The sequence below is a fragment of the Lytechinus variegatus genome, chromosome 14 (genome assembly GCF_018143015.1).
Source record: "Lytechinus variegatus isolate NC3 chromosome 14, Lvar_3.0, whole genome shotgun sequence".
NCBI classification, from domain to species: Eukaryota; Metazoa; Echinodermata; class Echinoidea; order Temnopleuroida; family Toxopneustidae; genus Lytechinus; species Lytechinus variegatus.
The window spans coordinates 23,406,237-23,478,325 of record NC_054753.1 but is presented as its reverse complement, the minus strand read 5'-3'; the positions used below and the strand labels follow the sequence as shown (position 1 = coordinate 23,478,325).

General features: G+C 35.5%; 2 protein-coding genes across 3 annotated transcripts; one reads left to right on the top strand and one right to left on the bottom strand.

Moving 5' to 3' along the window:
* Positions 1-2,527: 2,527 nt before the first annotated feature.
* Positions 2,528-18,491, top strand: LOC121427390 (leucine-rich repeat-containing protein 23-like). 2 transcript variants are annotated; one of them, XM_041623758.1, is made up of 9 exons: positions 2,528-2,759; positions 6,128-6,240; positions 6,631-6,805; positions 7,937-8,015; positions 8,389-8,519; positions 12,358-12,571; positions 13,657-13,814; positions 15,092-15,149; positions 16,609-18,491. In XM_041623758.1, exons 1-8 carry the CDS (start codon positions 2,637-2,639, stop codon positions 15,107-15,109), a joined length of 1,011 nt encoding a protein of 336 aa, XP_041479692.1. In that variant the 5' UTR covers positions 2,528-2,636; the 3' UTR covers positions 15,110-15,149; positions 16,609-18,491. The 2 variants fall into 2 exon arrangements, with proteins under 2 accessions (XP_041479692.1, XP_041479691.1); XM_041623757.1 differs by lacking the exon at positions 15,092-15,149.
* A 12,147-nt stretch (positions 18,492-30,638) lies between these two features.
* Positions 30,639-67,394, bottom strand: LOC121427543 (type-1 angiotensin II receptor-associated protein-like). The gene is made up of 6 exons (XM_041623988.1): positions 67,172-67,394; positions 56,295-56,329; positions 51,344-51,455; positions 37,801-37,873; positions 36,335-36,374; positions 30,639-32,557 (listed from the first exon to the last, which is right to left on the bottom strand). The coding sequence occupies exons 1-6, from the start codon at positions 67,262-67,264 to the stop codon at positions 32,341-32,343; spliced, it is 570 nt and encodes a 189-aa protein (XP_041479922.1). The 5' UTR covers positions 67,265-67,394; the 3' UTR covers positions 30,639-32,340.
* Positions 67,395-72,089: the final 4,695 nt, after the last annotated feature.

The following is a 72,089-nucleotide window of genomic DNA, read 5'->3' as shown; positions in this document are numbered from 1 at the left end:
TTGTAAGTTATAGACATCTTATAACATGAGATGGGGAAAGTCCAGATTCCCCTGTATAAACCGTAATTGCATTCGTATTACAAAAAAAGCATTGTTTCGCACCATCGCACATGTATGCATGCTCTATTAAAATCAACCATCTCTGTCAATACATGGACAGACTGACTCATTAATTGGATGCCAATTTTGTCTCTTTTCAATTTTAATATGGAAAAGAGGAATCTTGGTATGCATTACAAAGTGATAGAGTAGACTTAAAGGAAACCAAAACCCAAGAAGAGAAGCAATTTCATCAGAAAGAATAAAATGAGAGGAGCAATCTAAAACTTGTTTTATCAAAATCGGTTAGAGAATAAGTGAGCTATTGAAGTTTGAAAAGTCTTGTTGTACTTTCTATGGGGATCATCAAATTGGCAAACATGCTTCAAGATGGCTGATTTTGTGGACAACTCTCCATTTGTTTTGTGCACAAATTTTCAGAATTTCCCTATTATCTTTCAAATTACATCTTGATTCCTTCTGAGCACATGTCATGGGAGAATATAATTCACACCACATATGTCAATGTCTAGAGGAGATAATGTGAAATATGTAAAAAAAAGGGGGAAATCTGAAAATTTGTGTACAAAACAATGGAGTGTCCACAAAATCAGCCATTTTGAAGCACATTTGCCAATTTGAGGATCCCAATAGAAAGTGCAAGAATTTTTAAATGTCCATATTCCATAACTTGCTTATTTCATAACCGATTTTGATGGAAACTTGTTTTAAATTGTTCCTCTAATTTTACTCTTTCCAATCAGATTGCTTCTCTTCTTGGGTTTTGGTTTCCTTTAAGGTCCACTGTATTAGTGCCAGTGGGAACTTTTGTTATATAATACATGTAGGTCTAATAGCGACTTCGTCATTTTAAACTGGCAGATACCCCCACGATCATGACAATTCTTGACTGCATCCAGGAGGACATCCACATGAGTCATGACCGAGCTAAGCTGCCTGAGCTGAGCTTTGCCTCTTCGGTGCTAATGCAGTTTCGCACCAGGCACCAGCCGACTTCGAGCAAATTTCCCCACCACTAATTGTTCACGAATCTCACAGAAAAGTCTCTCAGTCACATTCTGAGGACAATAAGCAATATGCCCACCACTTTTCCAAATATCTCGACTGGGAACAGCTGTATTTTGGCTCCAATCCTGACGTTGTTGTTCGAATTCTCAGTCAGACATACACAATGTAGCTTCGCTTGGCTCCGCCATAATTTTGATATGGACTGAAGTACGTTGTTATCGACCAAAAGATTTGGTTGCAGAAGCTCACCCGTTTGTTTGCTGCATGTTCACATGATTTTGGTTGCTAACTTCAGTCCATATAAAAATTATGGTGAAGCCAAGTGACGTCGGCCGTGGCAAACTAACGTTATATTAATATTACTCAGCACGCTCTTTTCTGCAGTGCAACTTTTTATTCATGATGATGTTATTGGCTATCATAATAATAATAATAACTAGCATTTAGTATGCTCTCCATAGTTAACTATATCACAGCATTTACAAATGAGTTTAAAACAAGAGTACATGTACATAATAATTACAAAAAAAATACATTCAAAAGAAATTAATCGGAAGAGATACATATGTTTTTAGAAGTTTCTAAGTTGAAAATGAAGAGTTTGATGATTTAAATAATGAAAGAGGGTAATATAAATTATATGGCCAAATCGTGGTTTTGGGAACCACTCGTAGATTTGTGTACGCGCACTTGTGTACAAAGTGAATGGAGGTGGAAATAGGGAACCGTGCGTGTGACTGAATAAAGCGCTGCAGTAATTATGAGCGAACGGTGGTATCCAATGAATATGAATAATGCCAATTATATATTATACATTGACATTGTCATGCCATGTACTAGGATGCACGTTTCAAGTCATATTCATCACTAACCCATCATCACAAGCAGCTAGAGAATAGCAGTCCATGCACATTCAAAAGACCACCACCACATCCAGGGCAGCGCTGGGCGACATCTGCCCCGATAGAGATGGCGCTCACTGCACGGTTCACTGGCTCTGCATTGCACCCACACGAAATCCACACAAAACACGACTCACGAGAAATATGGTCGAAATAAATTGTTCACCACGGGTTATACAAGATACCCTCTAAAATGACAATCAACAAAATTCTCAATGCATCATTCAGTTATTACTAACACATGTTTATCACACCATTAATATGTAGAATTACAGATTTCAATGAATATACGTACCGAATGTAACTGTGTCAGTGTGTGGCTTGTCTGCTTTTCGACGTTCTCTCCTTTTCTTCAATCCACTCGTTCACGATTATTTTTTAACTCGGATCGATATCGAACGAGCCTAATCCGATCACGTTTAGAGATTCAGAAATAAAAAATTAAATCTTCTCTTTTTATACTAGGATTTTTATTCTACACTTTTTCAAAATAAAATTATAGTAAAAAGATATTTCAATGATGTAATTTATAAATAGAACAATCATAAGGAAACATTACTTCAGCCTCGTACACTCAAGCTGTGCAGAGTTTCCTAAGCAACGCTTTTCCTCTGTGAGACTAATACACAAAATCACAAATTTAGGACGAATTCGAGAGACTTTAAAATGTCAGATTACGACGATCAAGAGTACGACGAGGATCAAGAAGGGGTTGATGAACCTGAGATTGGCCAAGAAGAAGGAGGGGATGAAGAAGAAGGAAATGAACAAGAACAGGAAGAAGAAGAGGTACGGTGCGACGAGTGCGATTGCTAGCCAAATTTATACGGGAAAGTCTGGGTGGGATCTCCAATCAATGCCGCTAGTCTGTGCAGTGGTCTAGGGCCCGTTGCACAAAGAGTTGCAATCATACGCATCTCTTAAAATCGTGTGCAACTTCATTTTCAACCAATCAACAGCGCGCATTTTGGACTTGCGATTGATTTTTTGACTGGCGTTTGATTTTTTGACTTGCGTTTTAACGCAACTCTTTCTGCAACGCCACGGGCCCGTTGCTCTTTCGGGCTCTTTCTCTTTCGGGCTCAACGGGCCTGTTGCTCTTTCTGCAACGGGCCCATTGCAGAGAGAGTTGCGTTAAAACGCAAGTCAAAAAATCAATCGCAAGTCCAAAATGCGCGCTGTTGATTGGTTGAAAATGAAGACAAGTTGCACACGATTTTAAGAGATGCGTATGATTGCAACTCTTTGTGCAACGGGCCCTAGACCACTGCACAGCCATGCGAGTAATCACACTCACAATTTACCATGCTCTTCAGCGAATAATAGTGTAACGGTAATATATTGGGAAATATTTAACTTGAGGGTTTACAATTTGGTATATCAGATTAGACCTTCCAATTTCATGCTTCATTCAATTTCAAAAGACGGTACGGTACTGGGTAGGCCTACCGTATTTCACCCTTCCTTTTTCTCAGCCAAAAATACTGACTGTCTATTCAATTTTTAACCACGTCTAACTTTAAGTCTAAAGATAAATTCCAGTTCTGGTATTAATGATCTCAAAATGTCTTTTTACAGAATCGTATATAATGACCACCCAATTGTCTGTATGAATGAAAAATATGTGCCAAAGGATTCTGGAAGAAATTGCTGAGAAATGAGCAAAATAAGCGTGGATCCGGTCACTTCCATCGGGTCTTTATTCCAGCAATAATAATACACTGTCCCACATATGCCTGTCTGTGTTGGCGGTCTTCAGTGTGATCGTATTTCAGCTTAGATGTTATGATTTCACAAATTTCATTTTATGTAACTGTACAGTACCAGATCTAGATCCACGATGATGTAATCGTATTTAACCTTGGTTTTACAGACTTTCTCACGAAATTAGTGTTTTACTGCAACTACTATCATTTAGCTCTTTAATATGTCAAACCTAGACCGATAAAAGGCCTATTTATAATTTGATAATATGCTCCGCTGAGACTTCGTCTGGCTCCGCGGCATCCCCTCCGTCAAGACTGGTGACCGCCATTGGATGATTGGGCTCATCGTGGTGGACCGTGCAGCAAACAACCGCCGTTTAATTGGAAAAAGGGTGAGGTTTTGCACCCTCCTCAAGTACTCCTAAATTTTGCTTATAGATGGGGGAAAGGGAAGAAATAGTAAACTTACCACCTTCCCCAAAAAAATATCCCGGAAAATAGCAAATTTTGATGACAAACAGATCAAGATGAGCCACGTTCTTCGATCGCCATCAACGCGGCAGCTACAGCTAACTGCTGAGGAGCCTTAGCATATGAACACATTGCCAGCCAATCCGCGCTTGCACGTCTGCATGCTGAGCTGTAGCCGACGGCGATTGAAGAAAAACCTGGCTGATTCTGATCTGTTTGTCATAAAAATTCTCTATTTTCCAGCATATTTTTCAGAAAGGTGTTAAGCTAATTTATTTGATATTGATTTATCTTTCTTCCTTTTTTCCCTGTCAAAAAAGCCAAATTTTAGGAGAAATCGTGAAGGATGCAAAATAAACCCTTTCTCCTTGACACTGTAGTTAAGCAGCGGTTGTTTGCTCCACCATTGCAAGCTCAAAGGCCTTCATCTGTCTGTGTAGGAGGAGGACAAAAAAAGTGGATTTGGCAAGACATCCATATGTCCCCTTCACTAAAATTGAAAAAAAAATATGGAGAAAGTTTATCAAGAATTATCTAACATATATCTAAGAGATTTAAGAAGGAAAAGTCGGATACATACCAAAATATGGCTTTATTCCGTCAAAAATTTGAGTGTGTGTAATTCCCAATGGCATCGGTTTATTTAGTCAGAAAAATAAATACCCAATACTCTTGGAGAGTAGACTAGTCGTAATATCGGTTGATAATTGTTATGAAACCCATGGCTTTCAACAATTCTTGCTAGCTCAGTGAGTAAGGCGACAGACTGGAGATGCTTCGTTCTGCAGCGAGAGGTTCGAATCCAAGTTCCCACCGGAAGTAAGAAGAAAAAAGAGAAAGACAGAAGGGGGTTTTGGGGAAGTATTTTTTTTAATTAGTGGAGGGGACATATGGAAGTCTTTCCGTGGATTTATCAGTCTAAACCCTATCGTTTGAATCTCAGGCCACAAATCTTCTGACTTTGGAAGTGTAAGATTCATTAACCCTAAAAGGATTTTTTTTTTGGGGGGGGGCAATGATGGCCCACCCCCCTCGATGCTTCATGCAATATTTTTGAAACGCAAAATGAAAGCGCCGCAAAATTTATTATTTTTTTCTTTGAAGTCTTGTACAACTTTTGATACCAAATTTGCGACATACCGGTATAGCACCGCTACGTCACTTGCAAGTAGCATGACAGGCGAGGGTGGGCAAGCTGCCCCCCCCCCTGTGGATTTCACCAAGAAAATTAAAAAAAACAGAAAAAAATATTTTTCAATATCTGCTCTCAAATCCGATACCTCAATCGCAGAAAATTGTCAAGAAATAACAAACAATGCTTGCATTTCCACAATTTCGTTTGAAAAAACATGTGTTTCACCGGTTTCCCACCAAAGCTATTGCACTGTTAACAAAAGAATTTATGCATGGCTGATCGTCGACAATACAGAATGTTGAGTCAGTCTGACAGCTAGCCTGTTAAACCTCTTCATTTTTATGAAATTACTGGAATTCAAGCATTATTTCAAATAAACAGAACTTTGTTATTTCTTGATCATTTTCTGTTATTTTTTTCTCTTATAATTAAAGTGCAGATATTGAGCTTTTTAAGTGATTTTTTTTTTTGAGACTCAGATACCCCCCAGTGAGTCACTTTTTGGTATCCTTTATTAAACTTGATTTTGCTCACTCATGCATGAATGAAGAATCATCTGCATTATTCCAGATGAAAGATGAGACTCTCGGCTTTACAATGAAAGGTAAATCGTCTATTATGTGATTAAGTTATGATAAATCATCTAGAAACTTGTTTTATTTCTTTTGGGACATACTGTATACATGTAACTAAATGAATAAATAGATGGACAAATGAATGAATAAACCAAACACAACTGCACTCAGCCGATCATTTTATTAGGATGTTGAAGGGAATTATTTAATGAAAGATGTAAGAATTGGTTGAAAATATAATCTGTTGTTATATTCTCATTGACTTTTCAGAAAATTCCAGAGGTTCTGTTAACAGAAGAAGTGATAGCAGAGAATCTTTCTTTACTCTGCAAAACTGGAAATGGCTTAGCACATGCTTATGTCAGACTAGACGTGAAAGAGAGGTACGTTATCTGGCAATTTTTTTTGTGCCAGTGTGAACTGACCCATAGACAAAGCTGTCCTCTTTCCAAATATTTCATCATAATTGATGTGAATGAACATGAAAGGTAATAACATATCGGCCTACATGTAACATCATGTTTGTACTTTCAATTCAAAAAATTATCAGCACGAATGCACAATTTATTAAAAAAACTTGAGAAATAATTACAGTAGGCCATTATATACTGTATTTCATTTTTAACAAAAACAAATGAAAGCATTTCTTGTGAATTGTACCCTCCATGAAGATGCTGTAATGATAGGCCTACAGAGATTGTTCAAATGGTCATATTCTTCTTCAGATTACTAACATATTGTACATTTCTAAATCCATTTGTAACCCAAAACAGAGAAGTCACAGATATTAGCATCCTGAGTCGCTACATCCATCTGAGGTACATTGACCTTACACAGAACAGCCTCCGTGACATTTCACCTCTTAGCTCTCTGACGCATCTCTTGACCTTAAACTGTGACCGGAATCTCCTGACATCAGCCAAGCTTGATGAGTTACCATACTTACAGGTAAACTGAGAGATAATTATTATAAGGGGTTCAGTGACCTTCCGACCATTGACAACTCTAGAATATCTGTTAAAACATGGAAGAGTAGAAAATGTATTTATATTTGTATATACTCAAAACTATTCATCAGTTAAAATACTACTTTTAGCATGGTCCTTGTAAAAAAAATGAATAGAAAATGTTGGGTTCATGATGTTGTTGGTTCATTTAAATTTCTGAATTTATCAAGAAGCACAGTATAACATAATCAACAGCTAGGTTGGATAGCACATTTCAGAGCTGTTTGCATAATAGCTCTATAATTCTGCTCTTCCATAGAGTACAATATTGAATTTAATACATGCACCCCCATCCTGATAAACAACCTTTCTATGTGTTTTAATATTTCTTCTGATGTAGAATTCATTTAAATTGAGCTTTTTTATTTGATGTTGACTCTATTTTTATGTAAATGATTGTAAAGGGTTATGCAATTCGGCCTTTTCAGCCGCTATAGACACCCTTGTTGAAATAAACCGTTTAAAATAAATAAATACGTAAAATAATATTCAAGATTTATACCTTCAGGCTTCTGCTCAGAGTTATTTTGATAATCAACCCTTGGTCATGTATTAAACTATTATCCAGATGCTTTGGTATCTGAATCATGTTTTATGATACATGTTGTAATAAGAAAATAATGATTATTACAAAAAGTTACTGAAATTGTGATGTTTGATTTGCTTATATGATCTATCATAGAAATTGTTATATTTGTTTATTTATTTTGTTTTGTTTACCCAGGGTAACCCCATCAGAGGACTAAGCACTGTATTCTTGGGGGCCCTGCATACAAGTAACAAATACATACATACAATAAATAAAAACAATGAAAAAGTATTAAACAAGGAAGAAAATATGTTCAAAGAGACAAGCAACCTGCAGGACATACACACAGACATACTAAAATACATGTGTGTATGTAGAACAAAAGTCAACATATATAATCCATTATAAGTATATGTTCCCTCAGATGATCATATATTCATAAATTATAATTTACATTCGTATTACCCCTGCTTAATCTATATACCATTCTCGTGCCTTTGCCCTGACTTTTTGCTCCTTTCCTCTCTCTTTTCCTTGTTTCAGGTGGCAAGTTTTGCCAACAACAGAATACAAACGACAGACGGCATCAACCACCCGTTATTAGAATCACTGAATCTATCTTGTAAGTAAGGAATGAAGCTTTATAGTTTGATTTTTGTAAAGAGTTTCGTTATGTGTAACCAAATAAAAACAATCATGACCTAATATTTACCAAAACAATAGGAAATAATTTTCCATTCAACAGAATACTGAATCGAGCATATAAGATAAGTATTGTGTCTTTAGTTTTTATTACAATGGATGCAGTTTTTTAGTTTGAAATTGTAATGGATGCAGTTTCACTGTAATTCCATTTAATTTGATTTAATTGAAAATTAGGAAATCGACATACATAAAAAAATATATAGTTGATATTATGAAACGTCCACAAAGTGCTTTCATGCTTTCATGTCTTGATCTGACACAAACTTTTTGTCTATTTTATTCCTTTGTAGTCAATGATATCAGTTTGGTAAGCGGTCTTCAGCCATCAAAGCTAAGCAAGCTACACACGTTGGAATTACGGGGAAACAAATTAACAAGCACAGAAGGAATTTACCTGCCTAACCTCAAGAATCTCTTTCTGGTAAGCAGAGAATAATTTTCCTGATATTACAGAACATAGTTGATAGCTTTATGACAAAAAATTCTTAACAAATTTAGTAAGCAAAGTTATTCCCTGGGTAAGCATGGTTTGGAGATGACATTGTCGACTGAACTGTGTTTGCTATTTGATATTCAAGAAACCAGCTGAAACCTTCATCAATACTGTATATGTGTGTGGTCTCTATAGATATTTTTAACTGAAGTTGATGTATTAGGGCTGAGTAAAAAACGTGTAACTACTGTTTACGTGCCTTCCAGAAGCATGAACCTTTAGCCATTTTGTAAACTGTTGAACTGTATGGGGGGATGGACCAGGAGGGGAGGGGGTTAAAAAAAACTGCTGAAAATTCACATTTCACATCTAGACATGTATTGCCCATTTACTGTCCACATTGCCTTGCAGGTATTTGAATTTGGTTATAAAATACCAGGAAATTTAGCCCTTTTTTCTTCCTTTCGTGACTCAAAAAGATCAACTTAGACAAATTTAAATCAATGTTCCTGAACATGTATTTGCAGTAGTATAGGATCACAATCAGAGGAAAGCAGCACAAAATTGAATCATTCTAAATATTGTCTTTATGATAAATTGGGTTTCGATGCACTTTTATTTCATCTATAAGTAGACCATGTTTGATTTGATTCTTATCTCATCAATTCAAAGGTTATCAAGAGCTATCTTCTATGTGTCACTCCTTAAAAGTAGACTAATCTATCGGAATAGATGAGATAGACAGCGATTATAGAGATGTTTCTATTGCAAACGATCCAAAAATATATCCATGGTGAATGAAATATAACAATTTATCAAACTCATTGTCAATGACATACATTTATCCGCATGAACATTATATGATTGGTTTTGTAAATATAAAGTTATCATTCGCTGATTCATCTGCTATTGATAGAGAGCTCATTATCGTTAACATGGAAACGTGAATGCATCAGTTGTTTCCATCTTTATCAACAATAACAGTGACATGTTTCTTTTTGTCATGTGCATGCTAATTTCCAAGTGAAATGTCAAAATCAGTCTCTTTCCTGTGACTCTCAAACCACCAGTGTATTGAGTAAGCCGCCCACTTGATTTGTAATCATGGAAATCATCTATTTCTGTCATCTCTCCTCTCTCCATTATATGTTTCCATGGTGATTATCCCAAATGAAACTAATCACAAAGGTTGTTGCACCTATCAGTGAACAATTATTTATTGATTTTTTTTGCTGGGATTTCCGTTTAGGAAATTGGCCCTGTCGGTATTTTGTACCAATGAAACATGATGTAATAATTCAGAGGTGTATTGACATATATACCTGGGAGAAACTCGGTGGAATATCATGAGAGATAATCAGTCAATTTGGAAGATTAGGATAATTTTCACATAAAAGTTGACTCCAACAGACAATGTTGGGTAACTTCAGACCTTCTATTGAGTATCAACTCATTTCTGTACTTTTATTTCTTTGAATATTGTGCAGTGCAAGGAATGTTGTCAAGATAACAATATGCATCGAGATATCGATGTATTGAGCAAGATCATATATCATCCTTTTGACTTTTTTATTTTTTATTTTTCTTGAAACCATTGTTTTAATGTGCAGAATTCTATGATCATTTATATTTCTTAGCTATCAACTTTTGATTAAAGTGATTGGTTAACATTGGTTTGACTTTTAAAAAATCTGACCTAGAAGGTCACACTTGTCACCTGTGTCTGTGATATGTTACAAAAATGAAGCCCTGAAAAAATTGCGTTAAAAAATCTTTATTTAGTGCTTAAAAAATTATAATACATATCCCAATATTTTTGTGTGTTTTTACCGATCATTCTATTTTCTCCTTACATAGCATTATCCCCTTAATTATATTTCTGAACCTCGAGTGCAATATTTAATCTTACTATTATGTTCTTATTATATTTTGTTAATTCGTAGGTATATAATTCAATGTATTTTTCCTTTTTTCTGTTAACTTTGTATGTGTCAGTCTTCGGACTGTTTTACAATGTCTTTCATAATAAACCGAATTGAATTGAAAAATTGAATTGAATTGAAATTGAAATATAAAGTGACCGGAAACTCCATCTTAATTTCATCCCATACAGTTATGTGTACTATTTGGGCGTCTATAAGACACCTATTTACAAAATCGAGGTTTGCCTTGTAGTTTTAGCTTTTCATTCTCAATAATGGTTGTTCTCAGGGTTTATTAGTTCTAATACATGCACTTGTACACATGTTTCATCTTGGTTTGAGAATTTTTTAAATCGGCTGCTCACAAAGTTAGACAATACCTTTAAACTGGATAAGACCTATAAAACAGACACCTTGGCCTCAAATCCAGTCTAACTCAGACCACAGTCTCACTCTAACTGTGCTAAAATGGTGGGAGGCCTGAAATTCCAAAATTCTTTAATCAGTTATTATGTTTACTTTGTTTCCTTGTGCTTTCGTGATGAAGAAAAATATTGTAGTTTTTCGTTCATTTTTCATTCATGTTTGATTTGAGTGCCATGTTCAATTCAATTCAATTTATATTTATTTTGTTATGTGAGTTGATAAAATGAGCATATGATAATAGAGTCATTCAGCACCAAACAGGCTAGCATCAACTCCCATATTCTTACATTTTTGTCTCACCTGCATAGCAGAGGGAGACTATAGGCGCCACTTTTCCAACGCGGCGGCATCAACACCAAATCTTAACCGAAGGTTAAGTTTTTGAAATGACAGCATAACTTAGAAAGTATATGGACCTAGTTCATGAAACTTGGCCATAAGGTTAATCAAGTATTACTGAATATCCTGCCTGAGTTTCATGTCACATGACCAAGGTCAAAGGTCATTTAGGGTCAATGAACTTAGACCATCTTGGGGGAATCAAAATCTTAACGTAAGGTTAAGTTTTTGAAATGTCATGATAACTTAGAAAATATATGGACCTAGTTCTTGAAACATGGACATAAGGTTAATTAAGTGTCACTGAACATCCTGCATGAGTTTCACGTCATTGACCCTAAATGACCTTTGGCTGAATTGGTGGTATCTGTTGAATTACCATCATAACTTTGAAAGTTTATGGATCTGATTCATGAAACTTGGACATAATAATTAAGTATCACTGAACATCCTGTGCAACTTTCAGGTCACATGATCAAGGTCAAAGGTTATTTAGGGTCAATGAACTTTCTCCAAATTGGGGGTATTTGTTGAATTATCATCATAACTTTGAAAGTATGTTGGTCTAGTTCATAAAACTTGGACATAAGAGTAATCAAGTATCACTGAACATCCTGTGTGCATTTTGAGTCACATGACCAAGGTCAAAGGTCAATGAACTTTGGCCGAATGGAGGTATCTGTTGAATTACCATCATAACTTTGAAAGTTTATGGAGCTGTTTCATGAAGCTTGGACATAATAGTAATGAAGTATCACTGAACATCCTGTGCGAGTTTCGGGTCACATGATCAAGGTCAAAGGTCATTGTGAGGTCAATTAACTTTGGCCACGTTGGGGGGTATTTGTTGAATTACCATTATATCTCTGTAAGTGTATTGGTCTAGTTCAGAGAACGTGGAAATTAGAGTAACCAAGTACCACTGAACATCTTGTGCGAGTTATAGTAGTTTTCAAAGTCAACACTGCTGCTATATTGAATCGCGTGATGCAGGTGAGACCGCCAGAGGCATTTCACTTGTTGGTCTGTCGCGGCCGGGGCTTGAACTCCCGACCTCCTGATTGTGAGCCCGATGCCCTAACAACTGAGCCAATGCACCGTTTTATATGGTGCCATGTTTTTTTTTTCTTTATCTCTAGGGGGCAAACATGATCACCAAACTGGAGGGGCTGGAGCGGTTAGAGCACCTCACCACCCTTCATCTCCGTGATAACCAGATCGAGACGCTGGACGGCTTCTCCGAGTCAATGAGGAACCTACAGTACATCAATATGAGAGGAAACAATGTCAGCATCGTCAAGGAGACAGCCAAGATGAAATGCCTGCCTAAGCTTCGAGCCTTGATTCTCTCGGGTAGGCAGTTTTTGTCTGTGTTGTATGAAAAAGCTCCAATCAAAGTTTTAATGGAAGCTACCTTCTCATAATGACAGAATTTATTATTATTTTTGTTTGAAACAATAGATCAAATTTGGTAATAGATAAATAAAGTGATTAATGATAAATGTTTCCGTGTGATGTATGATAATTCTACACATATGAAAAGATGATTTGAGAAAAAAACACTGTAAACAAATATCCAATATATATATATATATATATATGTATATATATATATATATACAGTAATACTTAAAAAGATTGTTGTGCTGCTGTTTATCTTTTTCAACTTTTTATGAAGTTTCAGTGAAGAAAATGTAATTAACAGTCCCAACACTTCTGGAAGAATGGGATGTTAGACTTATTGTTACATACAATTCTCATGATTGAAGCTTACCAAAGCTGTAGACAGGCTCTATAGGGCTAAATAACAGTGCTATGTGTGAATGGGCACTCAAAGCTATAGGTTGACTACACTCCCCTTACACATCACTTTCACACTGCAGAGAACTCTTGTAGATTAATATTAAACCCTTTCCCAACTCTTTCACACTACAGAAAACCTTGTGTGAATGAACTTTAAAAGAAGCAGATTAACAATGACTTCTTTTCCCACCTTTTTCACACTACAGAGAATCCATATACATTCATTTAAAGATTGAAGTTTGAAGATGGAGATGAACAGTAAACTTCTTCCCAACTCTTTCACATCACATTAAACCCTGTGTGAATGATCGTTCAAAGAAACAGATTAACAACATATTAACAATGACCCCCCCCCCTTTCCCACCCCATTCACCCTGCAGAGAACCAATGTGCATGAATGTTTGAAGGGACAATAAAGCCTTTCCCAACTCTCTCACACCCTTCAAATCTGTGTGAATGAGCTTTCAAAGAAGCAGATTAACAATGACTCCCTTTCCAAACCCATTCACACTGCAGAAAATGCATTAACAGTGACCCTCTTCCAACTCTTTTACTATCCAGAATACCCTGTGTGAATGAGCTTTCAATGAATCATGTTAACAAAGTCTCCCTTTCCAACCCTCTTCACACTGTAGAGAATCCATGCGCAGATGACGATGAATACAGAATGGAGGTTTTGATCAATATTCGGAGAGTAGAACGTCTTGACAAGGATGAGTATAACGAGGAAGAGAGGCAGGAGGCAGAAGAAATCTATGAGCAGAGGAGAGCAGAAGAGCTTGCTGCTGGAGAGGTATGTTATCTCTGAATCCTGCCCCCTTTAGTGTCTTAGACCAGGGGGTGGGGGGGGGGTGTTGCAACAAATTATTTGAAATCAGTTCAAATTTTGATGCAATTTTATAATGGATAAAACTATTGTATCTTAAGCAGATCAGCAATCATTTTAGCAAATTTGCAATTAATTTCAAGGCATTGTGATTGATTTTGATGATTGTGATTAGCTTTGATTGATATGGAGACCCCAAGTAGATCTGCAATTGATCACAAATATCTTATGAGTGGCATTGTTGCAAGATCTTGTGATCATAAAGTTTTAAAGGTCACGTACTTTGCAGGCTGCATGACGATCTGAATTTTCATAGGGGTCTCATTTTTGCTAGGTTTTGCAATTTTACCCTTGCAAAATTTTCATTTGTGTTAATGACCTGTGCCTCACACTAACGCTGATACCTATAGTATCAACACAATCATGAACATTTCTCCTCATGGAAATATTGCCTTATTCAATAATAGACTTTGAAATGGAGAATACATGAAAATATCTGCATGTATATTGTTTTGGGTAGGAAAAACTATTTGGGGAAGTAAAAACTTTAATGAATGATATCGATAAGTTAAAAAGAAACTCACATATTTTCATTCGATAATTTGTTAATAAATCTGGAACGATATTCCACAAAGTTATTATTTTAATCATGCGGTTTTGGTACTGTTATGTTGAATTTAAACATTCTTCAATATGCTTAGTACAAATAGTGCCCTCTACAGAATAAAGATATATATATAATGTATATGTTTATGTTCTCTCTTCTCTGCTTGCGTCAATAGTTTTTTTAAATGGGTACTCCAGGCTGAAGATAATAATTCATGTATTTATACAGATTAATTAAAACCCAATAGAAATGCTGACAATTTAATGAAAATATGATGAATTGAAACATAACATAATTATTTCATTTTGAAATTTTGAAATATTTTTATAAAATAGTATACATGTCTCTTTGTTCTTTTTTTTTATTTTATTCCATGAAATTATAACATTTGATATTTTCACACATGTACAATTGTATATGTGTGGCAAACATATCTCCATAGTAACATATTAAGTAAATCAGTAGTCCATCTTATTTTTAGGTTTGACTGATACTGTATGTACAGTATGTTTAAATCACAGTTTCAGCTTGAAGTACCCCTTCAATTACTAGTACCCTGATGTTAATCACAATTTCATAGAATCAAGTCATTCATTAAATTCATTGTTGCTTTTTTGTTCATATTTAATGTGCAAAGGATTCTGCAGATGAGTGAATTGCTGTATAATGCAGCTAAAGCAGGCTTGAGAGTTTATGTAATGCAAAGCATTCTTTTGAAGGAGAATGGTTTATTAATACATTTTATGCAAGGGGGTTGATTTTATTTAAGAAATACTAACCATGTTGAAGTTATTCCTTGGGTGAAATTAACATAAATAAATTATCAACAAAAATGTATCAGGAGTGAAAGGGCTTATTAACCCCTTTTTTCTATTTTAAAAAAAATGTCTGACATAATTTCACTGGTTTATTTTGGATGTTTGGCTAGCCGATGAACTTACAAAATTTTGAGTGATGTGGATAGTTTTGAAGAACTTTGAAAACAATTGAAGTATATATGTACAGGTCTGGTCCCAAATTGCTTGCAATTACCTTGAGTGCGAAGTGTGCACTGCTAAGAAAAACACACACATATGCACTAGAAATTATATTTGGAACATGAACAAACCCAAACCAGTGTGTGATGATAATTTTCATGGCTTTATGTGGCGATATTTATCTTGTCAACCCATTTTATAAAACAAATAATGTACAGGTGTAAGTTGAAAGTTCATGATAATCGTACCAATGCTGGCATGGAATTTACAATGTTGTGCAAAAGTCTTTGGCAAGCAACATATTTCTTGCACCATTCAAAAAACCTCAAATGTACTCACATACTCTTGTACATTATTTGTAAATTTTGTATATTATTACTTAAATGTTCCATTCATTGTTATACTGGTATGGTACATCAGAAAGAAAGCATTTTCACTCCACTTTGTCTATGCCTTGATTATCTCTCAGCACTGCACATATATTATCTGGTACATAGTGATGTCCACTGGTTTAGGCCATCTAGGCAGGATCTTGCTTTAAGACCAGAATCGACCACAATTGTTTGTCATGATTGCAATGAGTTTTCTCTAGTCCCATTGCTATATTACCAGTTTGAAATATATTATCCATATGATAATATGATTGAGCAGGAGAATATTCATTGAAGTTTTAAATTATTCCTCAAAATTTCTTTAGCTAAAGTAGAAAGAAACCATTATTTATACTTTGTTGGAAAGGCTGAATATTCAAACCTTATTTCCCTTATTTACCTTGCTGCCATCAAACAAATTCTTTCTTTTATTATCTGAGGTTGTTGCCAATTTGAAGATTCTGATGTCTAAAATTCTTGGCATCACAAAAAAATGATAGAGGAAGGTTAATGCATTGTCATTTTGTCAGTATGAATTATTTGCCCCTTCCAATTTTGTAGGTGCCTTTTTCAGGAACTCATTGGAGGCCCATAATCTCAAAAGAGGTTTCAATGGTATCTTGGGACAAAACTAAGGATCATGCAGATTTCTTGTATTATCGCACTTCCCTTTTCATTTTATGGCAAAAGAAACAACACATGCAGGAAGTCTTTTGTCGATCTCTGAATTGATTGTGATCTTCTAAATTACTATCATCTTTTAAATCAATATCTTTTTTATCCATTTCTTTTTGCTTGTATTGCAGGGAGCAGAAGAAGTCATACACTCGGATGGGGAAGATGCCTGATACATCTCCTCTTCAAAAACATAACATTAAAGACCACCACAGTCCTTACGATTAGCCTACGACCCAAATTTGAAATAAAATGTTATGACGATTGGTGGAAAGATTGAATCATGGAACAAACTAGAGTTCAAAGATCTGAATCGTTGTTTAGATACTTTGCTGAAATTTTATAGCTGCTCCATTCATCTTTAATAGATATAAAAGTAAATTTGTTTCAGAATTTCAATGACCATGTAGCAATTGGATGATAAGCTATAAATTTTAGCCATCTTGCCCAATATGGACATTGCTCCTATAGGTTTGCAAACAAGTTAACATTTTGAAATTTGTATTCTATAAATAGTAATTCTGATCCTCATACAAGATAATCCTTAGAAGATTATTAGAATAATCCTTCTCCCAAAATTGGGTCGTAGACCAGTTGTAAGGTGTGCGGTGGCCTTATAACTGCTCCATGTGGGAGCATACTCAACCTTTATCCGTCCTTACAAAATATTATGCAACAAATTCATACAGCCCTTTTTATGTCACAATCTGTTCCTGTTACCACATCATTTTTGGTTATTTATATGATATTGATGGTGTTGAAGATATAAAATAGGTTTGAGGGCCATTGAAATACCGCTAGTATAAAGCACGTTATATTTGTTTGTTCCGGTTTGTGTTTATGCTCTTCTGAGACGATCCCTTGAAGATTCAGTTCAAATGGAAAGTTCTCCCTGGTGATAAGTTGATTTAAATAAAAGCAGATAAAGTAGAGAAAATTTAAACCTTCATAAATTAGCTTTATTTAAACATCAAGAAAATTAATGGCTCACATTCTGGCACTTCATGCTCTTGCTGTTCATGAATTCGATCATAAATTTGTTAGTAATTTTACAAACAGCGTTATGACTTACCTCTTTGGGCCTGTTGCAGATAGAATCAGATTTAAATCATAATGCAAAAAAAAAAATTAATTGCTAGTCAAAACAATTATTTCATTTTGAGTTGCGTTTGATTACAACTATTTGTGTGACAGGGCCCACAGGAGATTCACTGACAGTGATGAAATAGCTTCTACTGAGAAAATTAGAGTGTCTTGTGAAAGTCTTCATCTTTAGGGGGTCTTTTGATGAACACGAGAAACCAACTGCTAACTTGCAATTACATGTCAAATTTAAAATAAGAAATCCATATCTATATTTTTTGTTGGAAGGAACAGATCATTTCAGTTGAAAATCTTTACGTAATTGTTAAACTTATGATTAATTCTTAAACGTAAAACTGACTCGAAATTGATTTTAAGTTCTTTTGCAATACCCTCTTAAAAATACTTAACCCATTTGACTGCACTTCACATTCATTTGGTTTTACAAGCATTCAGATTATCATAAATACATTTTTTTAATTAAATATTCGTAAAATCTGACTTGGTTATTTAGTAAGTTAGTTGTATATCATGGTGTGGGTAGAAACCAGATAAATTGGTCCAAATTGTTTATATCCATCTTTTGAATTTTTCACAGTAAAACATAATGAGTGTAAGGATGAATATTATCATATTTAACTTTATACCACACTAACGTTGCTATTCTAGAATGAGGAGACATAAGGAAATTTCAGAACCCTTTTACGGCAAATATACGAATGATAACCATAATTAATCTTTGGCTTAAAATATTGAAGGCATAAAACATTCCTAAATGATTAAATCAATTTATTGCTATCAACTTTTTACAATATTTGTATATATTGTATGTACAATGAGAAGCTTATGTGCTATATGTTTTGAATTACATTGTATATATTTCTGTGTCTACTTTGTTTATATGTACATTTCATTAAAATATTAAGAAATATATGACATGCTTTACTCGTTTCATTTAACAATGTTTTAGTTTTTTCGAACCAATATGGGACAGCTTATAAAGTAAAAAAAAATATGTAAAATGTTTTGAATTGACGATTCTGAATGTTTCTATTTTCCAATGGACCAAATTACTACGGTTGATTTTGCAAAATATGAAGATTAGATTGAAATATGTGGACTCAGAAATCCACGGATTTGAAATTCTGAGGGTATTGCATAATCCACCTTTCAACTCAATGTGGAGTGGAGCGTTGTGGCCCAGTGGATTAGTCTCCGGACTTTGAAACGGGGTTGTGGGTTCGAATCCCAGCCATGGCGTAATTTCCTTCAGCAAGAAATTTATCCACATTGTGCTGCACTCAACCCAGGTGAGGTGAATGGGTACCTGGCAGGAATTTATTCCTTGAAATGCGTGTGCGCTGTAATCATAGTAATTACGGCAGCCAAGCTACAGCTGGGGTAATAATATCCAAGTCCTTTGGAAGCGCATAGAGACATTATTCATAATTGTGATATGCGCTATACAAGAACTGTTTATTATTATTGTTTCTCAGTGCCAATGGTTTGAGTCATTACATTTATTTGGGGGAAAAAACATGTTGAAACGTAATAAATACATGGGCAGTAACGTTTAACTTTGGCGCAAAAGAAGAAGAGATGTTTTAGAAAATATATCACTGAACACCCCCCCCCCCCAACTTGAAATTGCCAAAATGTTCCCTATATTATGTCATACCGTTTTGGAATGAATTTATTTATGATAAAGGTTTTCTCTTTGAAATATTTTTTTGCATCAAACTCAGATAGCCCTGACTAAAAAATTATTCATTTAATACATAAAAGTTTATAACCTTTGTTCGTATCTCTTGCAAAGTTAATTACGGAATCAAAAGACATCAACTATAAGCAATTGAATATTAAGTGAGTTGACTTTCCATGAAAAGTAGCTCTCGTGTTCCAGGTTAAATATCAATGTCAAACGTTTCTTTTGCTAAAGTGTAAGACAAGTAGATCAAAGTCGAATTTGATGACAACGTTTGATCGAGCGTGTCCAACACGAGACCACGATTTTGCCATATAAATCAAACATGATATACATAATTAATGTTGAATGTAAGTAAGCCGGATATTTGCATGTTGATCATTCTCCATGTAGATTTAAGAAACTGTAAAGGCCCCTCCGAGAGGTGAATCGGGTACGGTCTAATTGCTATTCAGTCCAGAAAAGCAGTGGAGATGGGGGAGAAAATTAGTGAAAGTAAGAAAATTAGCAGAAAGGAGAGAGAGGGTTGAATAGGATACACTGCAAACAATCCGGGGTTGATTTAACACCAGCCCGGAATCTATATATTTTATGTCCACACCATATAAGTATTGAAACAACACCAGTTTGGAATCAAACCGAGGCTGTGTTAATACTTATTGGTGCTGTGTAAACAGCTATCTGGTGTTACATTGTGTATAACTTATACCAAAAACCGATGTTGTTTAACACTTCTCTGGTGTGGACATATATAGATTCCGGGCTGGTATTGAATCAACACCGGAGTTTTGGCAGTGTAAGTGAGAGGGGCAGACAGAAAGGGAGAGGGAGAGGTGGTAATAGACGTACAGAGAAAAGGGGGTGGGGAAGAAGAGGGAGGCGAAAGAATAAGGAATAATGATGTAAGCAGGAAAGAGATTAGCTTTTGTATCACTTTAGATTTTTAAAAGCAATTTTATCTTGTTTTGGAGTCTTTATAAAATACAGGTTTCTTATATTTTTTCCATTTCTTCATTAGGAATGCAAAGGGGATGCAATATCAGAAAATAATTAGGAAAAATGAAATACTGTCATTGTTAGCCTTTTTATCCGGTAATTTCCATGTTTGTATCATTTTGCATGAAATGTGAGAACTTATGAACGGAAATGACAATATAACTTCTGTAAGTGAAATATTCGATTTTGAATTTACTTCCACATTGACGATGCATGTGAATTTGTTTCATTTTATCAAGGTACCGCGTTCACTCAAAAGGTTTTCAGTTGGCAGTGGGAACATTATTTTCATCAACATTAATTTGTTGTCCGACAAGTTGTCAGATCTGACAACTTTTCTTGATTCCGATTGGCTGAGAAGCACTCTTAATATGGTAACTGTCGGGTGAAACAGGACGTGTCAAAGAAAACTTCTGACAAAGTGACATATCACTTTGTGAAACCCTCCCCGTACTAATATCTAAATTCTTATCATGGTTATTATTTGATTTTGCTAGAGGTGACATATGAGAATGCAAGAATGTAAGTTCATGTCTTGCTCATTTTTAAGATATTGGCCTGCTTTCGGTTTAAAAAATATTTTTATTATTGTTTTTTGGTTTTACATTTCGTCCCATTTTTACATCCTCGTCAAAAATCCCATGTATTTCTCCGTTTGAAGATTTCATTTTAACAAATCGAAATAATGGCAGTATGAATTGGCGGAAGAGCTCAAACCACTAAACATTATATGATTTTGTTGAGCGCAAATCTGTTCATAAATCATAAAGAACTTATTTTCTATATTTGTACATGTATCAGAAGATAATGATGAATAAATTAAGCAGTCAAATCAAACAATTATGTTTTTTCATTGTAAATGCATCCCGGATGTGCAATCATCCCTTTTCCAGGCAGTCGGGCTGTGATTTCTTATTTCTAATGATATGCAGTTTGTGTTATCAGAAACATTAATTTTGTATTGAACGAACTACTGTGAGAGCTGTACAGTCGAAATGAGGGATTCAGTGCAGGTATAACGGACCCACCTAAATTAGTTGTACCGATTTAGAAGATAAAACAAAGTGCATATTTGCAATAATAAATGTTATTAATACACGTGGAAACGATTTCTGGTTTAAGAGACGAAAAAAGGGTGATGTGAAATGAAGTAAAACGCAGACACAAAAGTAGAAGAAAAAGCAAGAAAATCAACGGAAATGTTAACGGTCGTAATATACCATATTTATTTGTCTCAATTTACGATTATTGGGGGATGATTATGGAAGATTATTGTATAAATGTGGAAAAGCAAGAGAAAATGGGTATCTGTCCTCCATTTATGAAAACAAACTTGCAATAATCGCGCTCGATAACCCCCGAAGCATTGGTCATGAAAAGTGCATCACGGAATAATGTCAGTCTAGAAGCAATTATTACGTTTTAAAGTAGTGGATTTTATACTCTGTAGTGTACATTTTTCCGGTTGAAATGATGCTAATTCTGCCCATCCACCCTCTCGTTTTCTTTACTCACTTCCTTCACATTTTGAACCATTTAATTTTTTCTTTATTGTCTGATTTTCAAGAAGCAATCTCCGGCTGAATTTTCTCCCCTTCCCCATTTCATTTCATTCTCTTTATAAAATTAACCATTTCAACTATAGTTCCGATAAAAAAAGATAGTCCTCTTCTGCTCCACCTCCTCTCCCCCTCTCTATTCCTTCTTTATTTCCTTTTTTCATCCATTATCCCCATCTTCCATCTCTTTCTCAATTTCTGTTTGAATCCCCGCACATCTCTCCGCTTTTTCTTTTTACACCCTTTGATAATAAATTTCCCCCAAAAGACTATTATAACATATAGGATTCTTTATCCCATAAAAATAGCAAATTCATTTACGTTTCACATTAGTAATAGATAGCAAATAATCTTATTACGGATTTTTCCACTGATTTTTTTTTTCTTCATCTATGTTGCGGACCTATATCCCGAAAATCTATAGCCCCTCCAACTTCATGAGCCATGTTTTCTTGTTCTATTCGGTAAATTAAATGTTTATTCTTCTTCTCCGTTTATCCCCACTTGCCCCCAAAGCGTGAAATAGTTGAGCCCCTATTGGTTATCGTCCCGGTGGATTCTCCTATTAAACTCGTCAAGGCTTACATTAACGGGAAAGAGCATGGGGGCTTTTTAGCTCAGTTCCTCTCCGTATATGGTCAGATAGGGCATGGATAGGGGGATAGGGTACCTGAAAGGGGGAAAAGATAGGAAAGATGAGAGGGAAACTCTATGCACAGAGCGAGGATGACAGGAATGCCGCAGAATATGTAAATTTTGTTTTTGTCATTCATAGGCATATCCGCCCGAGCTGAATTTAGGCCAGGTTTATTTTTATGGGTTATCATCTTTTTGAACCTTCATTTTCTTTCCCCTCCCTTTTTTCTCGTCTCGCCAGATTCCGAGGCGTCTTCATTTCCCGTTGGAGAGGCCACTTAGGCCCGCAACATGCATTTTTCATGTTATTTTCTCCGTTTACTGTGTATTTAGAAAAGGAGAAATGTAGATTGCCTGTTTCGAGAACATTGTTGAGGTGTTAAGTTGCATTTCGATTCAAGTGTGAATCTATCTTTTCCCCCGTGGGCTAGCACGGATCTTGAAATAAAAATCCCCGCGTTCTTCCCCTAGATTTCTCTCGAGTTTCGACAACGCAGGGAATGAATTTCAATCACAGTTGCTTCAGGGTAGGTTTACACCCCGGCTAAGTCCGGCGAGGGAGCGCAGGGGAGAGTGGGGCGATATACGCCGAGCATGCACGTCTCCGCTGGAGCGAAGATTCTCCAGGTTTTAGGCGGGAAAAAAAGGACGATGAAATTTGAGCAGACAACACTTTCCCCTTTTAATGTCTTTCATTGACTTTCTGCTCGCTTTGCATTAGAATTAAACCAATATATTTTAGCAGCCGGAGGGTGGCGAGGAATCTAAATGAGACTTTTATCCAAGTCCCCCGATGAGGTCTTTCCGACTCTGTCGTGTTTTGCGCGCGACGTTTCCTTGATCTTTGTAACGGATTAAGAAATAGAGCACGTCGCTTCCTCACTATACCTCTCTCTAATTCATATTTACTTTAACCTTACGGGGTGGCAATAAAACAAAAGATGGGAAAATAAGGAATTATAACGACTCCCAAAAGGAGAAGAAATATAGCAGGGTTCTGCGTGTATTAAGGTTAATCGAATTGGCCTTAATCATTCATCTTCCACGAGATATATATGATATTCTTATTTTCTTGAAGGAATTTTTCAGGCATGAAAATCTGCCAAGTATGGGAGTATTGGGTTGTCTCAACCGTCTTTATCTGTGTTGAATAAACAAAAAGGAAAATAGAAGAATTAGAACAACAAATCTGCAAAATATAAACGATATAAAGGGCTTTAGTTTATTACAAAAGAATTGAGACAACACATGTATAAATTATTCATCCTTGAAGAAAATATTCATGCATTAAAAAGATACAAAATACACCTCAAGAGAATTCACTTTTGATGAGTTTCATGAAAGGACTTATCGGACGTTATATCCGACAAAGTCTGTTAGGCAACAGGTTACCATAACAACAGTGCTTCTAAGCCAATCAAAATCAAAGAAAGTGGTCAGATGATGACAACTCGTCAGATGACGATGTTAACTAAACCATGTAGTAGGTCCATGACTAAACGCATACTCGCCAGACTACAGTTGGTTTAAATCAGCATGATCAGTGCAAGAGTTCAGTTGGGAAAAAGGCGGGCAGAAGTGGGCGTGGCAGCAGGGGGCGTGGATAAAGTAAATTTGGTATTCATTATCGTAATAGGCCTATTGCACCACATTTTCCTTGACCCCTCCCCCCTTTTCTATACATCCTCTCTCCATATATATTCTACCCCTCTCCCTTCTCTTTCTCTCTTTTCAAATCCTATATATTACTGTGTCGTTATACACCGAAAACACATTTTGTCCAGGGAACCTTACTAACAATTATTATGACTATTTTTATTCTTATCTCCAATTTCTTATTCTCTTAGACGCTGCCAGTTTCGATGTTCATTGACTCCCAATATTTTAACAAAAATTAATAAGATAAGACAAAACAGGACAAATATACATATAAGAGGGAAACTCTTTTTAACGATTAGTACCCCCCCCCCACCGAAAAAAATGGGGTAGATTCTAACCAATAAATTGGTTCATTTTGACATTTCTGGTGGGTGTTTCTAAAAGCTGTTTGTAAAGTTACGCACTTTACGCACGACTGGAACATGATCTCAGGTAATACATAAGGGATATCATGAACAGCTTTATGAAATACCCATCTGGTCAGACAGAATCTTCAACTACACATGGGCTATTTTGAACAATCCTTTCAGAGAGAATATTTCAAAGATTACAAAAATACATTTAACAACTGAAACGAACACAATGCTGGTTACAAGTTTGGCTAATTTAATTCTTCAATATACATAGATACATACATGAATTTTCTACACATTCAGAGCTCATGATACTCTTAAAAATTCCAAACAAACACCGACAAACCAACCAATCAATTGCCACCAATTTTAGTACTTCATTTTTGTTTCATCAATCAAATATAGAATCTAATATATTAGCTTAGGATACATTCGTTCTCAAATAGTAAACACTTTGTATCATTTCATACAAGAGTGGCATATTATACTCCATAATTTCTTGTTGAATTACTTATGCAGGATATTTAATATCAATTAATAATTGATATTTGACAGATTTTCTGGCCATCATAGCAACTTCCATTTTAAGGTAAGCAATGCAAAGCATTAAGAGCGACCGCAAGCCATGAACAACAGTAATGATATTAATATTTTCAGAAGAGATTATAATCAAGCTTTCATCATTAAATTAAAAAAATCAACATGGGGTTGATTCTATTACAGTTCTTCTGTAAAAATCTGTTCTTGGTCTAAATTTAACACCAATGATTGGAGAATTGCTTTTTCACACTAAGCAACTTTTAGACAACAATGACACTTCAGATATAAGAAACACATTCACAATATGCATACATAATGGGAAAGGAGCTGCAACTAATTCTGAAATCAATTATGGATAATGTAAATAGGATTAAACAAGGACTAGAAAAATCAAATTCATAATTCATAAATTGAAAGAAAATCAAACTTAGGTATTAAACATGCTTTAATATTGAATATAAAACTATAAACAAATAAACTACCCCTATAAACCTACATAATTAATGATAATGGTAGTGTTTTCAAATTTAATATTCACTAATTAAAAAAAAATCTATTGACCTGTATGCTTACAAGTTATCAGTACAATAAAAATGAATAACTTAAGTCCTCTTATTCTAAAGACCACACTCTTCAACTGAGTAAAACCTGTTAATTTTCATGTACAACTCTCTTTAATATATGAACTTTACAGTAATTTTTGACAGTTAAACACTCATACTAAATATATTGAATATTACCGGTTGTTGTTTAAGACAAAATAGTGTAAGTTCATCTAGTAAAGAGCATTGTTTAAAAATAAAATAAACAGCATTTTTACTGTGAATTTCTAAAAATATTTTAAAGTTTAATTTTACTAAAGAGAAAGAAAGCACACTCCCAAGACCTCAATTTATATCATTCATATTGCTGTTGGTGAATACTAATCTATTCATGGATGAATGAAAGACAAAATACTCTATTTTTTTGTCCAAATTTGATCCTTAACCAAAAAAAAATCAGCTTAATTCACCGGATACGTAAATTCAACGTCCAAAGCAGACACATTTTCCATATACTGTTCTGTGGATAGAAAGGGGCTGCATGTCAAGATGGAAGATGCAATCAAACTAAAAATTGCAATTAATGGAAAATCAAACTACAGTTGTATGCAAATATATTGCTTAACACTCGACCATCATTACCAGAAAAATGCAATTGGCTACGATTTGCAATAATTGATTGAAAATCTTTGTTACCGGGGTGTAGATGGCAACAACAAAGACACTGTATACTTTGAGACAATAACAGAGATGGTGCTATACCAGGCAATTACACTACCCAGTGACTCATTGGCCAAGCATAATTATACTCTTAATTGCACGGATTCAAAGTAAATCAAGATGGACTGTACTTTTGAAATAATCAAACTCTTTAAGCAATTTTTTTTTAAGTTCTGCATTTAGTTTTAATTCAAAAGATCAATTGTTAAATCTCAGAGAATTTGAATTCAAATCCCTTGAGATTTAAAAATAATTTCTTTTTCAATTCAAACTAAATTCAGAATTCAGAATTGGAAAATGACGGTAAATTTTTAAAAACAATATAATTCATTTTCACAGAACTCATACATGACATAAGGCTAACAGGAATGCAAAAACAATGAATCAAAAACAAAATCGAAGCTAGAAACTCATGGAATTAAAAAGAATACAATGAATATTAAAAAATAATTTGAAAACCTTCAAAATCAGTTCTGCAATTCACATGAACAGCCTTTTCTCTTGATTATACTTGAATTAACAGGATCATTGGAAAGCATGTCGGGCATATGTTCCCATTTAAACCTGTTTTGTTAATGTATATGTAACAACCTATGTTAACAGTTTACTGTATTCAATATTGATATATTTTTGTTGCATATAGCACCCTCATCAGTAATCTGTAAGAATGCTTCATAAGAATGCTTATTAAAGCATTTCAACCCTTTCAAATGTCATATACAATAAGTTATAAATGCTAAAACATGGATTGCAGAGCTGTTTATGATGGGATCACTGGCACGCCACATTACAGTTACAAAAAGATTGCACATAACCATTTCAACCTTATCACTTCATAGTAGGAGGTGATGAAAACCTCGAGATTTTTCCAGCATTTGTACCAAAGTCCCCTCAACAGAAAACTTATTCATTTGGTAAAGAGAAAGATTAAACTTGATGCCTGTTCCAGATATACAGAAAATATTGGCATATTATTTTTTTTATACTACAAGCTCACTTGCATATTCTGGTCACCTCCTGCAAATGTGCAGGTACAGAGCCAGAAGGACATTATTGCAGCTGAAAGACGTTCAGTTGAGAACCAGAAGGGGCTATTGATGTACTGAGTCATTGGCAATAGCGCCCTTCGTGTTCTCGATTGAACATCTTTGATCTGCAATAGCCCTTTGTGATTCTAAGCAGACAATATGTGCAAAATACATATGTTGGATTATTTAAAGAATTATATTCACAACCACATGCACAAGTTTTAATTATGGTCTATTGTTTGTTATTTTGTGTTTTAGCATTGTCTGAAGAAACAATCCTGAAATTCCTAATCTTATTAAATTGGTATTTAATCAACCCATGTGGCAACTGACTTTACTACCTATCTGAGGAATACACCATTTGTTTGAAAATGTTTATTATTTTACTATATTTGGCTAAAAATGAAATTCAGAGCTTTAAGAGTGTTATCAAAATTAACAAATTTCAAATTCTGCTCACATAATGATGTCTATTAATTCATCAAAACATAAAAAAATTAATTTAAAGGTAATGTTCAAATATCCACTTTGGAACATAATCAATGTTTTATGATCATCTTATTGAATATTGCACTTTCATAAAAAAATTAATGAATTGTGAATGCTGGCTAGTGAACTACTACAAAAATCACTTTGATTGATGAAATACAAACACAAAAACATGACAAAATGATAGATGCGTTCAAGTGAAATAGCTAAATCTAACCTCTTAATACATGGTACGCTACTACAAAATAAGAACCAAAGCAAAAGTAAGATTGGAAATTAATTTCAATTTAAAAGCTAAATGATTATACATTAAATTGTACAATTCATTCTGCACGGATCACTTTTTAACCTCCAAGAGATTGACATGCAAGCAGGCTATACTTGAACTTACAGCATAAATTTTTAAAGGTGCATTCACATGCAATGACTATTCGGGGCTGTTTCACAAAGATATAATTATGACTTAAGTCCCACTTAAATGCTGACGCATACACTATATGCAACGCGCGATCTTATTGATCAATACCCTGTAGTGCGTGTCCATTTGCCATGATCTGACCAATGCGGTGATGTCCTTTATAGCGCACACAACTAGGCATTCAACTGCATTCTAGGTCATACTTGTATCTTTGTGAAACACCCCAGTTCATATTTCTTTCATATACACAATTCAAAGTGCGAGTGCAACCTCATCAATTCCGTAATTTGCATACAGCCTCTGTTGCACAAATAATGTGTAATTGTTTTATGAAGCAAATTATTGAAATACTGTCACTTTTCTTATTAAATATCTGATTTTTATGAAATTTTCAGCATTTTGCTTAAGTTGCATCTTGCACTATTCACTCAAATAAGCAATAATTAATACTTCCCTTTTCAAATCCCTCCTCCTTGGATTTAACGCTGACCATCATTGAGATCTCAGGTGATTAAAAAATTAACACTACAACAAAAAAATAGCTCCTCTTTGGCCTCTATCACAACACTTTCTTGGATGATGAACAGTTATATAACTTGGTTCTAAATGTCTTAAAATAAGTAGGCGTGTTCTTGGTGTGTTTAGTAATCTAGAAGATTAAAAGCACATCTGACTCAAAACCTACCTTAAATCATGCAGTATGAAAACAAATAAAAACCTAAATATATAACTTATACACTGGCTAGAATAATAAACAAATAGAAAGTAAAGATATCTTTTTTTAATGATACAAGTGCAATCATATTTGAAATTCAGCAAAGGTTAAAAGAAATAAAAATGAGCAAAAAATAGATTAAATGGAATGGTGAAAAGAATTGCCTCAATCCAAATATAAATCTTGACAGAATAAATTCAGAAGCCATAAATAGTAACATAAAATGCTATTTTACACAGGGCTATTATGATAAATACAATGCAAACGAAGTGTAGAAATTCTGTAAAGACTTCCTTTTCCGCATATTCCCTGTTTAACAAATAGTGTTCACATACCAGTACATGTGTCATCACTACATGCTAAAATAATTGTTTTAGATTTCAGAAGCTCATGTTATTTCACAATATTGTAGAAGACACGCATTTGTTTAAAGGGTATTGTAGCGCTTTGTAACAACTTGGGTTCTGAGACAACAATTATCATTCTTCAGACAATTCAAACTGAAGATAGAAGTCAATGGGTTACACTTCTGCTAGCAATGAAATTTGCTTTCAGCAGGCCAGCAGGATATACAGTGCGTCCCAGAAAAAGGGAAACCTGGAATCCAACATCTATTTTCTTCAAATGCAAACTTATTATGATATTTGTATTTACATCATCATAATATTGAATTACTCTTCTACATTTTGATACCTAATATGTGCTGACAACACTTCACGCATTAATGAGCAAGAGGAGTTTGAAATTATAATGCCAAAATCTGATTGCGCAGAAAATAGGACAAGATCGGTTTGCGATACGACAACTGTGCCTATTCATTGGCTCATTTGTTTTGTATGCTTAAGGTTCTCTCACTGATCCCTGAAATGAATGTGAACTCAGATTAACATGTGTATTTCTGTGCAAATCATTTCTGATGTGTCTCAGTATTTATTGTTAGTAATATGCCGTGCATGAATGATTGGCTAAGCTGTTGGTCTCAATTCAATCTGCCATGCGTGAATTGTTGATAACCTTTTCTTTTTTTTGCTTGTCAAAAAAAAATTGTTGGACCGCCCCTCAAAAAAATTTCTGGCTTCCGCCGCCAATGTGCGTGAATGAATGGCTAAGCTGTTGGTCTCAATTCATCGTAAAAACATGTTGAACAATTTTGAAATCTATCTATGAAAACAGGTATCCTTTTTTGTGGGACGCACTGTATATGCGGCAACACTTTCTAAATTCATCAAACGCTTCTTTCATACGCCTCACTATCTCGAATGATAGAGGGGGCTGCTCATAATCAGACCATGGACCTTGTTTCAAAAAAAAGGGCAAATCACACTAACTCGATCTTGATGATAGAGGGCAGTATGTCACATTCTTCCCAAGCACGTGTTGGGTGTCAGTGAAGTCATCCCCAGTTTGAGTGAATTCATTTAATTGTTGATAGACTTTTCTTGACTGTACGAATGCAAATAATAATAATGATAATATATAATTTTGTATAGCGCCATCTATCTAGAAACAATCTATTATGAGGCACAATGTTCTTATTATGGTAAGTTTAATCGCCTATAACTAGAGGACTGACAGATTGCATAACTTTCAAACAGCTACATGAAACAACAGTGGCCCATAACATAAAGCTTAGCAATGATCATAGAACATTTTTCTATGATTGATTGCATTGACTGCTATGTACAATCAATCATAGAAATCAAGCATACGATTAATCGCTAACCTTTGTGTTACGGGGCCCTGGAATATCAATTAATTTTCTTGACAATGTAAATTCCTAAATATTATTTTTGGCCAATACTTTCAAACCCACCTATTGCCTTCAGACCCTGTGTAACATTTAGATGATGTTCATGGCATAAGTGTATTCATGAAGATTGTGGTAACACATGTATTAATGCCTTACCAGGGAACAATTTTCCTGGTATCGCAGCGCAATTTGCTCCACAATTTTTGAAAGACTGCTATGCATAAAGTATTTTGTATAGCATATTTTTACATAGGACTGTACATATAAGTTGAGAGCTTTTCTCTTATGACCAAAAATGCTATTCAAATGTGTAAAGCAAAGTTATTCCCTGCTTACATATAGAACTCAACAAGGTATATATTTATAAAATGGCATTCTAGGCTCCTCTGAAAAATTACCTCTATGTACACAATACCAATGAAGCATTAGACTCTTCATGAAATAAATAGCCAACATGAAATATTTTTCTCTGGCATTACTCTCTTGATATACCACTCTGGAACAGAGAAATAACATTTTATTTCTCTGGAGCTGCATGGTGAAATACTGCCCTCTATAGTCTACAACAAGATAATGTTTGGTAAAGCATTAGCATGCCACAATGCATATTGCAAAATACCATCCAACCAGGTGTCCATCTCATTAAGAGTGGAAATTGAATAAAATCAAGTTACATAAAATGACTTATATCTATCTAAAACAAAAAACAATTATTTCTGCAAAGTGGCATTTTTGGCCAAGATTCAGAACTGGGAAATGTTTCTGATTCTAATAAGGAATCTCTACGCACATTACAAAAAATGGTATCCATGAACGAGTTTGGCAGCAGCTTTGTAACCATTTATAAAAAGGGATAAGTAGTAAGTAGAAAAAAAGGGGGATGAGTAGTAGGTAGCGAAGAAAAAAAGTTGTTGACCTTCTTAGCATTTACTCTAATTTCAGAACATACTCAGTATAAATATACATAAGAAAATAATCCTCAACTCCCAAACCCTGAATTGGTACAGGCAGGTTTTACAAACTTCTAACCAATACTGGTTCAAGTTTACAGTTTGCTTTATTTCATAGTTAAAACACTAAATTTTCTTTGTCCAGACCAACACTTTCCTTAAAAATCTATACAGTCCCAAGCAAAGTGGTTTATTCCTAGAATAAACTGTGATGTGGAACATTCATTTTTCAACATTACAAAAGGAAAGTAAGCATGGTTTTAACCAGTCATAATCTAAGAAGTGCCGTTGCAACATCAGGTAGTCCCCTACCAGAAGGACTCATACTTTTAAAGAAAAAAATGGGCAGGTCACAGAAAGGAAACAAGGATGCACCAGAACCAAGACATACCCAACATGAAAATATCCTTTGCCCCACCTAGCGACACATCGGCTACTATAAGATCAATGAAGCTCACACCACTGCTGACCCCAATCACCTAGTAGTCTGCAAGCCCAGACTCAAATTTGACACTTTAATAAATTATACATTACATTGTCAAGAGTGAAGACTATAGACTCCAAACTTTCTGTCTGTTGGTCAAAGTCCAGGAGTGAATCTAGTCTTCCTACCTCAGACCCTGCAGTGTGCACTATGCAAATTGCGAAAGAAAAACAAAGGTCTGTGCCTGCAGACTAATCACCCAGCATCTATCCCCAAATACCTATGGCTGGACCGGTCTATTGCGGAAGAGGGGTGTAAGGTTTATCGATGGACGCAGGGGGATGGGCCTCCTCTACTTGGTTGTTCGTCGGGAGGGACTGGTCGATGTTCTCGTACCCCCTCACGGTCGGGTTGGGGAAGTTGAGGTCGCCGTAGTCCCCGCCCCGTCTGTTGTACTCTCGGAAGAGCAGGTATATAGCAACAGGTTTCAGCAGGAGATTCAATATGCACATACTGACGTTGATTGGAAAGGAATAAGGTTGTCAAGGAATAATTTCACGTGTATACACAATAATCCTAAGAGAGTTAAAATGAAATATAATTCGGAAAAGAAAACATGATATCAACTTTAGGTCACTTTGCAGTACTTTGAGGATATTCATTTCAATTGCAATGGTATAAACTTTGCTAATGTAGTCCCAATGGGTATTAATGAATACATACAATTATAATCATCCAATCTGTTTTTATTTCCTATGCATAGACTTTAACATGGAAAATGAGCAATGACAAAAAAGATCTGTGTTGCCAATTTGCAGCACATTGACAAGAGCTGATAAACTCAGACTTAAAATAATGGATTCAATAGAAAGAAATATAGAAGACCAGTGTATGATCTGTTATAATAATAACAGTAATAATTTGAAGTTCAAGATATACTAAATATTGAAATTGAAAATGTTTGATGTCGCACATCAAAAAGGTTGTAAAATATATAAATACTCGTACACAAATTATATGAGACATGTTTTCAAGTTTTTGTGTAAGTAGTGGTAACCTTTGGAAAAAGGCTTTGTGTGATAAATAGCATGGTTTGATAAATCTGATTTTAAGTAGTAATTGATATGCAATAGCACTTTTGAAATGAAATTTTCTACATTTTTATTAGTTTGTTGTCCATGCAGGTTGGAGAATGTTGATTACACTGACTACAAATGACACTATGTTACGATTGAGGGTGCAGGGGTATCACTGCAAGTGGTCCTGTGGGGGGGAAGCAGTGATTCAGGATTTAAAGTGCGGAATGGCCATCAATACCGCTCTAATAAAAGATGGCAAATGATTGGTTTCTACGGAATCCACTAAACTTTAAGGTTTGAGAACTGATAAGTCATGTGGGTCGTCATATAGTTCAGTGAACCTTGAGCCAGATGCAATGTAGATGTTTTAGATGATATGCAGCTTGTATGAGCAAACAGTTTGACCTGATATTTTTCTAAAGGATTAAGTGTTAAATCTGTGACAATCTTGTAGATTATATCTTTAAATACACTGTTACATCATCGTAGGAATGAACTGTTTGGCATCATTCCTTGGGAGCATTTCATGAAAGGACTTGTTGGGACGTTTTATCCAACAGGTCCCATTTTATCTGACAGTTGCCATAGTAATAGTGCTTCTCAGCCAATCAAAATCAAGGACAGTTGTCAGATCTGAAAACTTGTCAGAAGAAAATATTGATGACACGCTCTCCTGGTTTTCCGTCTTGTCTAATTCAAAGATGAAAGCTTGTTCAGAAATCAACAGCATGACTCGTATTAAACAAGATCAAAGAAAGATGAACCAATCTCACCAGTCTTATCAAACTTAAATTGGCTATCTATCCAATCCCGGATACATTACAAAATTCTTTTGTTAGCCTACCAATGTTATCATCAGTTTGCTCCATTGTATCTCAACAAATTGTTAATACCATATAAATCAGAAAGAAGGCTTCATTCAAGTAAAAAAAGTCACTAGTCCCATATACAGTGACAAAGTTGTATGGGGAAAAGATTGTTTTCATATGCACCCACTGTTTTATGTCACAAACTGCTGGAATATGTTAGGAATACCGGTATACCAACAGATGAAAAGTTTATAGATAGAACTTGAAAACAAATTTATTTACACCTAAGTCACACTTCCCTTACGGCAGTCGATTGGCGAGTCGAAAACAGCCGTGTTATTCATTTTTATTCAAACCACCTATATGAAGCTGGTACATAAAAATATTAAAACGTCCGTTTCAACTCGCCGTAAGGCCACAATAGGGGAATTGTGACTGAGGTATTAGCATTCTGTAAACAATCAGGAACCCAGTGCTATCCACTCCATCTCCACTTGGAAAAAGTGCTTAGAAACATGGAATTTTGCCTATGTACCAGTATTTGAGCTATACAAAAAATGTTTTATTATTTATATTTCTATTGACATGAGCTGTGTCATGTCGACCATTATAATAAAGTAATGATTTTATGATTGATTATTCTTTTCTATCTAGTTTTTATGATTAATTATTAAATTTCGTTCCATATCATATTCCACTATTAAACCTGGCCATACATGTTGGCCTAAAATTCAGCCAATTTCAGGAACATTACGCAATGAGTTCTGAGTAACTTCTCCATGATCCTTCCACTAATCTTTTTTATATGAATGTTCTGAGTGGTATGTCAAATGTGACAGAGGTCATATAAATCATGATAACAGCTTGTTCCCATGAAACCCTCTTAGAGTGGATATCTCGTAGAACATTGTGTTATTGCTTGGCACACCCTTTCCGCGACATGACATCTTGATGAATGAGAGCTGGTTGCGTACAATCGTGAGGACTGGATGTACGCTGCTTTAATTATTACAAGTCACAGTGAGTATGATTATTGTTTTGTTCTAGTATTTTGCAAGATATGTTCGTAATATGTTTCTGATCTAGCATTGCAGGAGACATAAATGTGAGAACTGTATGAAAGGTTTTAACAAAACTTGGCTTAAAGGGGAATCCAACCCAAATAAAAACTTGTTTTTATAAGAAAAAGAAAAATCAGACTAGTTGATAGGTGAAAGTTTGAACAATATTGGACAAACAACAAGAAAGTTATGAATTTTTAAAAGTTGTAAATATTGGTAATCACTATATTCATGGAGACTTCAAATTGGCCGCATATGGGATGGCATAGTGATGTAAGGCAAGGACTACTCTTCCATGTACTCCAATACATATTATGGCTAAAATGTCATTTTTCCCAAAATTTTTATTTCAAATTATATTTTTCTTTCATGAGGACATAAAACAATATACTACCTGGATTATATTTAGATTACTGCCCCAGGGAAATTGGTACTTAGGAGAAAACCACAAATCCCTGATAATAAAGTACATGGCCTATGGGAAAGTTGTCCTTGCCCCTTGTCATAATTTACTTACCCTGTTGCCAATTTGAAATCTACATACTATTAGTGATCTCAATTTTAAAGCAGCTATAACTTTCTTATTGCTTGTCCGATTTCTTTCAAACTTTCACCATTCTGTTTAATTTATTTTTCTCCTTCCCAACACAACATTTTATGGCCAAGGCTGGATTCCCCTTTAAGTGTGCATGTTATGATGAACTAATTAGATTTTGGATTAAGGGGTCAATGGTGAAAGGTCACATGGCTGGCAAAACTTGTAACATATCACTAACAATTTTTCTTAAATAGCTCCTTACTTTGATGACTTTATCTATTTGAGGGATCTGGCTAGAACTGGCGTAAATATATGTATAAGCATGAAAAGATGAAATGACTAGATTTTGGGTTCAGTGGGTCAAACTATGTCTACTTAAACTATCTCACTTTCAGATGAAGTGGTTTTTTAGTCATAATTTGAATTAAATGTTGAAAGGTAGACCTGTATTCACATTTTTCTGAATGATGATTTTAATGTGATATGTCCTATTGTCTTTTCATGTTTTTATTAATATTGGTGCATTGGCTCAGTTGGTAGAGCATTCGTCTCTCAACCAGGAGGTCGGGGGTTCAAACCCCCAGCTGCATTAGATCATAAGACGTTAAAAGATGGGAGTTGCTGCTACCCTGTTTGGCGCTCAACGATTAAAGGGATAGAGCATCGTCGATCTGGCGCTGCACAGCGGCTTGGGCAAAGCAAGTTTTATTTTCATTCATTTCATGTTTATCTCAAACAATAAATTTAAATATGGAATATGGAAATGTTATCATCATAAAATCTTTGGTGATATGAAAGGATACCCAGCTCCGAATCTCATTGTAGAACAGTTCACTTCAACACCTGAGCAAAATGATACAAGAAAGGAAACATTAACAGTTACCAAAGCCTGAACAGAAAGACCATCATATTGACGTGTTTAGTAACGTATTCAAATTATATGCTTATACTCTAAAAAGAAAGGTTGTTCTTGACAACCTGAAAGCTTGTGAGAGGGTTTGCCAGACATAGCACCAGGTAATGTATGCAAACTAGATTCAAAGTATAGTGTATTTATTACTGAAAGGCTAAATAAATGCTTCATATTATCTGGGTTCCATGAAAAGCAAACTTCATAAATCTGAACACTTAGGACATAGGCCGAAGACCCCCCCCCCTTAAAAAATGTAAAAGAGGCATAACTTTGGTTAATATATACAGGTCCTTGCTTATTACCTGTAACAATATTCATGTAGAAAGAGAATATGTCTCAATAAACAGGTATATTAATTTCTAAAGGCAGATTTGACCGCAGCAAATTTAATTTTGATGGCACTGAAAAAAATACACAAGGCCAGAGGGGGATTAAGCCCCTCCCCCACTAAAACCCCGTAACCAATAAAATTACTAAAAAAGGAAACTTTAAATCAGCATAACACACACAGGCAAAGTAAAAAAATTACCCCATATACCGTATTGCATAACATGAGATTGGAATACACAAATCTGGAGAGGAATTTCTTTCCAATTTCACAATTTCTTATCTGGGATTTAAAAACAAATTAAGTTAACCTTGCCCCCCCATCAAATAACCCACACCAAACCTCTGTTTAGCCTTCTCCCTTCACCGCCCCCATCTTCCTTTATTCCTTCCTCTTTCCCTTCTTTCTTCCTTCTCTAAAAATATCCATATGATCACATCACAGATAATGAAATTGGATTTTCCTCCTAACTTATTACACTGGCCATGTCTTCATAATACTGAGATGTATCTTTTAGGCCGATACCATACCTGCCATCCTTTGATAATAAAATCAGAATCATAGTGCCAAAGACGCGAGGTGCACAAAACACATGAGCATGGGGGACAGGGTGTGCCCCTACCGTGGACAGGATATTTTTTTTTTTGTATTTTGAACATGAAAAAGTAGCATTTTCCTGCACTTTGTATGGTAGTCACTTATAATGAACAATGAATAATATCAGATTGATCAAGTGAAGTATTCGTTTTATTGATTAAAATTCATTTTCATTCTTTCCTTGTCATGGATTCATTAACACCTTCACCCTTTTCCATTCATTCCATTTACCTCAATTTTGCCCCTCAAAATGATCAAAAGAACCCTAGAAAATGAAAAAGGAGCCCTGCAAATGAGTAGATTGTGAAAAGTAGCCCCACCCCTCTCCCCCCCCCAAAAAGCAAAATTAATGAAATGAATGAAAGAATGAATAAATAAATGAATGAATGAATAAATAAACAAATAAATAAATAATTGCCAAATATACATACAGTGTATCCGAGGAAAGTAGATGCCCAGGAAGATAATATCCATTAAGATGCTGAGGATCTCAAATATTAACATCTGAAAAGACAAAAGAAAAATAAAGTGGGGGAAATTAATATCAAGATATTCACAAGAAATATGATCAACATGATGGATAAAATTTGATTTTCCTAATGACAATTTCAAATCTAAATCATTAATATCTGAGAGAAAACAGGCACACAAAATGAGAAAAAATGAGCATACAAAAGAAAAGTATAAAAATTTAATCTAGAACAACTGAATATCACTAAGAATTATGATGTAGAAATATGTATGCAATCTTTTGCAACCCTTCAATCAAACTTGAATGAAATGAATGTTTATTCTTTCAAAATTATAAGCAATACTTCAACAAGTTGAATAATGAAGAATTGATATCGGAATAAAACTAATGGTTGGTCAACAGCGGTCACATTTGCTGTACATACTTGATCAATATGAAAACATAAGAGGGTGGATCCTATATAAGCTAAGTCCATGGGTCGTGGTCGATTGTGATTATGATACATGTTCTAAATAAGATGGTGTGAATTAATCAACAATCAGTTGTTCATTATGAGGTCAATAGCTTCTCCCTTTCCACACGTATTGTCAGGACTCAGGAAGCTGTTTAATATGCTTCTGGAAGACGGTACAATAACTGATTTACAATCAATAACTGTACTAGACTAGTAGCAATAATACCTGTCTTAAATCAATAACTTCATTTTTTCATATTTTTATGTTTTATCAAATAAATAAAAAAGATCATATACCATATTTACATAATCATGAAAATTCGAAAGAGCATTATAAAAAAAGGAAGAAGAAAAGACGATGAATATACACAGCAAAAACTATGGTGTACACCGGTGTACATAGAGGTCAGAGGACCACACCAGTTATTTTACACCGGTGTACATAGAGGACCACACCAGTTATTTTACACCGGTGTTAAATTGGTGGTGTTAGTTTTACACCTATAGGTGTTATTACAACACCTATGGTTGTTACATTTACACTCTTTGGTCTTATGTTCAATCTCTAGGGTGTCATTTAAACACCTCAGGGTGTGGTCCTCTATTAACACCAATTGGTGTCAGTTTTAACACCACAGCTTTTAGAGTGTAAATACTTCTTATAAGTATCTATCCTCATATGGCATTTTTGTTGTTGATTTTACCTCCACTCTCTTTTAAATGTGTGGTATACAGTTGTAAGAATATTTAAAATGAATTTGCATAGTATCCTACCAAATATTTTTTTCTGTCACAAACCTAATTTAAGTAAGGTCATGAACACTTCTTTTCTTCTTCTGCCTTCCTACCAATTGCAAACAGCAACCCCTTTCATCACATTGCATAATTTGTAAACAAAAAGCAATTGCATCTGTATGCTAATCATTTTCTTTCAGGTCTCGGCCTTCTTACATATAATTGCTATCAATGAACTTTATAATATTAAAAATACAAAATATAATTATATCATATTGGATGGCTCAGAATGGAATACCAGAGTATTCCAAGAGTTTGGGCAAATATTCCACGAATCGCAGATGAGTGGAATATTGGCCTTTACGAGTGGAATATTTCTGGTATTCCAAGGAATAAACTTATCACTGTCTCTCCTTAATTTCAGACTTAATAAACAAATTTAACGTTTCTGATGCCATCATTTTCCCTTTTTCAATCAAAATTTCATGATTAAAACAGAGTAGGCCTACATTGTTTCTGTCTGTACACATGCATCTAATTCTCATATTATTACCAATCTTTTTAATTTCTAATCAAATGTGAATGGCTCAGCAGAGTCTTTGCATCATAAATGTACATACATCTCAATAAACCATACCAGTATATTCCAGATATATTAACAGTAGTGTGATTTCAGTTTGACAAAACCAAACTTCCATGTATTCATAAAAATTAGGATGATTTAACATAATAAATAATCCTTTGGGTGAATTCATCTTTTTACAAGGAATAATTTTCTGGTATCGCATCACAATTTGCTTCACATTTCTTGTGACTGCAACACAAAACATCTTGAAGGTAGTATTTTATTTTTTTTACATAGGACTGTCCAGCATACATTTGAAAGCTTTCCTCTTCCAACCAGAAATGGTAATCATATTTGAGAAGTAAAATTAATCCTAGTTTTCAATTTTCCATCTCAAAAAGGCTCTGGGAATTTCATATCAGACTCAGTTTTATCATCACTCACTATATGCGATACAGTGTAATTAAGACGCACCAACCGTCACTGCAGGGTATGCATATATACTGATAAATACTAGTACATACACACATATGCTGCATATCATGCCACTGAAATGTACTTCAATGCTGATTTACATGGATGTGCACTGTGCATTGCAACTTTCCATAATTAATCTGATGATAGATAGCCTTGGATCATGCCTGCCATATTATGTATTTCAACCTTAATATTAGAGGTGAAAATAAGCAAACTGTGATTATGTGATTATCACAATACTGGCGATTACTGTCCCACCTACATAGAAAAGGTGAGGGCAAGAAGCAGGGTGCGAGGACGGCAACCTATTATTGGAGTCTATGGATGTATCTATTGATTTATGATTGTTGTTTTTAGTCAAATGTTTTGAATTGATTTGGAAATAAAGTCTAAATTGTTATCAACCTTGCACACCTTATCATAGTATTCTGAGGTGAAAAAGGCTCATTTACTAGCTTCCTGTAAAAAATATATTATGGAAATGATTATATCCATTGAAATATAATGTGGAAATGATGATTTAACGGTGAATAACTATAAGGGCACGATAGCTCAGTCGGTTGGAGCAGGGGTTCCGGATTTCTGTGACCCGGGTTCGATTCCCAAGCACTTGGTGCGCTAACTTGGTATGGCATCAATCCTCATTACCAGGCTACTCAGAGAGGACCTTAGGCCGTCGGTCCTCTGGTTGCTTGCTTCGAAGCATTCATGCTTTCTTAGCAATCAGGTAAAAAAACACCACCATTTACCATAAAGTGTATTTTGTGAGGTTAAAATGGCTTATTTAAGGCTTTGATAAAAAAAAAATACATTACGCAAAATGAAAAAAAAATCAATATGATTCTATTACAAAAACAGGGCCTATTCCTGGTTTCTTACAACAAACCACATCCATTTCCTTGGCAGTTTTGTTAAATTCTTACTATAAACCTCTGTAAACTAGAGATATGCAGTCTACTAGTTAAGACATCATATGAAATATCTAGATTTCAAGGAACTGATAGTAACATTCATATTATCTTCATGTATAATATGCATTTAATTTATAGGTGACTACATTGTAGGTCAAATAGAGACGTTGTTTATGGTAAATTATAACAAGGGGTAGCACAGTTTCACTTCATCTCCCTCCACCCCCCCCCCCCTCTTCCTTTTTGTTCTCATTGGATTTTTTTGAAAACTTGGAAATCATAGGAAGATGGAGTGGTGCTCCCTGCACCCCCCGCCCATGTTTCATTAACCCTGGACATAGGTACATTCAGTTACAATCTGCCATGATTTTCCTTGCAGAGGCAGAGATCCTTTAATCAGCTTTGATAAGTCTGGGCCTTGTCGGTGATTTCATTGACAATTTGGATCTCAGCAAATCAGATGCAATGATTTCAGTAGCTTATAACAGGTAACAGAGGAAAATAGCTGACAAATGACTTTGTGAAATACTGCCAAGTCTGAACAATTTCCTATTATGGTGTCTTACAATAGATACTTGTGCAATGGTCAGTTTCAGTAAATAATAATCCATACCATGTGAACGCTGAAGCCCACATAGCCTGTATTTATCTATACAGAGGCTGGAATTATTGTCTTTGCTGTTATGCTGAACACAAGCAATACGTCTGATGTGGCAAAGACTATTAAAGGTTTGTGGCTAAATCGTAGTCTTTGCCACATCAGACGTATCGCTGGCATTCAGCATAACAGCAAAGACAATAACTGCAGCCTCCGTCTATAGGCTAAAGCCCACAAGGCTTTCACATTATTTGGCTCAAACTAACACTCTAACAATTGAACACCCCCCTCCTAGCAGTCTAATACCCTTTTCATAAACCTATCCTCCAATTAGCCGCCAAAGAGTAATGCGGATAATTCAATAAAAATTGCGTTCACAAACTCCGAAAATAATACCCCTTTCATAAACCCAATTAAAATGAATTAGGCGGCTAATAGCAGCATAAGTTGGTCGTAAAATTGGAGGAGGACAAGAGTTATCCGCATTACTCTGATGCTGCTATTATCCGCATAATAGCGGCATCGGGATAAGATTTTGAGTTTATGAACGCATTTCCAAATAATGCGGATAATTGCCATGGTGCGGTCACAAGGTCACCCTTTTCCAACACAACCGCATCGGAGGGGGCGTGTCCAGTTGTCATGGCGATTATCCGCCTTTTTCAGGACGGGCGCTCGTAAAAATAATGCGGCTTATTTTCGGAGTTTATGAACGCAATTTTTATTGAATTATCCGCATTACTCTTAGGCGGCTAATTGGAGGATAGGTTTATGAAAAGGGTATAAGCCGCATTATTTTTACGAGCCGTCCTGAAAAAGGTGGATAATCGTCATGACAACTGGACACGCCCCCTCCGATGCGGTTGTCCTCCTCCAATTTTACGACCAAATTATGCTGCTATTAGCCGCATAATTGGGTTTATGAAAGGGGTATAAAACTCAAATAACCAGGAGGACTTCAATTTTTTTCATATAAGTCAAATGGGTATAAGATAATTTTTAGAATACCAATGGGGGGGGGTGGTCATAAATGTAAATTATGACCGAATAGATTAAAAGCCCAGTTTATGTCTAAGCGATTTTCAATCATACTAGCTATACACTTATAATCAATATCAATGTTGCTTCACATATTTATGGTCTTGTTTTAAGTATCATTTTACATATTTCCCCTAATTTAAATGAAATCATTTGAAATACACTAGGTTTGATATTTTGTCGCTTCATATTCCAGTCATTCATAAAGGCACGTATTGTGCCACAAGAGCTATATGAAGGTCTGCAGAACAAGACTAACTTTCTTGTATTTTTACTGACTGAGGTGAGAAATGCGTCAAGAAGTCGGGTCATGAATCATTGACTTTGCCAGCCCCCTTCACCGATGCCTCTTCTCATTAATTATTTACAATTGTTTCAAGAAAGCTGTGGACTTTTAAGGAAAATATCACATAAACTATATATTTAATGTGTATTTACAGGCATCTTAACTGCAGTTAATTTGTGAGCATTAACTGCTTGAATACACATAATAAACTTAGACTGTCAGAAATGTTTGAGTTTGAAATATTTTTGTAGTATTGATGTTCTCACCAGCCTACTCTTATCTGGATGATATATCAACTTGAAGATAAATATCAACAATGCTTTTAATTTAATAATCATTACTTTTCAGGTGTGGAGCTCAAAATCAAATGGACATTTTTACAATTGAATTATTTTCCTTTTTCTGATTCAGAAATTTATCATAAACATGACCATGGTAATAAAATATATGTAAATTTAAAGCATCATAGACATTGAATACAAAATTAATTGCTCCATACTTGAGAATCAGATTCTATTTATTATTATACTTATTGATACAATTTGAATTTCGATTACAATCACAATCTTCATTGTTTTAATTATGATGATCATCATTATTATCTAATGAATTGTGCAAAATCTGCAGAATAGAATGTAAGGTTTCCACATGGCAACTCCTCCACTATACAAATGCTTTTTAAAAAATAAGTTTAAACAACTACTGTCTAAACTTTTAAACATGCTGTTTCTTTTAAAAAAAAGGCAAGTATTATTCTATCCAAGTCCTTTAGAAGCGCATAGAGACATTATTCATAAAGTGATACGCGCTACAGAAGAACTGTATATCATTATTATTATCCTTATCATTATTATCAAGTTGTTTAAAAAAGCTTAAACAATTTTTTTAGAGTTTAAACAGTAGTTGTTAAAGTGATGGTCATGCTTACACATTTAAACAGCATTTCGAAGTCAAAAGTGTATCATCTTGCTTTATTTTTAATCCTTTTGATCTTCCAAAATGATGGTTGGAAATGATGAATGGCCGCAAGTAGCTACATTCTTGCCTAATTGTTCATGCTTTTCTACTTTCCTACAATGTCCAATCTTGATATGGTGGTTCAGTGGTAGAGTGCCCGCCCCATGAACGGGGAGGTCGTGGGTTCGATCCCCGGCTGAGTCATACACCAAAGACTTAAAAATGGGACCTTATGCCTTCTTGTAAGGCAAGCTCGACGTATGAGAATGGACAAGGGTGATAATAAAAATTTTTGTTACACAGGGCCCACTGGAAGAACAGCTTGAAAGTGAGAGTGGCTCCGGGGGGGCCACTTACATTGACGAGTGGATACCATGCGCGACCAAAAAAACACGTAAAAAGGATGTCCTTTTCACGATAGGGCACGTTACGTACGTAACGTGATAAGGGTGTAAAAAACACAAAAATAATGAAAAAAGGGTATCTATTTCGCTCGGAAAATTACGTGTTTAGGGTCGAATTTGCGGTGATGAAACAAAATTAAAATGTTTTATAAAGGATGTCCTTTTTGCCCCAACACTACGTGTTTAGAGTCCTATTTGCGCGAGGCGTAGAAGGTGGGGTCGTACTAAACCAAATTAGGTAAAGCCGACGACCGAAGGACCCGTAACAATAAAACATTCCTGTACTTGTTAAGGGGTTCATTTCAGGGAATATTTGCCAAGAGTATCATTTTGTTTCCAATACTTGTTAAGGGTAGGATTTCACAAGCCAATACTTGTTAAGGGGTGCATTTCAGAATATGGAAATTACGTGTTTAGGGTACTTTTTGAGACCCCATGGTCGCGCATGGTATCCACTCGTGAATGGAAGTGGCCCCCCCGGGGAGTGGCTACCCTGGATAAACAGAGTTGTTATTATTATCATTTCCCTTCATGAGTAAATCCATTGAGATTTTACTTATTTAATAATCATCTTCCTTCCACACCGATTCTCCTTGACCTTAATTGTTACCTTCACTTCAGTTTTCTTTTCTACTTCTTGCGAATTTGTCATAATATGTTTGCTAAAAGTAAACAAACCTTAATACTGCCCCCTTGATCATCGTAGCTGACCGTTGCCATGGTATCCATACATTCCTTATATCTTAATTTAAGTCGGTGAGTAAGTGTTTAGTAATGTTGAGTAGTTCCGGTGAAAGTTTGAACCAATCATTCGATCACCTGTTAAAGATGTCTCAGTAATGTACAGAACATCACTGCACCGTTCAAGGCCAGTTATGACAGAATTCACGAAGTCTTGCTCAATATAGGCAGATCGCTATCAGCCTGAGTTTGATCAATCTCAAAATTCGAGCCCAATTATTATTCCTCTTATGGATTTTGATCTCATTCTAATCATGTGCTCATTTGGGGGGGGGCTTGTCAAAATTTTCCTCCGAAAAATTTGCCCCTCTTTTGGAAAATCCTGGATCCGCCCCTGCTTAGATTAATATAGTTTTATTTACCATTACAAGCAATGGGAAAGAGCATGGTTAACACAGTATAAGAAATATATACGATGTAAACCAAATTTTGACATTATCAGTTTTTCATTGTTTTAGTGCAAAAATCAGACCATTGATAAAACGAAATTGGACTTTGGAATACAGGCCAATGAGTGTAACTGCAGTCGTAATGTAATGAGTAGAATGGCAAATTATTGGCTAATGATTATAACTTCCTTCCTGGAGTCACATGACACCAGAATAATTTTGAAATTGAGAGATAGGAGGGTCTTGAGTTTGGGGCTTCTTGCACTATGCAAGGTTGTTATTAATGTGTGATATCCCAAGTGAGATCTATGTCATGATTAATATTCTTGGATTAATGTTGCATTTTTCACAGGAAAATATCAGTTTCAGCCATGTTCAAGATTCAGTAGGATTATTTCAGAGCGCATTCACACTGGAAAAACTTCTCTCTTTTCATTTCATAGGGAGGGTGGGGGTTTCACAAGTGGTTAAGTCAGATTTTAAATTTTAGTGCCACCGTGTATGCGAATGTTGGTAACACAACATTTGCTCATGCATCAATTGCTCTGGTCTAAAAAACTCAGAGGGCATAGGGTTTAAAGGAAAAGTCCAACTCGATTTGAATGAAAAGAGAAAAATTCAACAAACATAACACTGAAAAAACACTATATTTTATTATATGAAATATGAAATATTTTCATTTTCTCGTCATTGTCATGTGAAATGAAGTTTCATTCCTCCCTGAACACGTGAAGCACATTCTGTGCTTCAGGCAAGGAGGTCCTAATTGTCAAATTCGTAAAAATTGAAATATTGTATAATTCACACAATAAAAAACAAAAGAAATAGTGAGTGAGTGACATCCTCGACTCTCTCATTTGGATGTAACTGGCTCGTTCATAAACTATTTTGTTGAAAATAAGCGAAACTTTGAAATGTCATAACTTTCTTATTTAACATCCGATTTTGATGAAATTTTCAGCATTGTGCTTGTCTGATTTTTCTCTACTTATTCAAATCAAAATTTTTCTGAGGTGGACTTGACCTTTACTAGTTAGGATTGTAATCAAGTTTTTGGTTCAGAATGACGATGTAAAGATTATTAATGATTAGGGTTTATTTAGTTTTGGAGTTTAGGTTTTAGGTTTGGTTAACGTGTAGATTTTCCGTCAGAGCAATTGTCGCCAGAGCAAATATCATGGAACCGATTTGTAACGCGCAGTCTCAGTGATTAATACAGAGTAGAACACGGCTTGATCTGACCTCGATGCAACTTGAATTTAAATGTGATTTCCACTCACATATAAATCTTTGTGAAATAACTGCAAGATTATTCAGTTGCCACCTGTGCCCAAATTTACTTGTGATTTTGGTTCAACTCCACACTTGCAGTCCAACCTGACAGAGAAATCCTATATCTGCATTGTTTAACAAAAAATGTGATTAGTCACATGACAAATCATTGTCAGCTTCAATATCTGCAAGATGGTTTTATAAATTCACTTTTGATATTTCTACTGAAAGTTTTGTGGCAAATTTTGAAGTTGGCCTAATTTACAGCTAGAGTGATCAAATTACATAAATTTACAAATGAAAAACAAATCCAACCCAAAACACTTGCAGGGTCACAAAAGTTTTGCCAGTCTGAACCCATGTCACCCATCCCATACATCTAAGACACATAATATTACATTTCTTCATCAAAGGGAAATGAAACCTTTGGAACAAGTGGGTGTGTGTTGAAACAGAAAAATCATAGAATAAGAACAAAGAAAGTTTGAGAAAAATCATAAAAATAATGAGAAAGTTATGAGTATTTGAATATTGCAATCACTTATGCTATGCAGATCCTCCCATTGGCAATGCGACAAGGATGTGTGATGTCACTGTGAACAACTTTCTCTTTGATGGACTATAAAATACCCTCAAAATGTCTCATTTTGCTTTTTCTTATTGCAATACAAACTCTTAATCCATGATGTATTTTTTTAAAAATCTGTATTACATGTACATGCCCTCCTCTAGAAAGAACATGTGATCTAATGATAGATGTGATAAAAAAGGCACTTTAAGTGAAATATATACTTACGTAATGGGGAGAGTTGTTCACAAGTGACATCACACATCTTTGTCACATTGTCAATTTGAGGATCTCCATAGCATTAGTGATCGCAATATTCAAATGCTCATAACTTAATCATTATTTGTCTGATTTTTCTCAAACTTTCATTGATCCGTTTCTTTGATTTTTTTTGTTTTCACAGAAGCTATCTTGTTCCAAAGGTTTCATTCTCCTTTAAGTACTTTCGAATTGGAAAAGGAAAGGAACATGATTCTATCCAACATTAGTCATCCATTAACTGAAATCAATCTTGAGTATTCATGTGGCTTCTCCTTTCTAAATCTCTGAATGTGAGTCCAATGTATCAAATTGCTTCTACATTTAGACTTCAATGACAAATGTTCATTCTTATGTCAAAGAATCATGACTAAATGATAAAATCTGAAATAAATTACTACCATAAAACTTTACTTGCAGTCAGTAGACAAAGTGAAAAGGAATACCTATTGCAATGATCACTGAATAATTATTCAAAAAAAAAAAAACACTATTATGATATATACTTTGTTCATTGACCCAAAATATCCTTTGACCATGATCATGTGACCTAAGACATGTGCAAAACAATTATCATACATACTTGATTACCCTCATGTCGATATTTCATGAGCTAGATCCATAAACTTTCTAAGTTATGATGACCTGTAAATGACCTTTGATCTTGGCCATGTTCCTGAAACGCGCACAGGGTATTCAGGGATACATTGCTGCTCTTACGTCCAAGTTTCATGAGCTAGATCCATAAACTTTTGAAGTTATGATGACAATTCTACAAATACCCCCAACATAATACCAAAGTGTGTTGACCCTAAGTGACCTTTGACCTTAATTATGTGACCTGAAACTAAGGCAGGATCTTCAGTGATACACTATAACCCTATGTCACAATTTTATGAACTAGGTCCATATACTTCCAAAGTTATAATAATAATAATAATAATAATATAGGATATTTATATTGCATACATATCCACCTTGTTAGGTGCTCAAGGCGCTCCTATATTACCCGGCTAAGCTAGGCGTTCATAGCGCACACAGCTTTAAGGAATTACTTCCTACCGGTACCCATTTACCTCACCTGGGTTGAGTGCAGCACATTGTGGATCAGTTTCTTGCTGAAGGAAATTACGCCATGGCTAGGATTCGAACCCACGACCCTCTGTTTCAAAGTCCGAAGACTAATCCACTGGGCCACAACGCTCCATTGCGTTATGAACATTTCAAAAACTTAACCTTGGTTAAGATTTCGATATTGACTCCCTAAACATGGTCTGAGTTCAATGACCTTAAATGACCTTTGACCTGGGTCATGTGACCTGAAATTCAGACAGGATGATCAGTAATACTTGATTAACCTTGTCTTCTAGTTTTATGCAATAGGTCCATATACTTTTTAAGGTAAGATGACATTTCAAAATCTTAACCTTGGTTATTATTTCAATGTTGACGATGCCGCCGTCGCCATCGGAAAAGCAGCCCCTATAGTCTCGCTCTGCTATGCAGGCAAGACAAAAATGAAAAAGTGAATATTTGATACTTGAATTAACAGCATTGAAAATATTTGAAATGAAAAGAGGAAATATTGAACTCCTATTCAATCTATGCTAATGTAGGCAAGCAATTTTTTTAAATTAAAAATACAAAATGTTGATTGGGCACCATTACTTGATAAACTTATACAATATTATGATGAATGTACAGTACATGTATGTGTATGAATGAAAGAGGGACATGGCTGCTATGTCTGGAATAATAATTTTCCTGGTAGTGTAGTAGGTTTCACGGTACACCATGTATCTTTCTTTGGCAAGTGTTGGTCCTGAAAAGGACCACCCCACCCCACCCAGAGATTGGGTGGTCCTTTTCAGGACCAACACTTGCTCAAGAAAGATACATGGTGTAGGCCTACCTTGAAAGCTACTACACTATTCTTCTTCGCCATGGAAACCTTCAGAAGTTTAATTTTCCTGGTATTGTACTGATTCAGCATGCATATGGTTGCTATTACTTCAAAGCAATTTTTTTATGTGAATGAAGGGGATGAATGATAAATGAAGATAGATGAAGGAGGGAAAGGAAAAGATTTTGGGTAGTGATGGTGGGGGGTCGGGGCTGCATAGACCTGAGGGGGGGGGTCTTTTTTCCTCAGAACACAGAACAAACGAGCTGGGCTCCGTTTCACAAAGGACTTGCATCTGTTGTAACTTTGCCATTATGACAACTACCATGGAAAACTTGATTCTGATTGGCTGCTGAGCACCGTTACCATGGTAGATGCCATTGTGGTAAAGTTACAACAGTTGCAAGTCCTTTATGAAACGGGCCCTAGATGAATGGGCAAAAGGGGATATTTGAACATTTATAGGCACATTTCAACAACATGATGTGCAAAGTACTTATACGATCTCTAGCAATGAGGTGTTATTTTTGCTATAAAAAGCAGTGGACAATAATTTCTGTCTTTGAATACTCTCATACAAATCCATTATCATACTTTTGTGTGAAAATCGCTTCTTAAAGAACAGTTGTGTCCTCGCCTACATTTAAACCAGTTTAAAGCAAAGCGGTCTTGAAAACCACATCATGAGGTAATTTTTCTAAGTAGTCTGAAAGACCACTAAAGTCACTTCCAAGACTGCTTCAATATTCCTATTGAAGGGATGATCCAGGATGGAGATATATAAGGTAAAATTCACAAAGCAAAATGCTGAAAATGTCATCAAAATCGAATAGAAAATAACAGTTAGTGATTTTAAAGATTTGCATTATTCCGGTGATAGGTATGTCTATGAATATCCCCACTTCTTCTTTTGCATTTTATTATATGAAATTAGGTTTATTCAAACATTTTCTGCCAAGAACTAAAATAATTGGATTGACAACTGATTAAGTGCATTAGTTATTTGTTGCACCAACTTATTTCATCATAATGGAGACACATATATGCATTTACAAAATTATGAAAATATGAAAGATTTATTATTTCATGTAATAACATAAGAAAAGGGAAAGTGGGGATGTGACATCATCAGCCCACCTAATGAATATTCATTACGATGTGCATATCATTGTTTTCACAAAATATTGATAAACTTAAATATTCAATAATTTTGTTTTTTGTTATCCGATTTTGATGAAATTTTCAGCATTTTGCTCTGTGAATTTCACTCTGTTTATTTATTAAGATATAAATATTTTCAACCCGGACCATCCCTTTAAGAAATGTCAAACTGATTTCGACCTCACTGTTTTCACTAAACTAGTTTGAGAAAGTAGATGAGAACAGTTCTCATAACATTCCCTGGCAACACAGACCTTATTATTGCAATAAAAAGCAGTGGACAAATACCCTCTCTCTCGATAATTCAAGCATCGTTATCGCCACAAAAGGCAATGAACTATATCTAAATGGGGATGGGTAGAAGAATAAACATAAGGAGACGACATTACATTCTCACGACAAGACAAGCCTTTGGTTGTGGCATGCCTTAAGGGGAAGTTCACTCTGACAATATGTTCTAATAAAAGCAGAAAAATTATGCGAAAACATTGGTGAAGGGTTGATGAAAATCAATCAAAGAATAAGAGTTAAGAACTTCTAAAGTTTTGATATTGTAACATCACAGATAATCAGCTCCTCTATATAAACATTACAATGGAAAAAATGAATATTTTATAGAAGGGGGTATGAAAGGATGTGTATGATGATATATCCATTGAACAAATAAGATTTCTTTCAATTTTTCGAGAAAATTACATACTGCACGATATATAATTTTTTTGCTTTAATCAAAACCAACTTGTCAAGAGTGAATTTCTTCTTTAATAACATCTCTGCCGGCTTACCATAAATACACTCTCTGGCGATTCGGGCATCATAATTGCCATTAGGCCTGTGATCAAGATAATAGAGTTCATGTACACGTAACCAGAGTCGATCCATCCCCCCATGGAAGCCCTGAAATCAAGAAAAATATAATAATGTCTGGTAAACATTATACATTATACATGTACTACACATGTTGACATATTTCAAAATTATGTTAACACATGAAATTTCTAAATAAACCTCTTGTTTGTGTTAGTGTAATCTCAGTTGAAATGTTTGAGCGCTCTCTTGCAAATTAATATTACTTTAAATTAAGACTGTTTCTGTTACCTTGTATAATTTCTTTTTTTCAATGTTTACAAATGTTTTCTTTGTAACTATTTTGTTTGATTTTCACTCAATGAATAGGCCCTATTGACAGAGAAATTAAAGAAAAATAAATATACAGGAGCAGCTATTTTGTAGGACCTACTGAAGTGCAGGCAATGTGATTTAAAGATTTTTTTTGGGGGGGTGAGACAACTATCTCCAAAGAGTGCTTTCCAAATTCAAAGTTTGAGGGAGAGGGGGATCCCCCCTGAACAATCCCCATAATGCCTCAAATCAACCATACTAATCAACTGAGATGAAGATACAAGTTACATGGAGCTGCTCTGCAATTCTATGAGAGGCTCAATGTGCACTGCATTGAAACATTATTAGCTACGTGAGAATGCATGTAGGTTTATATACATACACATTTAGTGATATCTTAACAATACAGCCCAGGTACATTCATGTTTGACAAATAAATATTTCATTCATGTTTGACAAATACTTTCTGCAGTGTTATCCCAACATGGAATATAATCAAAATATTTTCCTGGGAAAGAAAACTTGAACATTTTCTCATGAAAGTATGCTTTTAAACATGATATATCCAACCATGAACAAAACACAGTACAAGGTGCTATCAATAATACAGCTATCACAAACACCATATCATCATTACTGTTATAAAATTTTTTTTTTCTTCAAATGTTCAGCTTGATAAGAAGGCTCTCTTTCCACAACATTTCATGAAGCTGTTTTGACAGTAATGAGACAAACATGCTTGTACATTATTCAAAGTTCCCAAAATACATGTACCATCTGACCTGCAATGAACATTGATTTTTTACTTAAAGGGGTACTTAAGGGTGAAAATAACATGATTTGACTCAATCAAAAAGAACACTTAAAACATAATCAAAATCGAACTAGGAATTAATTAAGTTATTACATTTTAAAGTTTTGCATTATTTCAATGAAGCAGTTCTATGTATGTCTCTGAGCTAAAATTTGGAAGCTCTAATTCTTTATAGCCTATAGGAAGACAAAACTTTGTACACACCCCTAAAATTAAAGGAAAACCTTTGAATGAAACCTTTGGAAAAAGATAGCTTGTGTGAAAACAGAAAAATCAAAGAAACATATCAACAAAAGTTTTAGAAATATCAGACAAGTAATGAGAATATTGCGATTACTTTTAAGGCTAATACCTTGGTCACATTTGCTCTACGGCGGCCGTACGGCGAGTCGAAAACAGTTGTTTTAACATTTTTTTGTCCAACTATATAAGTTGTTTAAATGAAATTAATAAAACGGATGTTTTCGACTCGCAGTACGGCAGGGGGTCGGCAGCCGTAGAGCAAATGTGACCAAGGTATAAAATATGGGGATCCTCCCATTGGCAATGGACAAAAAAGTATGTCACTTGTGAAAAACTCTCCCTTTAATTTTGTATATATTTCACTTAAATTGCCTCTTTTCTCACATCTATCAGTAGATCATGTATTCTTCTACAGAAGAGCATGTAATATATATTTTCAAAGAATACATTATGGTTAAAGGAGTTTGTATCACCATATGAAAGAGCAAATAGAGACATTTGGGGGTATTTTATAGTCCATCAAAGGGAAAGTTGTTCACATGTGACATCACACATCTTTGCCGCATTGCCAATAGGGCAGTTCCATAAAATAGTAAACCTTTTGGTCAAAATTTCAAAATCCTTCAAACAAAACAAATTAGGTATCACATGAAAGCTAAGAAACTGAAATGTATAAATCTAAAAGAAATAATTTCAAACAATGTATCGTTTCATTTTGACAAGGCATTGAAATCACCATAGCAACAAAACAGAATTTTACTTACTTTCAAAGGTCAAGTTTGCAACAAATTTTAAACCTTTTATAAGCTTTGAAATAATTAAAGTTGGATGTTGTCCAAGTTGTTATTATGTCAGGTTTCTAAAAAATAAGTTAGGTTTTTTCTATTTTTCTTAAATTTCTTAAACCGAATATATTAAAAGCAGGCACTTTCAAATGTACGTCCGACCCCTTTTCACATACACTTTTTTTCTTACAAGCAAAACAAAAGCAGATAAATTTTCCCAAAGTCAGATGCAAAGCAAGCTTGGTTTGTTTAATATATACACCAGAAGGTAGCTCACCACTAGTCCGGGATTTCAAGTTAAATGGGGGTCGGACGTACAACTTTTTTGTACGTCCGACCCCCTGTACGTCCGACCCCTTTGAAACTTTTTTTTTATGAAGTTATCTTTCACTGCTCAGATGTTTTTTGCAAAAGTTTAATATCATAACATCTTTTACTCATATCAATCTTTCAAAATTGAATACAAATTTCAATTTCAATCTAGTTTAAAATGACCTTTTTTGTATTTCTTAACCCAACAAATACTGGGGGCAAAATTCACCTTCCATCTTTAACATTTTGCATGATAGTTCTTTAACACACCTTGATATCGCTGTATAGTTTTATTGGTTTTTTCTTTGAAGTCTTGCACAAGTTTTGAGACAAATTTCACAAAGAATACCTCACATTTTTGACAACATGTATATTTTCAATATCTAATCAATATCTATTCAATGGAAACTGCCTGCCTTCATCTCAAATTATCACATACATGTAACTTAATGAATTTAGTGGTAATTATGACTGAATAATAGCCTGCAGAAAATTAAAAAAGAAAATAAAAATCAAAAACCTACAAATACATGAGAAATTTAATAAACAAAGAAGTTCCATATAAAAGTAGAAATTGCCCCTTCCCCTCAATCTCAGGTACAGCAATTGCCCCTCTATGAGAAATAGATCTGCCCATTTGCTATAATGATACATGGATGTCTAGACTATTCTACTTTTGCCTATAGGGGTGTAAGTTAAGAAAATGTGAAGGGTTATTCATTTAATTTTGACTTGTTCTCATTTCTTTATTTCTGCATCAACCTTATTCAAACTTGGTACAAATGATCCTTGGTTGATACCATGTGTGTGTTGATGAGGTCAAAGGTCATCTAGGGGTCAAAAGGTCAAAAGATAGGAGGCCATTTAGTCATTTTCTGACAGATTTTGTTTAAATCAATTTTTTTGTTTGCATCAATATTGTTCAAACTTGAAATACAAAATCAGAGGGTAATACAATATTTTTGTTTTAAGATGATAATTTCTAAGGTTATTTAGGGGTCAAAAGGTCACTTTTGCTCATTTTGTTATTCAAGGTCAATTGTTCAAGCTTTCTAGGGGTCAAAAGTTAACTTTTGATACTGGTAGTTTTTTTATGTGTATTGTATTCAAATGTATTCGAACTTGGAACAAATTATCAGTGGGTAGTACCACATATTTGTTAAAGAGGATGGAGAGGTCGAATGTCATCTAGGTGTAGAAATGTCAAATGACATATTTCTGCATTAATTTTGCCCAAACTTGGAACAAAACGATCAGTGGGAAAAATTACGTGTTCTTGAGGATGGAGAGATCAAAGGTCATCTAGGGGTCAAAAGGTCATATTGCATGTTTTTTTATTGCAACATCAGGGAAGACTCATGGTTCGTAACCCACCTTGTAAAAACAAAGTTTGTAACAGAACAAGTTTTTTTTAATGTTGAAGAAATTCTTTGTCATGTCTTTTGCAAACCATTAAAAAAAATACATTTTACTTGAAGTTTAACAGTATCCTGCATTGTGTGAATAGTTAAGTTGTTTCATTATTGATGTGATCTAAAAATGTAGATATCAAAATGGAAACAGTTTAAACCCACTGACTCATTTGTAATAGATATGAGGTGCATTTTGCTTGACTGTAAGAAAATCAGTATGGGGGTCGGACGTACACTGTCTGAATGCATGTCAACTTTAATCAAGCATAACTCTTCACCAGCATCAGATTCATTTGTTAATTCCATCTTATGTGAAAGACAACTAACCAAACAGTATGTATATTAAAAAAATCCAGTTTAGAATGTCTATGTTTTGTGTAACTGATCTTCAAAGGGGGTCGGACGTACAGTGTGCAAATATTTTGCACAATGTACGTCCGACCCCTTCAAAGTGTACGTCCGACCCCAAATAGATCAGCCTGTAACTAAAACAAGGCAATGCCTATCAATTTCTTTGCTTCATTTCTTGTAAGATTCATCCTTTAGCTAACAGCTCATATTAGAATTTTAGTAACTGCAACACAAAAATCACAGAGATTTTGACATGAAATCTAAAAGCATAAAACCTGCTTTCGTCTGATGTACGTCCGACCCCTCACATTTTTGCCCATATTTTCTATTCTTCATATTGCAGCCTGGTCCTGTCATGGTGTAATGATAACCTAGGTCACATGTTATGATATACTAAAATAAATAAAACACTGCTATCAAATTAAAGGAGATACAGCTCTTAAATGTGTCCGAATGTACGTCCGACCTTTATGGAATGACCCAATAGGAGGATCTCCATAGCATAAGTGATTGCAATATCATTTCAAATGCTCATAACTTTCTCATTATTTGTCAAATTTTCTCAAACTTTCTTTGTTTTTATTCTTTGATTGTTCTGTTTCCCTTCCACATAAGCATACTTGTTCCAAAGGTTTCATTCCCTTTAAATTTAGAAGACACCCCCCTGACACTGAAGGATGTGAAAGACTATACTTACCATACTGTTAAAACAAATTGGACTCCAACCACCACCTGTAAAATGATAATAAAGAAACAAAAACAACATAATTACAATTTGAATCATTATTTTTTAGTCTCTATAACTCTGTTGATTCCAATTTAAATACAAGGATCATATACTGTGTGTGGATTTTTTAATATACGTAGCATGTTTTTTTTTTTTTCCTTCTTCCCACTCTTCTTTCCTTTTCTTTAAAAGGATGGTCCGGGCTGAAAATATTTATATCTAAATACAGTAGAGTAAAATTCCCTGAGCAAAGTGCTGAAAATTTCATCAAAATCGGACAACATATAAAGAAGTTATTGAATTTAAGTCAATCAATATTTTGTGAAAACAGTTATATGCACATCATCATGAATATTCATTAGGTGGGCTGATGATGTCATATCCCAACTTTCCTTTTTCTTATCTATGAAATCAAAACTGATTCATTTTTTCATACAAGTGTAGATGATGTGTCTCCAATATAATGAAATAAGTTGCGGCAATAAATAACTAATGCACTTAATCAGTTGTCATTACAATTGTTTTAGTTCTTGGTAGCGAAATTTTGAATAAACCTTATTTCATATAATAAAATACAAAAGAGCAAGTGGGGATATGACATCATCAGCCCACCTAATGAATATTCATGAAGAGATGCCTAGAAATATTTTGTTGGAATTATGCAAATCTTTGAAATTCAATTACTTTGATACTTGTTGTCCGATTGTGATCAAATTTTCAGCATTTTGCTCTGTGAATTTTACTCTATTTATTAATAGATATAAATATCTCTAGCCTTGACCATCCCTTTAATTTATGTTTTTATAATCTCATCCTTGGAATGCCCTTGATATCGTTAGCTTTAGGCAATCCCTCCATATTCAGGTTTACATATATATGTTTTGTTTCTTTGGTTGTTGTTCTTTGTAATTTATAGCTTTTTTATCTTGTTAATTTTAATGTAAATTTAACATTTTTAAATAACTTGTCTATTCTTTAAAATATGTTCTTATATCATTCATTTGTATATGGAAATAACTGAAATAGTCAAGGTATATATACACGTGTACACGCACGGTCAAGTCAGTGCACGTGCACTAAATTCCATCACCGTGTACACGGTAGCATCTGCATAAACAAGCTCACAGCCTCACATTAAATCTTACTTTATTTCTCAGACATTGCACATGTTTTAATTACTAATATGTCAACATATTTCAATTAATCCTGAGTGAATTCACTTCCAAAATCGCCAATTTAATCCACATTCTTTCTGGAGACTCACGTTTTTGTACCACGAAATCGGCACGAAATGGGTCTGCTCCGGTCTCAAAAGCTCGAAAGCGTTGCTCAATCACACTCAGAGTCAATTTGAGAATCACCAATTGCGATAGCGATCATCGCTACAACTTACGTGTTATACGCTCGCACACAAGCCTACAAACAAACGCTCTTCAAATTGGCAACATAATAATGAAAATTAATCGATAACTTCAGTTACACTTATTCTGCAGCGATCTGTGCATGCATGTACGGTACAGTATACAAAATGCGCTTCCACCGAGTGTCGGCGATAGCTAGGGCCCTGCACTGATTTTCTTTTGCATTCTTTATTAATTTAATGCGCTGCTAAGCCGAGTAAACTTTTAATTTGCACCAATTTTTGTGGATTGATACTTCAAACTTCTCAGGTAAGCTTTAAAACCGTGACTTAGGCTATATAGACCCCTTTTTATGACATATTGATGCGGGTCCGTGTCGACATGAAAACAGAACTCGCTCTCACAGTGTTTACAACGTGTACACGTGTACACGACCGAAAAACACGCCGTGTACACGTGCATCAAAAATGGACTTTCAAAACGGGCCTAATTTACAAGTTTATCTTCTTTGGTGCCTCATCTGTTTCTTGAAATCATGTTGAACACTGAACATTTGTAAACGATTGATGTATTCGCCAACAGTCTTTTTTTATGTGTTTTATTGAATCAATATAATAAAAAAAACATAAACAAAAATATATCAGTGATTTTAACAATAATAATAATAATCAACAACAACAAAAATAAAACATGACAACGCAATGCATACGAAAAAAACAGTCATTTGTTCATCGTTGTTTTGTTGCATTGTAATTTATTTTTTCCATTTTGATATCAGGGAGAAATAAAACCACACTTGAACTTGACCTTCAAATCCTGACCTTGATCAACCCTACAGACCCAGTATGCATTCATTGCAAATACAATACACAAATATACATGTATACTGTAATACAATCACAATCTCATTTCTATCAATGCAATATCTGAATACTGTGGACGGAATTAAAACTTGTACTTGAAATTCATACTGTAACTCAAGCCAAGATAGGAACATTAGGGCATGGCATGTGAATATCACTTGGCCTTCTATAGTTCCATGGGCAGTAAGTAGGGGTGGATCCAGGATTTTTCCGATGAAAATTTGACAAGCCCCCCCCCCAAAAAAAAGTTTTCACCTAAAATTGAAGGTCATTTTGTCTGCAGAAAATTTGAAAAGCAAAAAAAAAAGAAGACAGAAAGAATAAAAAAATCCTCACTTTCAAAGGGGGGGGGGACACTTGGGTAAAAAAAAAAACAAGCATATTTACATTACAAATTCTGATTATGGCTCTCAAAGGGGGGGGCATGAGCAGGATGTGCCCCCCCCCCCTGATCCGCCAGAGGCAGTAAGACATTCCATACAAACTCTGAATGTGAAGGTGAAATTTTGATATCAATTGTATTTCAATATGATATATTACAACATTTCTTTCACATACTGAATGTTTCTTAACCTGTACAGGGGAAGTTTACTGTAAAAATAGAAGAAAAAATAATAAAAAATATTGGTGAAAGTTTGAGGAAAATCCATCGCAGATTGAAAATTTTATTACAAGTTTAATTTTTTTATGTGTGATGTCACAAGCTTTCCATGTATTGTGAATTTTAAAAAAATGAAATTTGAAATATCATTTTTTCATGAAACTGTGAATGGTTTTATTGTACTTTCAGTGTATCATTAGACAAATCATTTCACACCTGCTCCTGAAAGAAAAAATATTTTAGTCGTCACAAACCATTAAAAAAAATGAAATTCATGCATTTCTATATACCATATGAGGCAGCTGCTCGTATACGACATCACAAATCAATAACTTAAAATTCTCATAAATTTCTTAATTTTAGATGGATATTTCTGAAACATTAACTTATGTTTTTATTATTTTTCTGATGTTTTAACAACAAATTTTTCATCAGGGTGAACGTCCCCTAATAAAGAAAGCACAAGTGGAGGGGGGGATCTGGTTGGTGATCCCGAGTTGGGGTGGGTGGGGTGGTGGTGTTTCCCAGCAATTGTAAAATTTGTTCTGTAGCCAATGGAAAATGAAGACCCCCCTCCCCGGGGCTCCTAACAACACAAAGGCACAGAGAAAGATGAAGCGTGCGATACAATGTAAACACGAACACAATTTTGACATTTTTTGGCTTCTTATGATTTTAGCACTGACTTTAGTCTTTAGACCATGTAGTCTATATCTAAACCAGACCTATACAGGTCTTTATGCCCTTGGAAAAGGCCAATGTCAACTGTAATTCATGCCTTGTAAGTAAATATCCCAGTATGTCAGCACTACTTTTCATCTGTTCTGGATCCTCGTCTAGGTCCAAATTTGTTTAGGAAGCCGGATATCAAGACTTTCAAGGTTCACTTCAATTTTCAGGTTTTTATACTAGTTAAATATAACCAAAGTAGGTGAGAGGGGGATAGTAGAATAGGGGGATAGTAGAATAGGGGGAAAATACGGTCTACATGTTTTCCAACCAACAACAACCAGTGGATTTGAAAGTAAAGAGGGAAAATGAAATATGCATAAAAACTGGAGATTAAAATCAGGTGTATAATGAGGAATGCTCTGTCATTGGCTTCTTATCATAAGAAATATTGAATATTCTCATTTTTCTGCATTGAATAATAAATGGTTCATATCTGCCATTCAAATTCCAAACTATCACTTCAAGCCCTATCCTTCAGATTTGATACATACATAATTCCCAGTCTCCAAAAGTTATTCAAAGCCTAGCTTTCATTCAGTGTATTCATAAACTGGGAAATTGCCAGCTAAGCCGGGGAAATTGCATCACTTAGTAGTAAATATCAACTGTTGACAAGTATTATTGAATTTTCACGAATGAACTAATTTGAGCATTCCACCTGTCAATACTTTTAAGAATGAAGGCAATAGTATTTTGTTAAAAGTGGGTTACAATGTACGATATGTGGACCAGGGAGGGGGGTCTTGGAATCTCTTTTTTTTAAGTTATTATCAGGGGCAGTGGAATGTTTTCAAAATGGGGGGGCTGATCATGCAAAAAATCACAATCATATGGTCATTTTTACGTTTTTGTACACGGTTTTGGAAAAAAGTAGGGGTCTAAGGCCCCACCAGCCCCCCCCCCCCCCCCCCCCCCCCGCTTCTCTGGCCCCTGATTATCACCCACAAACAGCTGGAATATGGTCCAGTATACAACATTCATCACAAAAGCCCCCCCCCTAAAAAAAAAAGGTAGAGTTTTTTAACTAACACTACTATCAAAAATACCTTTACAAACACCGTACAATTGATATCATACCATTTATTTCTGGGTATAAAAATCTTTTCGAACAGTATTCATAGAGGTATTTGTGACCAACATTCTTACTGATAACACAAATCATATTGTCAATCATGCTCCTCACCATAACAATCTCAAATGCATGCAGTCAACGTAAAACATGGGCACTTCAAATGTCATTTATAAAGTAATTCATAACTTTGTACAATTTTCTGAATCAAATGCCTATTTGGTTAGATGATAACAAAATATAAGTCTTAACTCATGTTACCTATCAGATTTTGGTGATAAATGGCTGGAGGGGGGAGGCAAACAACAGGAAATTCAGTGGATCTTATATTTGGCCAAGCCTGATACTATTGGTGAATCATCCCGTGAAGTCCCCCCCCCCATTTTCAAAATTTAAGTCCTTCTATACAATAAAAAGGGAAAAATAATCCCCAACAGTAGGCGGTTTCAAACCGCCTCGATCACAAGAATCCCCGTTAAATTACGAGAACTTTTTAAGGCTAAAAAATACCCGTTAATTATTCCTGCATTCACACCGCCCCGAAACACATCCTTCGGGATAAGTTCCCGAAGTTACGAGCATGCGCAGTGTGGTCTGATAAGCAGGCAAGGCGCGAGATTCAAAATCACGAGCCCAGCAGCCACCCACGCCGCCGCGCCCAACGACACGCTGGGCTAAAAGTTCCATTACATGTAATTTGCTTTCACATCAACAAAATCCCTGCGACCTTGGAAAAATCCCCACGAAATTTCGCCAAGTACCTACTATTTAGCGGGTATTTTCTTTCGGGGAAATTACGCGTAGTTTGCTTTCACATTACCAAAATACCTGGTATTTTCTGATCGGGGTAAATTTCCCGATCAGAGAATACCTGGAACTGGCGAACTTCGAGGCGGTCTGAAACCACCTAGTGCACTTGAATTCTCTTAATCAGTCTGTAGTACACTTAATAAGTGAGTTTGACACTTGGTGGAAGTACATGTAGTTGATGCCCTACAACTAGTAGATCATTGTCACATATACGAGCCGATATGTCTACATCTAGCTGAAAATGAAGGAAATATCAATTACACTCAGCCATTTACTCTAATTGTCACCCTGCGCTCTGAACTTCAAGTCAGGAGCCAGTTTGATGAAACAATTATCTTTAAAGAACATAGCCATGTGCCGTGGCTGAGTGGTCCAAAGCGCCTGACTATACATGGAAAGTCCGGGTTCAATTCCCTGGCCGTGGCACCTATGCCCGTGATCAAGGGCCAGGCATTTAATCAACAAATTATTTTATTCTGCATTCAAATAAATGAAAATGCTAGAAGCAGTCTTGGTCACTAGGTGTGTACTTGTGTTAAAATATTTAATCAATTGAGAACTCGGACCTTAAAAAGATTTAAAACACAGTCCTTGGAGGGGGTGGTGCTGCACTAAAAGCAGAAATCAAATATTTTAGAATGGTGAAATCAATTTTATGAGATTTGAGTGTCTTATCCTTCATAGACTTGGTCCAGGATCCCGTTTCATCAAGACATAAATGCACAATTTCTGTAACAAATTTACTTTCAGCCAGTCAGATTGAAGGATTTCAGTAGATGTTAGTTATCATAACAAGTGTTATGAAATGGACCCCCAGAGGTTAATTTTATTCACATTCAATCACCCAGTGCTGTTTACCTCAAATTTTCTTGATCAATAATCGTGATAATGGATAATTTAAGATTCTGATATCAATTTTCTTAACATCTGAAGAATTTAAGGGAATATTATCAGTACTCTAAAGAGAGAAGATCATATCATCGTGCGGCAGTCAGAAGGGCATTAACACGCGCGAGCCCTGGAAATAAATCGTCTGACAGCGAGTGCTGGTGCCATTTTACAATGCGTGATTACGTCATTGTAGGCAATAACAATTACACCCAATGAAAGAACTATCAAAACGGAAAATCAAAAAGAAATTTTTTTTTTAGAAAATCGAGCTAACGCCCTTCTGCCCGCTTTGCAACGATATCTTTATAAGCTGATTTAACAGAAAATACTGTGCACTGATTACCGGTAAACAAGTGTACAGGCATGCCACTCACATGCATCAATCATTTAATGGATATGGACAAATCTTGATGAGTAAGTCAAAATCAAATGTAAGATTGGAAAAAATAAAATCACAAATCCTTTAAATAAAGTCATTGCAAGGTATAATGACACTCCACATAATCCTGACAAAAACTTACACAAACAGAAAGAATAAAGTATTACTTTGTGTCAGTACCTAGATTTCATTTCAACTTCATTTGACCTCTAGTCTTGTGAAAGAAATGCACAAAAGAATATTACATAATTTCGTCAGAACTGAGTAGCATTCATCTAACAACGAAAGGATACTTTTATAAAATGCATTGCTTTGTTTTAGAATAAGTGGACATATCTTTAACACTAAAATAGATAGCGTCATCTTACTGTTGAGGCAATTTTAACGAGCACAGGCTCCGCCACTTCAACAAAGTCGCAACAACTTCCTTCACAATTTAGAACTCGAGCACGAGGCGACATATTCAAGAATCGACCCTGAAGAAGTTTCCACAAATAAAAGGAAAGAGAGTAAAAACAGAACTCCAGATCCAGGTCTCAATTCCTCAAGAACCGGAAAGGAATAAAAAAGACGGCATTTACCCAAACGTGCAGGCGGCGCTGTCTGAGATTCGCTTGCTTGTTGTCAGGCTTTTTAATCGGTGTAACGGGCCGTGTAACCTGACGCTCTCTGCGGCGTTTCTCCTGCTCTATCCGCTTCTGCTCCAACTGATACATAATGGTGTATCGGTACATACTGACTACGATCCCCACGCTGCTCAAAGAGTAATTGCAAAAACATATAATGTTGGAATCTCTTGTCTAAATCTCCCTTAATGGCTGCCCCTCTTTGATTGCAAAGAGAAAAGCCCTCCGATTACGTCCAACTGCCAAGATTCACCCTCCGGATTTTGTCCTCTTTGACAGAGTTTGCTAAGAGTTAATGCAGAGTTAAGTCTGGTTTTAGCTTGTGCAAAGTGACGAATCCTTGGCAAGCGCCCTGGATTGGAGGAAGGGGGTCAGTCAGTAAGAGAGAGCGTGAGAGAGCTAGAGAGCTAGAGTGTGTCTAGTAGGGGGCTATCCTAGTCGTTACGTAGAGCAACTGCTTGCTGTCTTGCTATGACTCACATTTGGCAAAGTCCGAATAATCAAGCAGGGGGAAGTATGAAGTGTCCAGGGGAAAGAAATATCTGCAACATAAATCAGGGGCTGTAACACAAAGCTGAGCAATCATTCCTAGAACATTTTTATGATTGATTCATTTGATTGCACTGACTACAATGTAGGCCTCCAATTAATCGTGAAAAACAAGAGTACAATTAATCGCTAACCTTTGTGTTACGGGACCCAGACCATTCTCTGTCTGCATGCCAGGTTATGGACAGGTTAAGAACTTAATCACGACTAACAAGAGAAATCACCTTGATCGCATTTTCCAAAAAGAAAATGAAAAATTGAAACAACTGACTTAAAGCACCCGAGTCGTTCTATTCATGAACAAACTCTGTTTCTAGACAGAGATAATGCATCAGGTTAAGGTTATGAGTTCTGGGCCTGTCTTCCAAAGAGTTGCGATTGATCCGAACATCCGATCGATCGCAACTATGGACGGCCAGTAACGTCAATATCTATTATGAATGTTTGTTCGAATATTTTGTAGCTATGATGTATATTCATGCATTCTTTTTATTCAAAACCAATGTTTTGTTGGGATGGACTGTTCATGGACCTGTCCTTTAAGAGGGTAAAAGTGTGATTGAGTGCTCTCCAAAACTATTAAACCACATTTTATGTATCTTGCCCTTTGAAACCCTTGGTAATCTGCAGGGGTTGATTCAGGATTTACAAGAGGGCAGGGGGGGGGGTCACTCCTTTGATCTGTGTCTAATGTGCATATTAAGTCTAATGGAAACATGCCTAGCTTTGTAAATGTTGTGAATATTAATCTTTACCTCTGATGTCCAAGTCCGTGTAGATTGAATTTGTAGCTTAACTCCCATGATTATTATCCCAAACAGGTAAAATTAATGCTACATGTACAAGTGAAATGAATACAGTAATACATTACATGTAATGTAGCTCTGACAAGAATGATTTTGTTGTGTACAATGATAAAGATTATCATCACTACCAGGGGGGGGGGGCCACTAACATTGACGAGTGGATACCATGCGCGACCAAAATAACACATAAAAAGGATGTCATTTTCAAGATAGGGCACGTTACGTATGTAACGTGATAAGGGTGTCAAAAACACACAAATAATGAAAAAGGGGTATCTATTTCGCTAGGAAAGTTACATACTTAGGGTCAAAATTTGTGGGGATGATAAAACAAAATTAAAAAGTTTTATATAGATGTCCTTTTTGCCCCAACACTACGTGCTTAGAGTCCGATTTGCGCGAGGCGTGGAAGGTAGGGTCGTACTATACCGAATGTGTAAAGGTAAAACCGACGACCGAAGGACCCGTGACATAATAAAATATGGCTGTACTTGTTAGGTTCATTTCAGGGAATACTTGCCAAGAGTATCGTTTTGTTTCCAACACTTGTTAAGGGTAGGGTTTTACACGACAATACTTGTTAAAGGGGTGCATTTCTAATATATGGAAAATACGTGTTTAGGGTGCTTTTCGAGACACCATGGTCGCGCATGGTATCCACTCGTGAATGGAAGTGCCCCCCCCCCCGGCATCACTATCATCACTATCACCAATTTTATGTAAATCTTTACATATTTCATCATCATCACCACCACCACCACCACCTTAACATCATCCCCATCACAACTAACACCAATATCATCTTCATCATCATCATCATCATCACCATCATCATCACCATCATCATCATCATCATCATCATCACCATCATCATCATCACCATCATCATCATCATCATCACCATCATCATCATCATCATCATCATCATCATCATCATCATCATCATCATCACCATCATCATCATCACCATCATCACCATCATCATCATCATCATCATCATCATCATCATCATCTTCATCATCATCATCACCATCATCATCACCATCATCATCATCATCATCATCATCATCACCATCATCATCATCATCATCATCACCATCATCATCATCACCATCATCATCATCATCATCATCACCATCATCATCATCATCATCATCACCATCATCATCACCATCATCATCATCACCATCATCATCATCATCATCACCATCATCATCATCATCACCATCATCACCATCATCACCATCATCATCATCATCACCATCATCATCATCACCATCATCATCACCATCATCATCACCATCATCATCCTCATCATCACCATCATCATCACCATCATCATCATCATCACCACCACCATCATCATCACCACCATCATCATCACCATCAGACCACCACCACCACCACTCATCATCACTATCACAATCATAGTCATCCTTTCGATTATCATTATCATCAACATTACCATCACCATCATCATAATCATAAATGCAGATGTAAAATGGGATGAAGACTGAAATTTATTACGAAGACACAGGGGAACTTCTCATCGATATTAATCATGTATAATTTTCTTTTCTTGGCAAATACCCTAATGGTTCCCCACACATGATATCTTATTCTCAACTCTAACATATCCTATTATTTATCATTACCGACAACCCTCATGAAAGATGGGGAATTCTTGATCTTGGTCACACAAAATCCACATAAATACAGATGAAGTCACCTAAAAAAACACAATTATGTATGGATAAGTTCAAATTTAAAAACAAAAGTTTACATCTTGGCTAGCTTTATTTTAGGTAACAAGAAATCATAATGGACAAACATAAGATTCAAGAATTTTGTGTACTTATAAGTTCCAAGCAATGCAAATACAACAAATGCCAAAACCAGCACCATAAATCATTGCATTTCACTGGCATTCACTACATTCGAGCGCAGCTGCTGGTATACACTGCTTCACTGCGGCGCCACTTCCATGCCACGCACACTGTGTCATGTGTATGAGGGAATGGACCTTGGACCCTTTTCCTTATCGATCACATGAGCTGTGAAAAAGATAAACAGTCGAGGTTACATGGCAGTCATGCACAATAACCAAACCAATCAAAACTCCTGTGAAAAATTAGAATTCAGGACATTGAATCTGCCTACCTTTAGCGCAAATTTATCCACTAAACCCATGGTGAGAAACTCTGAAGGAGACTGTTGTCTTGGGGACTGGTTCTCGGTGGCCTCTGGTTGCATAGTACTGGTCTTATACAGTACAGTGATAGTATTTGTGGATATATTATGATGATGAGGCGGAGCGCACTCGGGTCAGGTCGCACGCGCCGCCACCACCACCACTACCCACCGCAGAGGGGTGAAGAAATGCAATTTGATACCAGTGACGTCATCAAATGGCGTCTCTGGATACAAATCTCAAATATCAAGACCAATAATTACACTTTATTGGCGTTTGGAAGTTAGGGTCAGAGGCGTCGGTCAAGATGTTTTGCATGGGGAAGGGGAGGGGGGGATGGAGAGCCCGGTGGGGTCACTCAGCCGCAGAGGGGGACACGTATGACCGTTACCACAAATGCAAGTGACCCCCTATTGCAGTCAATTTCAAGGACATTTTGTGAAATTTACCCCCCCCCCTATTTTCACGCAAAACAAGGACAAAATTGCGGTAAAATGGTACCTTGAAACACCCCTAATTATAAGATTGTAAGGACACTTTTGCCCATTTCGCAAATTTACCCCTATTTACCGTATTTCAAGGACAGGGCATTTAACCAAGGCTCCTTGATTTAACACCCTTTCCTCATTAGAGGAAATTGCAACACAGGCGTCAGAGTGCTCAGTCCTTAAAGATGACCAAGAGCCAAGTCATACTGATACAATAATCCAAAAGAACTTTATTTTTCTTGAAAAATAAGAAAAGTAGAATTCTTTGTAAAAATAAATGTAGAGTTGTCCATATAAAGATACAGAGCATGATGAGCGCGCCTTCTGCGGCTGGTGACTCGGCGACGGATTTTACTTCCCGTAATCGTTCTCCCCTTTTTCCTGACCCCTATTTCCATCAGATCGAGGACGGTGAGCACCCCTATTTTCACTACTTCGAGGAGTGTTCTGTCCGCGGACGTTCCATGAAATTGACCCCTTTTTCCGCGATTTTGGTAACGGTCATGCCGTCCCCAAGTCATATTGAGTGACCCCACCGGGACGGAGAGGGGAAAATGTAAACAAAAAGTCCAACATTTTCTGCGGCGCGCTTCGCTGACTAAATAAAACTGGAGCGGCCCGTACCACTGATAAGCTTAGCAATTTTTCTACTACGATTGATTGCATTAATTGACTGTACATTGCTGACAGTTAATGTGTCACAAACGATGTAAACCAAATTCACAACCTAATGATGACGCAAACCAATTTCTTCTACATAACAATATAATATAAGATAAATATAACAAATAAATTTTGACAATAAATCAGACATATTATCTGATTAAAAATAAAATCAGTTGCAGAAGATGGATTGTCATTGTAAGCAGAACAAATCAAAATCCGTTTGTGAACCTGCATACGGATTGTGAAAGTCACCTTTCAATGAAGAGTGGTAGCATGATACCTATTTTTATTGCATATGATTCTCATTGCAGAAGCGGATCTACAAAAAAAAAATCCGGGGTTCATTTTTTTAAATCTTATCTTTTTTTAAGCTTGTAATTTTATTTTATTCTATTTCTATGTATTTATTTCATTTATTATTAATATTATTATTATTTCTTTTGGGGGAGGGGGGAGGGGTGGGCGAACAAATGTCACAGAGTCCCTTGCCCCCTCCCCCCATCAGCTTTTTTGAGGACACGGGCCACCGCCGAAGTGACAAGCTAGCCCAGCGTTGCCGATTCTCATCCCCAAAATCCCCACATTAAGAAAAAAAAATTGAGGGATTGTTGAAGTCTTTGGGGATAAAAAATAAATATTTGGGAATGAAAATAATATTAAGTTTTATGTAAAACGAATTTGGGGATTTTCTGTCAAAATTTGGCAACTTTGGGGATATTTTTATTTATTCCAAGGTCCCCAATTCTTTGTATCTGTGTTGTTAACTGGCCTTACATTGCAGGAAAATGCAACTTAATTTTACAAATTTTCATGGGGGTTAATTTGGCAACGACCTCTATACCAAAAATAGTGGTGTTTTAGATGCAAGAAAACGCCATTTTCACACACAGATTTTCAAAAATTTTCCCTACTGTGGGAGGGGGGACACCCCCCTCCCACACCCTCCACCTCGCTCGCTTGGACTCGGTCGCTACGCTCCCTCGCATACCACCCCAAAACCCTCCCCCTTTATAAAAAAGCTGGATCCGCCCCTGCATTGTAAAATAAAAACTTTATTGGTATAATGTTGTCTACTATAAGAGTGCCACTATTACATCCCACAATATATTTTTGACTCGTTTAAGTAATATATCATTATCAAGTATTATATAAATCCAATCAATTCAAGAGTGGAGTGCAATAAATAGTGGACTGGAAGAAGAATATTATGATGTACTCTAATGAATTTGCTTTTATGAAGATTTAATGAAAGTTTATTGGCTGCAATCAAATTTGATCATTTTTTTTTTTACACTATTATTAATGATTTCTGTTATCTGGTGTCGAGCCTGTTGAAAACATGCAGATTCACTTTGAATCATCAATAAATATAATAAAAGATAGATGTCTAGAGGGACTATAAAAAACCCAACATCCTACATTGTGAACAAAAAAAGGCACACAGTTGAACCCTGAGGTACTCCACAATAGATAAAGCGTGGTCGAAGAAAATTTAGAAATTGATACAAATTAGGCTATTCGTGAGGTAATTAAATAAGCATATCATAGGTCTTGGAGAAGAAATCTAGGAATTTGCCGATAGTTTGGGATTGTTATATTATTGATTTCTTTTTATTTTTGTCGATGTAGACGAGGCCTGCTTCGAGGTCAAATCAGGTGTTCAAAGTTTGAAACTTTCGGACTCGACAACAACCCTACGGGGTTGTGTTCCTCCGGAAAGCTAATCTGAACATTATTTAGGCTGTTGCACTCCGTGTACCCAACATGAAAAACTAATTGCAGAGCTGCCAATTAGAATTGTGAATAAAAATCCTATTCTTTATTTCTTTTTATCCGATACACTCTTAGAAATGTTGGGCAGCATACTGTCCACACATCAATTGGTTAAAACTTTATCCAATTCTCGGCAGTTTTGTAAAGCAATAATGTGTTCTTTGGGTGAAAGCTACACAGCATTGCTTTAAAACTACCCAAAGTTGGATAAATTTTGTATCCAATTGTTGTGTGGAGAGTATGTTGCCCAACACTTAAAGAGCATGGGCGGAAATCCCAGGGGGGGGGGGGCAGGGGGACGAATCCCCTATACCCCAAAATAGTAGGGGGACAGAATATCGAATATCCCCCTACTAATTTTGGTATTTTATGATGGAAAGAAATACATCATTCAAAATCGAAATAAAACATGTATTTTGGACGATACGACCTCATTTTGGGGGTGATAACCTGAATTTGGGGGAATAGCCTTTTTTTCACTAGTCACATTTCGGCCCCCTATCTTTTTTGGAGAGATTTTTGCCTGTGTTTTAAAGTGATGAGTGTCAAGACTAAATGAATGGTATTGTAGGGATGTAGACAAGACCGGCCTTGGCCTCGGGGCCGAGTCATGCATGTCCAAACTCTATTTTGTTGGCCTCTTGGAACTCCCGCGGCCTCGACAACAACAACAACCCTATGGTGTAATGTTGTTTAGGAAAACTAAACTGAATATTATTTAGGGTGTTGTACTCCATGTACTCAGCAAAAAAAATATATCTGCATGAGCTGCCAAATTTAATTGTGAATAAAAATCCTGTCCTTTATTTCTTTTTATCCTATTTTCAAGCCTGAAATCCTATTTTCTTTAAAATTTTTGAAAAACATATATACCAAAATCATCTTTCTTACAATTTCAGAAATCCTATTTCTAGGGGGCAATCTATATTTAGTGTCCCTATCCCCTTTTAAATCATACTAATGGACAGCTCTGTAATTGTTTTGCTTTGCCTTTTTCCTGTGTTTTAAAAACAAATATATTAAAAGAAGTAAACATAATTGTTGATCAGGTGAGGATTCCTCTTTAAAAAATAAAAACGATTATAGCGTTTTCTTTTGTTTGTTTTGAACTCTACTTATAGGCCAAGATTAAGTTATATTTAAAAAGAGAATAGTGATGTCTTGCTTAAACACATTATTTGTTATTTCGTTAAATCCAGATATGCTTTATTATTATTATTGTTATTATTTATTCGGCAAAAGAAAATTACCAAAAAAGACAACAATATGATACATTTAAGTATAACAAGACAAGAGCAGAAATATCAACCATTGGCACGCCAGCCACAGAAAAATTTGACTAAATTATGCCGTGTGATTCCAATGCAGTCAAGTCAGATTAAACATTTTACTGTTTATGATTATTGTGATATTTTTCCAGTTAGATTTTTACCAATGTTGACGAGGTAATCTTTTAAGCTTTTTGAAATGACATTGGTGTCATCAATCAAGTTTTCATCATTATCACAGTATTTATTCATCTACACGTTTTAGATGATTTTGGAAGACATCTAAAATATTCCAAAAGAGGCTCAAGGGATGTTGATTCATAAATAACATTCAATTGAAACCCTGCAATGGAAAAAAAGAGACACCCCAAAATGCCTATTAATGGCATAACGAGCAGTGGCGTAAAGGGTGAATATTTTAAAGGGGGTCAGATATGGCGTATTTGGGCAAAATCTATAAAAATGTTGAGAGTGTGCGAAGCGAGCGAGCAAAAATATCGACATTTTTATTACAAAAATCGAATTTTGTGATAGATTTTGACTTAATATTATAAGAAAATGTTCTCTCTTTCCTTTTATTTCCGTCTCTTTTTTTCTCTCAGTCGTTATCCTATGGGGGAGGGGGCAATCGCCCCCCCCCATCTGATAACGAGTGAGAAATTCAGAAAAGTTTCCTCCATAGGTATCACAGG

Coding starts and splice junctions, on each gene's coding strand:
- LOC121427543 (XM_041623988.1), bottom strand. CDS start 67,264: ATGCAACCAGAGGCCACCGAGAACCAGTCCCCAAGACAACAGTCTCCT. Junction 51,456..56,294: donor CAATTTGTTTTAACAGTATG/GTAAGTATAGTC, acceptor TCTTGATTTCAG/GGCTTCCATGGGGGGATGGA. Junction 36,375..37,800: donor CTACTTTCCTCGGATACACT/GTATGTATATTT, acceptor CATTTTGCTCAG/GTGTTGAAGTGAACTGTTCT.
- LOC121427390 (XM_041623757.1), top strand. CDS start 2,637: ATGTCAGATTACGACGATCAAGAGTACGACGAGGATCAAGAAGGGGTT. Junction 8,520..12,357: donor ACCTCAAGAATCTCTTTCTG/GTAAGCAGAGAA, acceptor CTTTATCTCTAG/GGGGCAAACATGATCACCAA. Junction 13,815..16,608: donor AAGAGCTTGCTGCTGGAGAG/GTATGTTATCTC, acceptor CTTGTATTGCAG/GGAGCAGAAGAAGTCATACA.